The 70,177-nt window shown below is 47.1% G+C and overlaps 4 protein-coding genes across 7 annotated transcripts in view; 2 read left to right on the forward strand and 2 right to left on the reverse strand.

Moving 5' to 3' along the window:
* The first annotated feature begins 234 nt into the window (after positions 1 to 234).
* Positions 235 to 19,558, forward strand: PRPH (peripherin). The gene is made up of 9 exons (XM_083598832.1): positions 235 to 1,542; positions 5,872 to 5,932; positions 6,313 to 6,408; positions 9,262 to 9,426; positions 12,366 to 12,491; positions 13,527 to 13,747; positions 15,894 to 15,943; positions 16,825 to 16,904; positions 18,175 to 19,558. Exons 1-9 carry the CDS (start codon positions 974 to 976, stop codon positions 18,220 to 18,222), a joined length of 1,416 nt encoding a protein of 471 aa, XP_083454958.1. The 5' UTR covers positions 235 to 973; the 3' UTR covers positions 18,223 to 19,558.
* A 2,995-nt stretch (positions 19,559 to 22,553) lies between these two features.
* Positions 22,554 to 24,461, reverse strand: LOC310755711 (large ribosomal subunit protein uL29-like). The gene is made up of 2 exons (XM_083599055.1): positions 24,371 to 24,461; positions 22,554 to 23,039 (listed from the first exon to the last, which is right to left on the reverse strand). Exon 2 carries the CDS (start codon positions 23,016 to 23,018, stop codon positions 22,647 to 22,649), a length of 372 nt encoding a protein of 123 aa, XP_083455181.1. The 5' UTR covers positions 23,019 to 23,039; positions 24,371 to 24,461; the 3' UTR covers positions 22,554 to 22,646.
* A 25-nt stretch (positions 24,462 to 24,486) lies between these two features.
* Positions 24,487 to 49,659, forward strand: TROAP (trophinin associated protein). 4 transcript variants are annotated; one of them, XM_083598721.1, is made up of 17 exons: positions 24,487 to 24,661; positions 27,480 to 27,727; positions 28,927 to 29,119; positions 30,566 to 30,723; positions 32,189 to 32,270; positions 32,487 to 32,563; positions 33,888 to 34,012; positions 34,533 to 34,576; positions 36,121 to 36,221; positions 37,782 to 37,875; positions 38,633 to 38,757; positions 40,370 to 40,429; positions 41,880 to 41,954; positions 43,839 to 43,937; positions 44,942 to 45,302; positions 46,017 to 46,189; positions 48,709 to 49,659. In XM_083598721.1, the coding sequence occupies exons 2-17, from the start codon at positions 27,533 to 27,535 to the stop codon at positions 48,772 to 48,774; spliced, it is 2,028 nt and encodes a 675-aa protein (XP_083454847.1). In that variant the 5' UTR covers positions 24,487 to 24,661; positions 27,480 to 27,532; the 3' UTR covers positions 48,775 to 49,659. The 4 variants fall into 4 exon arrangements, with proteins under 4 accessions (XP_083454847.1, XP_083454846.1, XP_083454845.1 ...); XM_083598720.1 differs by having other exon boundaries at positions 24,488 to 24,800; positions 46,014 to 46,189; XM_083598719.1 differs by having other exon boundaries at positions 24,489 to 24,661; positions 46,014 to 46,189.
* A 15,593-nt stretch (positions 49,660 to 65,252) lies between these two features.
* Positions 65,253 to 70,177, reverse strand: part of C1QL4 (complement C1q like 4) — a 44,128-nt gene continuing 39,203 nt past the window's right edge. The window contains exon 2 of the mRNA XM_083598998.1: positions 65,253 to 69,456. Coding sequence (XP_083455124.1) covers positions 69,277 to 69,456 — 180 coding nt within the window. The 3' untranslated portion in view covers positions 65,253 to 69,276. The remainder of the gene's footprint in view (positions 69,457 to 70,177) is intronic.

A 70,177-nucleotide genomic window follows, 5' to 3' on the forward strand; every position in this document is an offset into this window, starting at 1 on the left:
TTACATACGCTTCAGGTTACATACTCTGCTAACCCAGAAATAGTGCTTCAGGTTAAGAACTTTGCTTCAGGATGAGAACAGAAATCGTGCTCCAGCAGCATGTCAGCAGCAGGAGGCCCCATTAGCTAAAGTGGTGCTTCAGGTTAAGAACAGTTTCAGGTTAAGAACGGACCTCCGGAACGAATTAAGTACTTAATCCCAGGTACCACTGTATTTTCCATTTTATCTTTGTATGCAGATACGGTTCAAGCCTTGAAATAAAATTATTTGTCAGCATAACTTTTGTGAATATTATTTATATACTTACTTATTTATAAAAAGGGGGGCACATTATCTACCTGGCCTGGGCCTCTGCCTGGCTCTGCAAGGCCCTGGGTGTCAGGTCCACCACGGATAATCGAAGGGATTCACTTCTACAGAAACGTGCATAGGAGGGAGGAGGTGGGGGGGGCGGCTGCAGTGCGATGCTCTGTCTCTCCAACAACCTGGAGCAGGCGTGCCAGCTTGGCACCACGACCGTGGGTGCCATGCAGCATGCATGGGCCTGGCACCGAAATTGGTGGGTGCTCCGGCCCATTCACGGGGAATTTTGTGGGTGCTCGTGCACCCAGGGAGTTGGCACGTATGACACGGAGGGCGGTGGACCGGACAGGACCGAGCAGGGCGCCTGGGATCCCACCCACCCTCCCCTCCTGCCCGCCAGAGCATCTTTGCAGAGCAGCCTGGGCGGGGTGGTTCCCTTTCCCAGACGACGGGGCTGCAATGCGGGGCTCTGGGCCGCATCCAAGAGAGGAGGAGCCTCCTGCTGCTGCTGCCCTCCTCCCCCCTCCAGTTCGCGACTTGGGGGCCTATAAAGCTGCATCTCCGAAGGCGGCGCCTTCTTCCCCCGTCGAGAACTTCGCGGCTCCGTCCCAGCCTCGACGCCGCCTCTTCTCCTTCTCCTCCATCTCTCTCCAGGCCCAGCCGCTGCGCCATGAGCCACCATCACCACTCCGGCGCCATCCGCGCCACCTCGTACCGCCGCACTTTCGGGCCGCCGCCCATGCTGTCCCCGCTGTCGTACTCCTCGTCCCGCCTGGCCTCGTCCTCTTCGGCCACGCGGCTGCTGAGCACGCCCTCGACGGCGGCATCCATGCGCTCCTACCGGGCCAGTGGCGGCGGTGGCGCGGTTACCTTCCGCTCCTCCAGCGCGCCGGCTCCGCGCTACTCCTACGGGGCGGCCGAGAAGCTGGACTTCTCGGTAGCCGAGGCGCTGAACCAGGAGTTCCTGGCCACGCGGAGCAACGAGAAGCAGGAGCTGCAGGAGCTCAACGACCGCTTCGCCAGCTTCATCGAGAAAGTGCGCTACCTGGAGACGCAGAACGCGGCGCTGCTGGCCGAGCTGGGCCACGCGCGCTCCAAGGAGCCCACGCGCGCCGCCGACCTCTTCCAAGACGAGCTCCGCGAGCTGCGCAGGCAGGTGGACGCGCTGGGCAAGGATCGCGACCGCCTGCAGGTCGAGAGGGACAACATGGCCGAGGATCTGGCCGCCCTCAAGCAGAGGTGAGGCGCCGGGGTGGGGGCGGGGGCGTGCCAGGACGCCTGGGTCCTCCTCGGAAGATGGAGGGGGCAAGCCGGGCCACATCCTGTGCGGAAAACGGAACTTCAGCCTTGTGCGCTGTTTTAAGTGGCTGGACCGGGGCGGGAGGGGTTAATCGCGGCAGGCGCCCCCCGGATTCCTGGGTTCTCCTTGGGTGGTGGGAGGGTCCTGAGAAAGATGAAGCAAAAGACAAGCCGGAGCTCAGTTGGAGTCAGCCCCACCCCAAGGGATCCTTCTGCATAGATGAAGATGAAGTCAGCCCGGCCCCCAAACGCATCATTTGGAGTAGATGAAGATGGTTGCCTCTGATCTCGTGCAGAGTCCCATTTCCCACTCCCTCAATATTCAGAAATCTTTGCTAACTCTCTCTGCTTGGAAATAGGGAAGAGGTAGCGTCGCACTCTGATGGCACTTCTCCCTCCGAAGATAGCAAGACTTTTAATTGGTGGCAGCGCCAGAGAGGCACAATTCCAGGTCCTCTTGCAAAAGGGCAGGGTTAGGGACTCGGCCTGAAATAATAGTCACCCCTGTCCTGTCTCCAAGTCAGCAGAGTCCATCGATGCAGCCTAGCGATATGTGGGTTAAGTAAGGAAGGTTCAGAACGTGATTGTTTTAGACTGTGCACTTAACTGCCCAGGCTCTTTGGGTGGGAATACGTATTATACTTAATTTGCTTCAAAATGCGGCATGCCAGCTCTGTTGCATTTGGGGGACTTGCTCATTCTGTAAGTGTCCTTCTACACCCCAAAGTCCTGAGGGGTGGCATGACTGTGTAGCAGTGGGCCTTTCTGGGATCCAGACATTTCTTCCTTAGTTTCCAGCTCAAAAGCAAAGCAGCAAAAATGGGAAACGGCATTATATAACACCTTGTGGGGAAGGTCTGTGCATCAGCTGTAGAGCAGTTGCTTTGAATGTAGAAGGTCCCAGGTTCATTCTCCTGCATCTCCTGGTAGGACCAAGGGAGACCCTGGTCTGAGACCCTGTAGCGTCTCTTCTTGTTGGTGCAGGCAATACTGCACTAGATGGACCAATGGCCAGCTTCCTAGGTTCCTGATATGATTGATAAACAAATGGGAACCAACTAAATCTATACAATTCTTTCTCTAATCCACTAATTATATTCCAACTGCATGCATTACAAATGATGAATCACTGCCCTGCAATCAGAGCACCTTTTCTTATTGTATTTTATTAGCCTTAGGCAGTGATGGGGGAATGTGCTGGATTGTGCTGGGAGCTTATTCTCAATCCTAAAAGAGGGATTAAAGTTGCACCCTGGTAAACCTGGGATCCAGTGTTCCTGGGCTGTATACCCACTGCTGCATAAGTGTCTGGGACAAGACAACAATTAAGGCCGCAATCATAACCTGGAAGTAAGCCCTGATGAATTCAATAGGACTTCCTTCTGAAAATACATGGTTAGGCTTGTGCATGGAATCCTATGCACACTGAGAACCAGACATCCTGGGACTTGCTTTTGAGTAAGTGTGTAAGGATTTTTCTGCACTGACGGTGTAGGCCTGGGAGACTCGGAGGCATTGAATTTGAACTTTGATGACTTGCAGAAGGAAGAGTTGCAAGCCAGGAATTCTGCACTTTGGAAAGGTTTGCTAGAATCTTTTCGTTTTGGTTCCGCCTCCCGACGGAGATTGTGGAAAGATGGTTGATTGAAAACTGTTCCATCCAGAACTGTGTGGAGGGATAAATTAAAAAAACAAACAAACAGCCACAATAAAAAGATGTCTTGGGAGATATAGGGATTCTAGGAAGGTTGATACACACAGCAAATAAGTAAGACTGGTCCTTGAGATGTGTCAGCGGGGTGGGAAGGGTGTGGTGGGGAATAATTCTCCACTAATGGGATGAGTCCAACGTGGCAGGAGGATGCAGCAGCTAGACTGGTGACTGGGAGTGGCCGTTGAGACCATATAATACCAGTCCTGAAAGACCTAAATTGGCTCCCAGTACGTTTCAGAGCACAATTGGTGCTGATCTCGTCCCAGTATACCTGAAGGAGTGTCTCCACCCCCATCGTTCAGCCCGGACACCGAGGTCCAGCTCCAAGGGTTTTCTGGCGGTTCCCTCACTGCGAGAATCAAGGTGACAGGGAACCAGACAGAGGGCCTTCTCGGTAGTGGCACCCGCCCTGTAGAATGCCCTCCCATCAGATGTTAAGGAAATAAATAACTACCTGACTTTTAGAAGACATCTGAAGGCAACCCTGTTCAGGGAAGTTTTTAAAGTTTGATGTTTTAGCGTGTTTTTAATATTCTGTTGGGAGCTGCCCAGAGTGGCTGGAGAAACCCAGCCAGATGGGCGGGGTATAACTAAATTATTATTATTATTATTATTATTATTATTATTATTATTATTATTATTAGTGACAAAGGGCAATAAAGCAAGGGATTCAGGAGAGAAGAAGAGCTACATGCATTGTGGGACCGTGGGTCCTGGAAACAGGAAGGCGATGGTGGAGAGTGGCAGGGAAGAGATGAACTTCTGCCGCTTTGTGTCATCCATGAGATGTCTGGATGGGGGCAGGGTGCAAGAAGATGGCTATTTCTGGAACTTGGTAGAGCAGTGGGGTGTGGCGAGAGAGCTTCCGCCAGAGCAATAACGCCCTTAGCCAGAGAGCTCTCTATTCCAGGGGCAGTATGATGAGGACAGCGGGAATCCCTGTGAGCTGGCAAGGAATTGCGTGAGGTGGGTAGCCAGTGTGGGTGGGGTAGCAGCAGCCTCCTTAAAAGGGGCATGTGGCATGCGTGGGGTCCCACGCTGCACACGCGAGAGGGGTTCCTTGCAGGGCATTGCAGCTTCCATGTGCACATCGCTGTGCTGGAAAGCAAAAGCAAGCAAAGCCACAGCCTCGAGACTGCATTCCCCATGGCGCCGTGGGGTGGGGTTTGAATTTCTGCATCCTGGCATCGCTCACGCTGTGGCAGATGGGGCAGGGTGGGGGTGGGCTATTTGGGAAGAAGAGAAGGGGGTGGATAAGGCGTGCGCAAGGAGCTGAAGCCTGGGGGAGAGGTGGGGCGTGGTCCCCTTCAGCCATGCAGAGTGACGTGGGACTTGCCATGTTCTCCAGTCTCCCTGCCCTAATAGTGCCATCTGTCTTCTGCGTCAGCTCAGGGACTATGGGAGATGGTGGCGTTGGTGTTGCGGGGTGGAGTGGAGAATACATCACTGGGGAAGGGTGTGGCCAAATGACAGCATCCGTCTGTGTCTTGAAAAACCATCCCTTCCCAAGGAGGAGAATGGAGAATGCAACTTGAATAAACATGGAATGGCCAAAAGATTCTGATGCCAATGCAAAGCATTTCTGGAACGGTCTCAATTTCACTTGAGCTCCATCTCCACCTCAAACCAAATGTTCCCTATTCCTGATACAGTGGTACCTCGGATGAAGTACCGTATTTTTTGCTCTATAAGACTCACTTTTTCCCTCCTAAAAAGTAAGGGGAAATGTGTGTGCGTCTTATGGAGCGAATGCAGGCTGCGCAGCTGTCCCAGAAGCCAGAACAGCAAGAGGGATCGCTGCTTTCACTGCGCAGCGATCCCTCTTGCTGTTCTGGCTTCTGAGATTCTGAATATTTTTTTTCTTGTTTTCCTCCTCCAAAAACTAGGTGCGTCTTGTGGTCTGGTGCGTCTTATAGAGCGAAAAATACGGTACTTAATTCGTTCCAGAGGTCCGTTCTTAACCTAAAACTGTTCTTAACCTGAAGCACCACTTTAGCTAATGGGGCCTCCCGCTGCCACCGCGAATTTCTGTTCTCATCCTGAAGCAAAGTACTTAACCTGAAGCACTATTTCTGGGTTAGCGGAGTCTGTAACCTGAAGCGTATGTAACCTGAAGCGTATGTAACCCGAGGTACCACTGTACTTCTCAGTGACTTTTCCCTCCTTCCCCTGCACTGGCTATCTGCTTTAGGTAAGCCCTGTGGATATTACCAGCACAGAGTCGACCAATGTCAGGGGGCTGGAGAAGTCTGTTTGGCATTGCGTTCTTGCGGTGTAGGGGTGTGGCAGATGGCAGCAAGGGAGGGTAGAGGCAAGGACTCCTGGGTGCAGCTCATTTGACTGGTTCTTGCATCCTGCTTGGCCCATAAAAGCAGAGTCCAGAGCATAGGGAGGAATAAAAAACAGACTGCTTCTGGTGCAAGGGAAAAAATGCCAGGAGTTTATGCAGCAGAGCAGAAGTGTGACCAAAGTGGGAAGTGTGTCGCCTGGGGGAAGATGACAAACTATGGAGTTAGCCCTCTTTCTAGCTCTTGGCTGTTCTTTGTCCTCTACAGGCTGGATGAGGAGATGCACAAGCGTGAAGATGCTGAAGGGAACCTGGTTTTGTTCCGCAAGGTAAGCGGGGCTCTAGGCGGGGCAGGCTGGCCCACTTACCCTTGAGTAACTGCAGGGTCCCAGCACACTCTGCTGTTGGCAAACTGCTGCACGTATTCGCTCCTGCACTCGTACATGGGTGGAGGCTCCTACTGAACAGTAAAGGCTCAAGCCAAGTTCTTGAAAGTAGCTTTGGGCAGCTGTGGCTGCTGTCCGTGGTGCTGAATTGAGGCATCCTGTTCTATCCCCCTCAGCCCACCATCGCAGCCTGGCAGATGAGGCTGGGATTACCTTGTTTGCTTTCCCTGATCCTTCTCTGACCCATATGTATTTCACGTTAAAATGGAAAGGGGCTTGCTGCGGTTCTGATCATGGCTCGTTTCTCCTCCCTGGTTTGGTAGGATGTGGATGATGCCACCCTCTCGCGCCTGGAGCTGGAACGCAAGATTGAATCCCTCATGGATGAAATTGAATTCCTCAAGAAACTACATGAAGAGGTATGGGAAATAACAGGGGTGGCCTTTGAGTGGAGGGCAGATTTGAAACTTCCCTTTCTCTCTCTCTCTTTTAGTTTTTTATTTTTATTTTCAAATTTATACATTTCAACAGTTTTCCAATCAATTTGACATTTCAAAATTTGACTTCCCCTCTTTCTGTGATTCCTTGAATTCATTTTTTTCTATCTTCTGCACCTCCAGATTCATTTAACTTACTCATTTCTTTATCTACTATAGATACTCTTATAAAACTGCAGATTATGACATTAATCCTGCTAATATTTTTATCTGTTTACAATTTATCTGTAAATATTCAATAAACCATTTACATTCTTTTATGATAAGTTTGTTATCTTGATTTCTTATTCTTCCGGTGAGTTCTGCCATTTCTGCATATTCCCTAAGTTTTTGCATCCATTCTTCCTTTGCTGCGACTTCTGCTTCTTTCCATTTTTGGGCAAGTAACATTCTTGCCTCTGTAGTCGCATACATAAATAAATTTCTATACAATTTAGGTAGTTCTGTCCCTATAATTCCCAAGAGAAAAGCTTCTGGTGTTGTTGTTTTTTTACAAATGTTAATTTAAACATCCTTTTCGATTCATTATATATCATTTCCCAGTAAGCTTCAACCTTACTACAACTAGTTCTGTGACTGGCTTACATAGAGGCTTTTGTGAGTTCAGCTGAACCCTATACAACTGGACAGGTGTGCCATTTGTACTGACGGCAGCAGCTGCTGCTTCCCCTGAGGGCAGAAGACTGGGCTCAAACCTTATCTGTACATGCCTCGCAGCATGGCTTGCTCCTGAGGATGGTGGCAGCCTTGGGAGACAGGTAAGGGGCTGCAGGAGAAGCAGCAGAAGTGGGCATGGGGTAGGGGAAGATTTTGTGCACGAGCTTCATGGGGATCCCATTTAGAGTCCTTTAACATTTCTGATGTCCTGAGGTTCTTGCAGAAGCCATTTTGCTTGTGCTCCATCTGGTGGTAAACAGCAGAAGTGCAGTTGCATCCCCAGCCCCACCCTTGGGTGCATGAGCAGGATAGCTTGTATCCAGGGTTATGAATAATAATAATAATAATAATAATAATAATAATTTATTACTTATACCCCGCCCATCTGGCAGGGTTTCCCCAGCCACTCTGGGCCGCTCCCAACAGAATATGAAAAACACGATAAAACATCAAACATTAAACGCTTCCCTAAACAGGGCTGCCTTCAGATGTCTTCTAAAAGTCTGATAGTTGTTTATTTCCTTGACATCTGATGGGAGGGCGTTCCACAGGGTGAGCGCCACTACCAAGAAGGCCCTCTGCCTGGTTCCCTGTCACCTCACTTCTTGCAGTGAGGGAACCGCCAGAAGGCCCTCAGAGCTGGACCTCAGCATCCAGGCTGAACGATGGGGGTGGAGACGCTCCTTCAGGTATGTAGATTTGCAGGACTGATGCAGCTGAGAAACCCTTGCATGCAGCAGATAGTCACTTGCTGCTGCTTCTTTTTTGTCTACTAGTGAATAACAAAGATATAGTTGCACCCACAGCCCCACTCTTGAATGTGTAACTGTGCTGTATATGGGAATTTTGTACTAATGTGTCCATCTGTCATTCAAGGCTGTGATACTTTATGCTTTAAATTTTGGATTCTTTTGTTTTCTTTCTTTTTGTTATGTTTTCACTTTTTTTTGTTAACAAGCCAATAAAATAAAAAGTGGAAGAAAAACAAAGACAAGACTGATGCCCCACCCCCTGGAAATGCTGTGGGGCATGGTATAGGGTACGCACATAGCGTATTCACCAATCTCATAGTATTTTATTCCACGCACAGATTTTGTGCCACCTAAGAATACCATAACATAAGAATACCATAACATTTATCTTATAATAGGAACATTACCCCAAATCAGTTTTCCACAAGCTCATTGCCCAAATAAATTCCTGCTTGAATCAAGTCAGTCCACGCATTTCCTCTATGCCAGTAAGTGACCTCCTCATCTGTTTTTCCCCTCCAGTATTATGCCACATACAAGCACGCCTTCTCCCCAAATCTTCATGCAAACGCACATGAAGCTATTCCAGCAGCTGGAATAAAACAGTGCCAAAGTTTGGTAACCCTCAGTGAGACAGAGAGAAAGAAAGACAGAGAGAGGGAGAGAGGGAGAGGGAGAGGGAGAGACAGACAGACAGACAGACAGACAGACACAGAGACACAGAGACACAGAGTGAATAAATTGTTGTTTTTCTCCAGCCATTCTCAGCATCACCTCTTACCCCTGAACTCCCCCAATGACTTGTGGAAGGCTTAGGACTGCCTAACATCTTACAGGCAGTGTAAGAAGAAAACAAGGTAGTTCTGATTAGTCCTTTCCTTATGCAAAAAAAAAAAAAAAAAAAGAAAAGAAAAGAAAAAAGGAAAAAAAGCAAAGTCGAATGGCAGATTTCTCCCGCCTCTGATGTGCCACACCTATAGATTAATAGCCAGATCCTGTTGCCTAACTGCTATTCTTGATCAAATTTCTGTGCTATTTTTAAAATATTGTTTTGCTCAATCTAGCGTATGTATCGCATTTTCGCTTTATCTTTCTTTCATGATATGTTTTAATGTTATTCACCACTTTGGGGGCCCAAAAGTGGTATATAAATGAGACAAAACCCGAGAAGCATACTTTCTCTGCCACGTAGTCTCACGTTAAGGAGGCTACATATAATGGGCCTGCATCTCCTTGTAGCTGTGCTCCTCTGCATTTGTGCTCTTTTTGTAGTATCTCCTCTTACAAACTCTCTGTGTGTGATTTGTCGTGTCTGTTCCTTTGCATCTTTGTATCCTTTTCCCCATTGATGTCTCTGCGCGTGCAGGAGCTGAACGACATGCAGGTGAGCATGCACAGCCAGCAGCAGGTGCAAGTGGAGGTGGAACAGGCCAAGCCGGACCTGACAGCCGCCCTGCGGGACATCCGCACCCAGTATGAGAGCATCGCGGTCAAGAACCTGCAGGAGGCCGAGGAGTGGTACAAATCCAAGGTACCTAAACTGGGTGCAGCTACAAGGGTGGTGTCAGGGGCTGGACTGGGGAGGAATGTTGGGAGCCGCCGTCCCCTCTCTTTACCTTCCCAGGAAGAGGAGGACAGTATAGATTTAGAACCGCGGTTTGCAGAAGGGCATAGTTCAGAGGCTGCAGAGGGGAGAAGCTAGGAAATATTGGGAGAGGAACAGTAGGAAGAAGCAGCTCCGGGGGCGTGACAGCTGACAGAATCAGTGTCTCTTGAAAGCATTACTGACCCCCCCTCTCCCAGGACCAGGTGTGCCACGAGAGTAGCAGAACAGAAAGCTCAGAGGCAGAAAGCACAGATCAGCCAGGGGTGACGTAGAATAGGAGGGACTGAGGGGGTGGGACTTTACTTGGAGCAACACCATTATCTTCTTTTTTTTTTAAATAATTTTTATTAACTGGCCAATCACATCAAATTAAATCACATCACATAAATTCCAAATTACAAAGCCAAATTTTTAAATTTTGTTGGGGGAACCCATACTTCAAGATCCAAAGGGGGATTCAGATCATCTTCTTATTACTGCGTTAATGTCCAAATCAGTCCCAATCAGTCCAAACAAAATTCATAATTCTATCCAGTCTTATCTTGGTGTTTCCACATCATATCTTGTTCATATAATTTCTATTTTTCCTTTACGATCTCTTCTGTTAGTCTCCTTAAGCCGATAAGCAAAATAATAATCCTGTGTGGATTTCCCGTTCCTCCACTAAGTCCAGATGGTTTCCATATATCTCCTTCGTAGATAACAACGCTCTTTCCATCATAAATTTGGCATTTGTCGCTCTTAAGTCCCACCGAGAAGTTGATCCACGATATGTAAACAACTCTATTTCTCTCTTTCTCCTCCCAGACCCAAGAGCTCCAACAATGCCTCCCAAAATGGCGACGGCATTTTTAACTGCGTCATTCCAAAACTCTTAGCTTTCCAGATTCATCTTGAAACATTGCTTTGGTTCGAAAGTTTATCTCCACACAGCCTTAAATCCACAGCTTAAGTCCTTAGTTTCTGACTCATTAGGGGAGGGGATTCTTGTTAAATCACATAAGAAAAAGGAAGGCAGGTTTTTCCCCCCCTCCCCCCTCAGTCATACCGTATCTTGACGTATCTTCTCATATTTTATTCTTGTCTTGTTACCAGAGATCTCTTCTGTCAGCAGTCTTTACTCCCCTTTTTCCTTGAAGCATGTGCAATTTATCTCGTCCAAATTGTTTCTTTTGAAGATGCTTGCAACTAGCGGCGCGAATCAGGGACGGCGTCCAGGAGTGCCGGAATCCCACAGGAGGGCTTTGTGCCTAGTGCCCCCACAAATTTGGGGGTGGTATAGGGCACAGCAGGCAAGGGCCGTCCCCCCCACAATCCTGGGGGGGTTAAGGAGGCTAATTACCCCCATCATAGCCTCCAAAGTACCTCGTGTGGGTCGGAGAGATGTTATTGCCAGCCATCTTCCGATGCGCCACCTAGTGGTCCCCCCGGAGCAACACCATTATCTAAGAGAGATTGCATTCCTTCGTTTTTCTTTGTGAATATTAAATAAAGTACTCGGTAAGAACTCATTAGGGACGCTGGTGGCGCTGTGGGTTAAACCACAGAGCCTAGGACTTGCGGATCAGAAGGTCGGCAGTTCGAATCCCCGCGACGGGATGAGCTCCCATTCTTCTGTCCCAGCTCCTGCCAACCTAGCAGTTTGAAAGCACGTCAAAATGCAAGTAGATAAATAGGTACCACTCCAGCGGGAAGGTAAATGGCATTTCCATGCGCTGCTCTGGTTCGCCAGAAGCGGCTTAGTCATGCTGGCCACATGACCCGGAAGCTGTATGCCGGTTCCCTCGGCCAATAAAGCGAGATGAGCGCCGGAATCCCAGAGTCAGTGATGACTGGACCTAATGGTCAGGGGTCCCTTTACCTTTACCAAGAACTCATTTCCCCCCCGCTTCTGGCATCCCACCGTGGGAGGGGTAGGATTCCCTGAAGCCTTGACAGGCGGGAGGGTGGGCTACATATTGATGGAGAGCCTGTCCTGGCTATGAAGGGTGGGAGCTAGAGTCCAGTGACATCTGGAGACTCCACAGGCTCCCCTTTCCTTGGAGTACAGTCTGGGCCGGCCGGCTATGACTATAATGCCATTTCAAAACCCACACATAAACAGTTCGTTATTGCTGGGAATTATAGAACCATAGAACTGGTTGGAAGGGACCCCAGAGGTCAGCATGGCCAGCCCTCTGCAATGCAGGAATCTTAGCTAAAGCATCCATAACAGATGGCCACCCAACTTCTGCTCAGAAACCTCCAAGGAAGGAGAGTCCACAACTTCCTGAGGGAGACCGTTCCTTTGTGAACTGCTCTTACTGTCAGAAAGTTTTCCGGTATGTTTAGTTGGAATCTACTTTCTTGTACAGTGGAACCTCGGTTTTCGAATGTAATCCGTTCTGGAAGTCTGTTCGACTTCTGAAACGTTCGAAAACCAAGGATCAAAGGGTTGTCAGCAAGTTCAGTGAGGAAAATTGAGAAACACGCCTCGGAAGCCGTTCAACTTCTGAGGCACGTTCGAAAATGGAAGCATTCACTTCCGGGTTTTCAGCGCTCGGCTTCTGAAATGTTTGGCAGCCGAGACATTCGAAAACCGAGGTTTGACTGTAACTTGAAGTCATTGGTTCGAATCCTGCCCTCCAGAGCAAGAGACAACAAACTTGTTTCCTTTCCCATGTGACAGCCCTTCAGATATTTGAAGATGGCTATCTTATCTCCTCTCAGTCTCCTCTTTTCCAGGCTAAAGATATCCATCTCCTTCAACCGCTCCTCCCATGGCTTGGTTTCCAGACCCCCTGATAGACTAGGAGATAGACTACGAGATGGTCTTGTGGGTGGGTCTTTCCCTTCTCTCCACTGACTCCCCCAACTGCTTGCAGTTTGCTGACCTGTCGGACGCAGCCAACCGGAACCACGAAGCGCTTCGCCAGGCCAAGCAGGAGATGAACGAATCCCGGCGCCAGATCCAGAGCCTCACCTGCGAAGTGGATGGACTCAAAGGAACGGTCAGTAGGACGCCCTTCCTGTCCTCAGCCCCCTTTTCCTGTTCCTTGGGAGGCAGCAGCTGAGCAGCCGCCCATCTTTGCGTAATGTTTTGTATTCTTGGGTGAGGATTCAAGGCTGCAACCTGAGAGAATGATGCCATTGGTGTCCTCTTCTGGCCTTTGTGAGTTCACCAGGGATTTCACTAGCTATCATTCCCATCATATATTTTCAAGTTTAGCTTCAAAACCATAAAGGCTGAAAAACAATATATGCTGTGTAATTGAGCACAGAGGTCATTGGAACTTCTGACTTCTCTCTGCCCAGTGCCACATTTTGCAGTGTGATTGTGTATGTATACATCCTATACCCTTTTAAAATGTGGCTCTTTTCTGGGGTTTGTGTGTGTGTGTGTGTTATTGGGTTTCTGTATTTATTCTGATTTTGTATGTTGTGATCTTTTCTGTGAACCACCCTGAGACCTCTGGGTATAGGGCGGTAAATAAACTCAATACAGTTGTACCTTGGTTTTCGAACAGAATGTGTTCCAGAAGTCTGTTCGACTTAAGAAACGTTCAGAAACCAAGGCGTGGCTTTCGATTGGCTGCAGGAGCGTCCTGCGGCCAATCAGAAGCTGTGGAAGCTGTTGGACGTTCGGCTTCCGAGGCAAAGTTCTCAAACCGGAACACCTACTTCCAGGTTTGTGACATTTGACTGCCGAGTTGTTTGTGTGTGAACTAAGCTGTTCGAAAACCAAGGTGCGAATGTAAATAATAATAATAATAATAATAATAATAATAATAATAATAATAATTGTGGGATGCCTATGCTCCAGATTCTGTGTCCGTTTTCGCAGCTGGGGAAAAAAGAGGACAACTATTTTCAGCCCTTGCCAGCCTTGCGCCCTGTTTCCAAGGCCTGGGAAGCTCCGAGTCCACAGCCTTGCCTGTTCTCACTGGGTTGAGATTTGGGAGTCGATGTGGCTTCTGGGTAAGGTGTCTCTGAGACCTGCTTCCCTGCATCCCCCATGTAAGCTCTGCTTCTATTTTCCTCCCCAGAACGAAGCTTTGCTGAGGCAGATGAGAGACCTGGAGGACCAATACGGGGTGGAGATGGGCTCGTACCAGGACACGGTGGCACGGCTAGAGCAGGAGATTCAGCACATGAAGGAAGAGATGGCACGACACTTGCGGGAGTATCAGGACCTCCTGAACGTCAAGATGGCCCTTGACATCGAGATTGCCACCTACCGCAAGCTGCTGGAGGGGGAGGAGAGCAGGTGAGAACTCCCCTATAGCTCTTTGGATGGTTCAGCCCATCTCACGGTGGGTCCATCTCTGCCATTGCAGGATCAGAGGAGGAGAGCGGTTTTAAAGGAGCTCATTGGTTTCTCAAGGTCTTTATATTTTATTTTTGTAAATATGACAGAAGGAAAGAGATGAGAGAGAAAACACTGCCAGCTGTCATTAACAACAGGAACATCACATGATTTCTAATTTAAATGCCAATATTTAAATAACCATACCATATGAGGGCAACTCCCCAATCATCTCACATGCTCCCTTCTGCTGAGATGCGCACCATTTTCTTTCTTCTTCTTTTAAACCATTTTTATTTGGTTTTACAAGTACAAAGTTATATGCCAAGAATAAAAAACATATCCATATGTGGAGATTCCTCTGAATCTCAGGACTCCCTCCTCCTCCATGGAGTCCCATTTTAAACATTTATTACTGCATATGTTTCCACACTCCAGCATTTTTTTTATCAAACCATATTGTCCATGGTAATCATGACACGACAAGTGCGATCAAAATCCTGCCAGTGTTTCCATCTGCTTATAGTGGTCTCTTAAATAACTTCTATGTTTTCCCCGTTCTTTTATAAAGTTATTGTCCTCTTGATTTCTGAGTTTTCCAGTCAGTTTTGCCATCTCGAGATGTGCACCATTTTCGATGCCCCAATGGGGTAGAACAAGGGCAGAATGGGGCGGGACAGAGGCGAACAGGGCACCATATTTTTCAATCCATAAGACACACCTTTTCCCTCTTAAAATCTAAGGGGAAATGTCTGTGCGTCTTACGGAGCGAATGTGTGGTTCCTGGGGCTGAGGGGGGCGGGCTACACCCGCCAGCCCTGCCAAGCTCCTGAGCAGCTCTGGGGTAGCCCTCGAAGTCTCCACAGGGCAGCAGGGAGCCTTCATCTCGCTGCCCTGGGGAGGCTTTGTGCGGCTATCCCTGGCTTTTGCGGGAGGTGGGGGAAGGGACAGAGTGAGGCTCTCTCACTTCCCCCACCTCCCGCAAAAGCCCCCAAGAGATGCATATTTTTTTTTCTTGAATTCTCCCCCCAAAAAGTAGGTGTGCCTTATGGTCAGGTGCGCCTTATGGAGCGAAAAATACGGTAATTCCCTACTAGCGCAAGTGGGGAGACGTCTGTATTTTAAGCCATGCGTTTTAAATGTAGAAAGGGCAGTGAGATTTTCAGGCCACTGAGTAGTAGTGGATTGCAGGAGTGGGTGGGTATTTGTCCTTCCAGCCTTGCAGTATAAGCCTCTCTGCCACCATAAGTGTTTGCAGAATCCCTTTTTGTTGTCCTCCCATTAGTTCCCACACCGCAGGATATCATTTAATAGTCACGAACTTCCACACATGCCAAGGATTTCTCAAAAACAAAGCTGGTAGAAACATCAATTCCTGATCGGGAAGAAGGCACCACATTATTATGCCCCAGAGAGACGTTTATTTATATATAATTTTCATTGAATTTTCTGTTTTACACTTTAGAACAGGCTTCCTCAACCTCGGCCCTCCAGATGTTTTTGGCCTACAACTCCCATGATCCCTAGCTAGCAGGACCAGTGGTCAGGGATGATGGGAATTGTAGTCTCAAAAACATCTGGAGGGCCGAGGTTGAGGAAGCCTGCATTAGAATATTCATTCAAACAACCTTAAAATGTCTGTGACTTCCCTTTTTCTCTTTCCATGGCTCATTCTGCACATCAGAAACCACTGCATATTTTATATAAACTAAGCCATTCAGTATTCCATTACAGTGGAACCTTGGTTCTCGAACGGCATAGTTGATGAAGAAATCGGCTCCCGGATGCCGAAAACCCGGAAGTTTTCTGGTTTTCGAACGTTTTTCGGAAGCCGAATGTCCGATGTGGCTGTCGGCTATTGTTTCTGGGGTGTTTGCACCAATTGGAAGCCACGCCTTTGCTTTTGAATGTTTTGGGAGTCGAACATGCTTCCGGAACAGATTATGTTCAAGAACCAAGGTACCACTGTATTACATCCAATGAGACTCGTTTACACTATTGAATTTATCTTAATGGTTCCAAGAGGTGTTTTCAGCATCTCTCTGAACCAGCCAAGTCCTTCCTGGGGGACTTCATTGTAGAGCTCACTGTGGCTTGTTTCCTGCAGAATCGCAGTGCCGGTTCAGTCCATGGCCTCCTTTGGCTTCAAAACGACAGGTAAGCTTATAGCTCCATATTTTGGATGCATAAAAAATACATCATGTGTGCTTTGTTGCACACAAACATGGACTTTTGGAAGAGACCGTGTTCATTGCTCTGACTTACACCCCTTTCCCGCTGTTGAGCTCCACCTCACCCAAAGATGGATTTATGGTTGACATTTCTGGGAGCACACCAACTGATTGCAAGAATCTACCCTGGATCTGTCAGGAGCTCTGCCTACACTCGAGTAGGACCCTGGTAGAGACACATGCCCAGCTGGCATGTTCTCTCCCTCCTGGTCAATCGTTTGGGAGCTTCAAAAGCTTTCTTCAGCCTGAACATCACAGCGACTGATCCCAACTGACATTGGCACACTTAGGGATCTGCAGAGTTTGCGCATCATTCGTAACAGACCTCAGCAACTCAGCATTTTGGCTGATCTACTTTATTTACATATAAACACACATGGAGCTTTGCAACATGGCTGTCTAGCATCAGACAGCAAAGAGGAAAAGAACAAAGGACAATAGTCCCACTTCACGGAACACAGTAACACAAACATCCTGTCTCCGTCACTTCCCACTCTGCGGAGTCAAAACACATACCGTCATGTGAAAGACAAAAATCCCATGACTGCAATCGCGGAGCAGGAATTCTAACATCATCTTCCTCACCCACCACAGACGACACCTGAGCTTAGCTTTTATTGCTGTTTTTCCTTGGGAACTGGCAGGAAGAAATCACACCTCTCTCCCCCCTCCTTCCAATCCCTTCTGATTTCACCCAGCTTGACCTGGAGTAATTTTTTTTTGGGGTGGTGGTGGTGGTGCAAGGGGAGATGCATATTGTATCGAAGCTGCCATGCCCTCTTTCCTGAATGCCCCCCTCCCTTGTAGTTTCAGAGCCAGAGCCAACGGTGGAGAGCCACTCTAGGAAGACAGTGCTGATCAAAACCATTGAGACCCGGGATGGAGAGGCGAGTTCTTTACCTTTCTTTCTCCCGAATTGAGGAGGAGGATAGAGCGCCCAGACCTCAGTGTAGCCTTATAGCACGAGAAATTCTCTATAGAGAGAACTGCATCTAGGCCTAGAGCAAAGGGGAAGCAGGTTTTCCTGATGTGAGTGTCTGGAGGCAGTTGGAGGATGGATGGCGGCTAACAGAATGATGTTCTGAAATGACTGTGGTGGGGGCACAACACGACACAAAATGACTGTGCAGGGTGCGGCACAATAGCTTCAGTGTAGGTGCAGATGAGGCAGTGCAAAAATGAACTCTGCAGGAAATGCAAACAGTTTCTCATGCATAGGAGCCAACTCCTAGGGGCCTTGACCTCCACAATAAAATATTTGAGGGGGGCAGGCCCCCACAAAGTTGATGGGCATTCTAATTCAAATGGCATGTGCATGCCGCATCATATGATTGATTGTGTGGGGCGGGGCTTACCTGGCCCCCACATAATATTTTATTCAAGTTGGCACCCCTTCTCTCGTGTGTTGTGGATTTGGGTTGGCGACACAGAAAGCATGAGCAGCCATAGTGGTACAGTGGCATGTCGACACCTCCTGCTGTATAAATCATGCAAGTAGTGCAAATTTACATATATTAGCATAACCTTTTTTCTGTTTACATCAGCCACAGGGAGAGGCAGAGCGGTATGCAAGAGACTGAAGTCTCCCCGCTAACGCCAAGAAATCCCACCCAGCCTTCTCCCTCCAGCTTTTAACTCACAACTGCTCAAACCATGGCTGACCATCTTGAGGCCTAGAAACTGTTCTTGTTGGTTTAAACAACAACAAACAAAATGAACCCTATCCCAAATGTAGCACTCAGGTGTGTTCCTTGCAAGGAACTGTGGAATGCCCTGTCTATGATCCTGTGAGCGTTGCCTATTCCACGCTCAGCAATATACCGTATTTTTTGCTCTATAAGACTCACTTTTTCCTTCCTAAAAAGTAAGGCGAAATGTGTGTGCGTCTTATGGAGAGCATGCAGGCTGCACAGCTATCCCAGAAGCCAGAACAGCAAGAGAGATCGCTGCTTTCGCTGCGCAGCGATCCCTCTTGTTGTTCTGGCTTCTGAGATTCAGAATATTTTTTTTCTTGTTTTCCGCCTCCAAAAACTAGGTGCGTCTTATGGTCTGGTGCGTCTTATAGAGCGAAAAATACGGTACCTATCAGACGGTCTTGCCTTTCCCTCTCTGCTCTGACCTGTTTTCTATCGGCTTTTTGCATTTTGTCTCCTGCAGGTGGTGACTGAATCGAGGCAAGAGCAGAGAGCTGAGATAGAGAAGTGATTTGGGGAGCCCCAGGCACCTCCTCCCTCCTTCCCCCCACCCCCAATGCCGTGGAGACGGGCACTCAGCTATCTAATGTGCAGAAGTCCCAGCAGCAGACCCCCCACAAAGCCGCACTGGCCTTATTTATGATGATGGTGAATGATACCTCTGACCTCCGACCGCCTTCCCCCACTGTACCAGGCTTCCGTAGCCAGCCCTGCTCCTTCAATGTGCACTTCTAGCCTTTCTGGGGGGCAGCCTGGTTGTGACCCCAGCAATAACCACACACGGGCTGGAGAGCGGGGAGTTTCTCCATCCCCGCTTTCCTCTTCCAGCTGCCTCCTACCTCTCTTAAGCACGCAGTCTCTCGCCTTGCCCGTTCCAGCCAGTGTTGTCGTGAAAGAAGAGGAGCGTTGCCTTTCTACAGGGTGTCGGGCGATAATCCATGAAAGCCCAGGCTAGGCTGGCACAATCTGCCAGTTATGTGTAGAGCGTAACCCTGGTGGCGATTGCGAGGTCAAGTCCGTAGAGCAGGCATCCCCAAACTCTGCCCTCCAGATGTTTTGGGACTACAATTCCCATCATCCCTGACCACTGGTCCTGTTAGCTAGGGATGATGGGAGTTGTAGTCCAAAAACAGCTGGAGGGCCGAGTTTGAGGGTGCCTGCCATAAAGGATTCATGGCTTTGCAGCTGGTAAGCTTTTCACATCTGGCAAGTCGAGTCAGCCTAGAAACACCAAAGAGGACCAAAAGTTTGGTCGCAGTCTGTTGTTTACTGCCCACCCCTGTTGGCCTTGATTCTGCATACCGGCCTCTGAGACCAAAACCGCCGCTTTCAGTGATTCTCACGAATGAGAATCTCCTTAATCAAGAATGTAAGTGTGAGCTGGTGTAGCATATTGGCTAAGAAAGTGAGCTATGTTAATGGAGCAGTCCCCGGTTCAAACCCCACCTCTGCCATGAACTCGCTAGGTAGCCTTAGGCAAAGTTGTTCTCTCTAAGCCTCAGTGTTTTCCCTCCCCATTTGCAGTATGGGCAGATAATGCTACTGACTAAGCACATCACGTGAATTATCTCATTGCAATTCTTACAGCAGCCCTCCTAAGTCAAGAATTACAATGAGATAATTCACGGGATATGCTTAGAGCATCTGAAAGCACCATACAAATTCTATTTCTCATTATTTTGTCCCCCAAATCTTCAGAAGTGTACCCAAGCTAGAAAACAGAATTACATTTTTTTAAAAGAAATCAGATTTTGCAGGAGGCTCTTTAAAAAAGCTTTTCCCCCACCCTGGCTTTTATGGGGTTTCCTTTATCATTAACACTTAAGGGTCCTAGTGACAATCTTAACATGCAACAGACAGACTCAACCACTAAGGCAGTATAATGCGAGGCCACAGCAGCTTTTTGGGTTGCATCCTGTCAATTGTATCTGTCCATCCTGCTACAGGGGTCCTAGCACTTGAATCTATTTGTTGCCTTTCAGTACAAATAATTATGGCAGAGGCATTTAGTGTTTTGTAAGCATCTAGCTGACAAAAAGTGTTTCATTATTTACTCTGGATTGCAAGAAATCTGACATTTCAGGACTGAAGTTGTCACTGAAGGTTCAAAATAAAGAAGAGTACTCATTTATAGTAGCTGCGACACCCATTTTCTCCCTACAACCCCTCCTTTGGGACACCAATCAGGGATTTTTTTCTTTTGTTTTAGATCCAATCTTATAATAGTCATGACGATCAAGGAACATTTGCAGATATGCTCTGATTGTAAAATTCTGTTGAGGAAAACAGCAAAAGTACTTTCAGACCTAAAAGCCTGCAACCCCATGCAGAGTCTGCCATGTATCCTATTTGGTATAGGACTGGGCTGTATTATAAGAATTTCTTTGGGATTATTCGCTTATATGCTGCTGCTGTCACGTTACGGAGTTCTGCAGCTTGATAACCATTTCAGCCTTGCTTGCATCTCTTCCTTATCATCCCTTTTTGATAATAGGCTTTAAAAACAGGGATCCCTTTTGGGTTTTGGTGCTGATTTCCCCCTCTTTTTGATAGCCATGTTGCCAGTTTCCCATATTCCTACTCAGACCTGATAAGAATTCATGGTGCTAATTCCACCATGCTAATGGCACTCTTCATGAACAACCCAAACTAGCTCCTCTCGGCCTCTCTTTCCCCCCCACTATTTTACGCCAGTTCTCCAGCAACCCCACTATTTTGTGCTCTTTCCCAGCATGTGCACATACAACAGGCTTTCCAGAACATCCTTCCCTTACAACTTGGCTTGCCTCACTGATGTCTAGCTTGAGGAATAATGATGTAGTATCAACCCCACGGGACAATTCCTTCTCTCCCACACTCCTACGAAGAAACAGGGTACATGGAGACTCTATGAATGGTTGCAGTAGACCTCTGTTTCTGGTGCTTCTTGATCTCCCCTGACTTGTGACAGTTATCTGATGACAAGTGGCCATTGTGTGAAATGGGCCATGTACTGCTTCCAACCAGCCAATAAACACATACTGAGAAGTCCTCTGTGTTCTGTGCTTTCTCTCTCTCTCTCTCTCATGCTTGGTGGTCTTCCTGCGACTCCTGCTGAACTCAAATGTATTCGTTTGCTCTTCCCCACCATTTGCCCATTTGCATGTTGGAAAAAGTTTCACCTGCCTAATTTTTGTGCTGCTGTAAAAGGCATAAGAGGGACACAGGTGGTGCTGTGGGTTAAACCACAGAGCCTAGGACTTGCCAATCAGAAGGTCGGTGGTTCGAATCCCCGCGACGGGGTGAGCTCCCATTGCTCGGTCCCTGCTCCTGCCAGCCTAGCAGTTAGAAAGTACATCAAAGTGCAAGTAGATAAATAGTTACCGCTCCGGCGGGAAGGTAAACGCCGTTTTTGTGCGCTGCTCTGGTTCGCCAGAAGCAGTTTAGTCATGCTGGCTACATGACCCGGAAGCTGTATGCCGGTTCCCTTGGCCAATAAAGCGAGATGAGCGCCGCAACCCCAGAGTTGGCCACGACTGGACCTAATGGTCAGGGGTCCCTTTAACTTTTAAAAAGCCATAAGGGAAAGGGGCATAATAAAAAAAAGGTGGCACACAGTTCATGCATCACATCAAAACAAACTATGGTTCAGTGTGGATGCACAGCATACTAGTAAACACTACTGAAAAGTGACCACTTATTTTTCCATCTATAAGACGCCCCCATGTATAAGACGACCCCAATTTTTTAAGCCCAAAATTAAGAAATAAATATTTTAAACATCAAACAGTGAGGCAAGCTGTGTAATGGCGACTGTTCCTCTAAGCTTGCCCTGGATGCCATCACTGAGCTCCTTGCAGGGGAGGGGCGGGCACACCGCGGGGCCTCGAGAGTCTGCCTACCCCCTCCTACTCAGCCGCCCTACAGTTGGGGGGGAGGCAGCGCAGAGCCTGCATTCGCCCAAGGGGCAGAGTGCAGTTCGCTCCCCTGGATGCTTGAGAGCGGAGCAGAAAAAATCAATTTGACTTCTGCAGTTCCCGACCGCCGGGGACACGCCCTCGTTCACGCTCAGCTGCCCGGCTCCGCGCTGGCTCCGTGAACCACTCCAGTTGGCCGAGGGGATCAAAGTCATCTCACCCATGCGCTGCCTCCCCTCCAGCTGTAGGGTGCCTGAGTGGGAGGGGGGAGGCAGACTCCGGAGGCCCCACAGTGCGCTCTGCCCCTCCCCTGCAAGGAGCTGCAACTGCCAGACAATGTATGGCGGCATGTACGGCACATACCTGAGTGTTTCCACCTCCATCGTTCTGCCTGGACACTGAGGTCCAGCGCCGAGGGCCTTCTGGCGGTTCCCTCCCTGCGAGAAGCTAAGTTACAGGGAACCAGGCGGAGGGCCTTCTCGGTAGTGGCGCCCGCCCTGTGGAACGCCCTCCCACCAGATGTCAAAGAGAAAAATAACTATCAAACTTTTAGAAGACATCTGAAGGCAGCTCTGTTTAGGGAAGCTTTTAATGTTTAATAGGTTATTGTATTTCAGTGTCCTGTTGGAAGCTGCCCAGGGTGGCTGGGGAAACCCAGCCAGATGGGCGGGGTATAAATAAATAAATGAAAATTAATTATAATTTATTTATATATTTAATTGCAACATTCAGAGTATAAGACTACCCCCAATTCTAAACTTTAAGAATTTGGGGGGAAACCTCATCTCATACACGGAAAAAATATGGTAACCCTCCATTCCCTGTCGTTGCCACGCTACCTGGAAAGTTAAAGCAGTTTTCAAAAAAGGGAGAACAAAGTTATCACTATGATATCTGCAACCACGATTCAAAACATAACATAGGTGGAATCAACACACATATAAAAAACGCTGTGAAAATGCTTTTTTTTTTTTTAAACAGCCAAAACACCTTTAATAGGAAAATGCTGGTCAGAGGATCAGAATGCTGCAGTTTGGGCTCATGCCTTCACAGCGTATTTCCGAGGCGGGTACAGACGTTCTTTTCGCTGCTGCTTTTTGGTCTTCATACCCTCTTCATGCTTGTTTAGCCTGCGCCGCATGGCACGTGTCTTCTTAGGCCGCAAGTCGAGAGGCTTGTATTTCTTGCCTTTGTAGAACTTCCTGAGGTTTTCCTTCTGGGTCTGGTTAATGACGGTCAGCACTCTGGCAATGGATTTGCGAACCACCCAGATCTTTGAGAGTTTGGAGGCTGCTCCACCGGTCACCTTGGCCACCCGCAGCTGAGAGAGTTCCACCTTGAGGTCATCCAGCTGCTTCAACAGCTCTTCCTTCTTCTTCCCTCGCAAATCACGGGCTTTGATTTTGGCCATGGCGTCCACAACGGTCTCAGGCTACCAATGTGAAAAGAAAAAAAGGACAAAATGCTTTTTAAACAAAAGTTTTGAAAAAGACATTGAATTTGGCATGGCTCACTTTCGCCATCTAGTGTCTCATTTGCATATTTCACTTTACAACACGTTTAAAATGTTTTATTTGCAGCTGTGTAGCTGAGTCTTCTAGAATGTTGTCATGTTTTTTCAAACTAGGAACTGTACAGTGCAATGTCCCGCTTTTCCTGAGGATTTCCCAACTTTCATCTGAGAAATACTGGAGAGTAATGTAGGACATCCCTGTTGGATAAATGTTGGGAGGGTATGGAATCATGGACGTAGCTGCCCTCTGCCCCCCAACAGCAAAAATCAATACAAATCACTGTAATACAAATCTGATGTTCTGCCCCCCCCCCAAATCCTGGTTACACCCATGTATGGAGTTATGCAACCCCCAAGCCAAGGAGATAAGTAACTATACAATTATATGACCGAAGGCAACCCTGTAAAGGGAATTTTTAAAATGATTAATGTTTTATTATGTTTTTATGTATTTTGGAAGGCAGACACACCTGTCAGAAATAGGGTGTGAAAAGCTGGCAATTCTGTCCAACCCGCCCCTCTCTTTCACTAGTAAGCTCAGGATGGCATTCAGATGGGATTGCCCACCCACCCACCACATGTTATCCTCACCTGCGCCACATGAGAGACAGGACATGACCAAGGTCACCCAGGGAGTATCATAATGTAATAACAATAATAATTTATTATTTGTACCCCGCCCATCTGGCTGGGTTTCCCCAGTCACTCTGGGCGGCTCTGAACAGAATATTAAAAACACGATAAAACATCAAACATTAAAAACTTCCCTGAACAGGGCTGCCTTCAGATGTCTTCTAAACGTCAGATAGTTGTTTATTTCCTTGACATCTGGTGGGAGGGCGTTCCACAGGGTGGGCGCCACCACCAAGAAGGCCCTCTGCCTGGTTCCCTGTAACCTCACTTCTTGCAGCGAGGGAACCGCCAGAAGGCCCTTGGCGCTGGACCTCAGTGTCCGGGCTGAACGATGGGGGTGGAGACCTTCAGATATACAGGACTGAGGCCATTTAGGGCTTGAAAGGTCAGCAACAACACTTTGAATTGTGCTCGGAAACGTACTGGGAGCCAGTGTAGGCCTTTCAAGACCGGTGTTATGTGGTCTCGGCGGCCGCTCCCATCCGGCACTCTTCATTAACAACCCAAACTAGCTCCTCCCTCCCTCTCTTTCTCCTGCCACTACAGTACTTGGGTAGCGAAGGGGAAACGAACTCATACACGCTCAGAAACACTCCCGCCCGTGAAAACCGCAGTACCTGACTCGAGAATTGAGGCGCGCGTGGTGCACGAGTCTGAAAGGAGAGGCCCTCCGGAACTCGGTCCTGACGCAACTTCCGTTTCCTCCTTCTCCGGCCCCCCCCGCGGCTCTTTCCCTGCGGCCCCGCCCCTTCCGCCGGGCCACGTGAGGGAGCGGAGAGGCCAATCAGCTCGTCCCGCTGCTTTATGAACTTGATTCGGGAGAGGCGGATGGCTGCGCGTCAACGGCCTCGCCTGAGGAGAAGGAGGCGGCGGCGGCGGAGGAAAGGAAAGGAGTTGTGTGGAGACAGGTGGGCGGCGGGGGGGGGGGAGAGGAAGAAGGGCTGCGCGAGAGAAGGGGGTCCGGGGTTCAAGGGAAGGGGACTGAAGGAATGGTAGCCTTTACTGAGCTCCGGAGCGTCTTGCGAAACGTTTGGCCTCCGGGATTCGGCAGGCGGCCAGCGAGTCGAGCTTTGGTTCTTCGGTATCGTAGGGAGATCGAAGAGTTTGAAGGGGCCAGCGGGGGGGGCTGCCACGCGCCCGGATTTTCCCGGACGCCCGCCGTCACGCCAAAGGCAGAATTATTACAGAATAATAGCCGCACGCCTGAAGAAGGAAAGAGAGAGTCTGACTTTCTCCATCACTTGTTGTAGGACCGTAAATTATTCGATGCGTCAAACGCCAATGGAAGTCGTTAAAAAAAAAATTGCAGCTGCGGTATTAAGGGTTCGTTATTCTGACTGGTGTGTCGTTGGAATTGATCAGTTTTTGGAAGGCAGAGTTAAAGTAAATGATCAAACCGTCAATTCTAGCATGCCGGGGGCGGAACAAAATAACACAATTTGGCATCTGAACAATTGGCATCATTGATGGTATTGTAATTTGGTATTGTGACGATCAGGCTTTTATTGGGTTATTGCAATTGGAAACTAATAATAAATTATTATACAAAAGATGCCATGGCCCTGAACAAGACCAGCTCTTGCCTTGCCTCCCATTCCTCTTCTTGGATGGCCTTCTGAAAATGGCCTGTAGTGTTGGTTTGGGGTCTCTTTGTTGTTGTTTAGTCGTTTAGTCGTGTCCGACTCTTCGTGACCCCATGGACCAGAGCACGCCAGGCACTTCTGTCTTCCACTGCCTCCCGCAGTTTAGTCAGACTCATGTTTGTAGCTTCGAAGACACTATCCAACCATCTCGTCCTCTGTCGTCCCCTCCTCCTTGTGCCCTCCATCTTTCCCAACATCAGGGTCTTTTCCAGGGAGTCTTCTCTTCTCATGAGGTGGCCAAAGTATTGGAGCCTCAGCTTCACGATCTGTCCTTCCAGTGAGCACTCAGGGCTGATTTCCTTAAGAATGGATAGGTTTGATCTTCTTGCAGTCCAAGGGACTCTCAAGAGTCTCCTCCAGCACCATAATTCAAAAGCATCAATTCTTCGACGATCAGCCTTCTTTATGGTCCAGCTCTCACTTCCATACATCACTACTGGGAACATTAATGTGCTAAAGGATATTAGTTTGCTAGCTGTGAAGCTTCCTGGACCTTACCAGCTGTTATAGAATATTCACAAACAAGAGGGAATTTGCCAGCAGTTTATTTAAATTATTCATTTAAAGAAGGAATTTGTCTTCCGTGCTTCAGCCAACAAAGGTTCCCAGAGTAGCTTGCAAATCACTAAAAAAAGAGAAGAAGAAAAATGGCAGTACCTACCCTTGGGCTTGCAATCTAAAAAAGTCATAGCACGGAAGTAAAATGGGTCATGAGGGAGGAGGAAATAAGCAAGCTCGGATACAAAGTTGCCCGTCTCTTAGCTGTTCTAATGAAGTGTTCCAACAAACCTTTTCTTCCCTCCTCTGTTGCAACCTGATGGAATGACTGCTGACTGGTGATAGCTGATTGAGCGGAGAGCCTGGCTGCTTAACAGAGCCGACAATTAGTGACCCTGCACCGTTTCCCTTCCCTTTTCTACAAGGTGAGCGGAAAGTTCAGTGAATAGTCACAGAAATCGGACAGCAAGAAATATTTGAACATATATACCTTATAGGCCTTCAAAGTAGGCTTCCTATGATACAATGCACCATTGACAACATCGGTAGAACCGTTGGAAACTTTTGGAGAAGTCCTCTTTTCATACTTCTTTCTGTTTCCTTGTTAAAGCAGCTTGGACGTGTGAAATGTTGGAAAATCTGTGCCCTTTCAGTGCAGATTTCAGTTTTGGAAAAAGAAAGAAATCCAGTGAGGCCAGATCGGGAGAATATGGAGGGTGGGACAACTCAGTGAGCTCAGTAACAATTTTCTGTGGAATGTGCAATTCTTCTGCCATCATTTGGATGGACAAAGACCAATCCCACATCAATAACTCACAAACTCTGTCGGCATTAGCCACAGTTCTGCTCGTTGACAGTCTGCCAGAAGGAGGGTCATCTTCAGTGGTTTACCGCCCTTCATGGAAATGCTTAAACCACTCATACGCTGTCTTTTGAGTTACAGCTTCATCTCCGTACACAACTGTGAGCATTTTGTGGGTTTCTGATGCTGATTGTATGTTTGAATATTTCTCACTGTCTGATTTCTGTGACCATTCACCAAAGTTCCCGGTCACATCTTGTATTAACAGCCTGCTGAAAAGAATTTTGCCAGGTGACAGCTGGCAAAGGAAGGAACGGTTTGCTATTTAGTCCAGTTTGGGTACCTGGTTGTGTTAAAGCTTTTGAAGGCACACAGTTAGCCTGCTGTGCTCTCCAGCTAAAAAACAGCAAACCAAGCACTTGTTGTGGGGAACAAATAGTATTACAGTGGTACCTTGGGTTACATACACTTCAGGTTACATACACTTCAGGTTACAGACTCCACTAACCTAGAAATAGTACCTCGGGTTAAGAACTTTGCTTCAGGATGAGAACAGAAATCATGCTCCGGCGGCGTGGCGGCAGCAGGAGGTCCCATTAGCTAAAGTGGTGCTTCAGGTTAAGAACAGTTTCAGGTTAAGAACGGACCAGCGGAACGAATTAAGTACTTAACCTGAGGTACCACTGTATTTGCATTAGTCTTGCCCCATGGGTGGCTTCCTTGTGCCTCCCACTCTCTCTCTCTTTCCTTGCTTCAAAAGCTTTTTCTCTCCCCTACCCATAGGTGCAAATACTGCCACAAAGGATTCGACCGTAGGATCAGCACAGGAATTCTAAATGGCTCGAGTTGGGAAGGAAAACTTGCAAGAAGTCTTGCCCATTCCTGTGACCTCTGCAGGAGAAGGACGGGAGAAAAGTGCATCGCTTGTTGCGGGTGCCCTGAGCAGCAGCAAGATCCCAGTGCTGCGCAAAAACAGAATCCCACGAGAGGTGAAGGAGTCTTGGCAGCAGCCACAGAATAACCTTCAGCAGGTGAGTGTGGTGGAGCTGCTTTTGGCTTAGGCTAGGTATTCCCTCTCCGATTTGAGAAAATTACCTGTGTTGCATCCCGCTTGTTGCAGCCTCTCACTCTTTCAGTGCTGGTATTCACTTTTTAATGAAATGGTTTCTAGCCCTCAAGGTTTTCAGAACAAGCTTGAAATCTGCTTGGGTGGTAGCTGCTGAAGGCTGCAAATAGCAACCTGGGTAGAATTTTCAGCAGTCGGAAATGCCCTGTGCTGATCTCCCATTTCTAGAGCCTATCCCCGCTTAGTCTGTCAAATCAGTCCTTGCATCCTCATTTGCTGTTTTAGAGCACTTTCCTTGCCAAACACTTTTGATGTACAGCCTTAGTGCAGAGGGCTGTCAGCATTTCCCATAAGAATGGCCCTGCAGGATCAGGCCCAATGGCCCATCTGGTCTGATTTGTTCTCAAAGCAACAAACCAGATGCCTATGGGAAGTCTGAAAGTAGGACATGAGCACAATAGTGCTCTCTCCACCTGCGATTCCCAGCCACTAGTATTCAGAGATGTACTGCCTTTGATATTGGAGGTAGCCGTTGATAGCTTTGTCCTCCTTGACTTTGCCTGATGCTCTTTTAAAACCCTCCAAGTTGGGGGCCATCGTTGCTTCTTGTGGAAGTGAAGAAGTACCTCCTTCTGTCTGTCCTGACTCTTCCATTGTTCATTTCCATCAGATGCCTCCGAATTCTAGTATTATGAGGGAGGGAGGAAAACTTTTATCCACCCACTTTTTCAATGCGTGCATAAACATACCCTATCTATCTATCTATCACATCTCCCCTTCCTTGCCTTTTATCTAAATCAGTGTTCCCCAAACTTGGGTCTCCAGCTGTTTTTGGACTACAACTCCCATCATCCCTAGCTAGTGGCACCAGTTGTCGGGGATGATGGGAACTGTAATCCAAAAACAGCTGGAGACCCAAGTTTGGGAAACACTGTATACCTTAGGGGTCTGGTTGTCCAGCAAAGGTAGTGCTGAGCACCGGGACTCAGGAGTTATTGTTCTGACAGTAGAATGGCCTCACTCGCAGGGAGCCTGTCTTCTTCCCACTTGCAGGCTTGCCCTCTTCCAGAATTCGGTTGCCCTTTCCTGAATGGCGACAAGCCTTTTGATTGGAACATAGCACTGGAACGAGTAGAATCCTTGTCTCTCTCCTTTTCTCTCTAGGCATGTCCGTCCAACGCGAGGAGGAAAGGGATCGAGATGAGCAAGGTTCCTCACTCTGGTTTAGTACCTGATGCTGCTGCAGTGGAATCTGCATCTGGGTTAATGCCCAAGATCCTTTCTAGAGAACCCCTGGGAGAGATGCATCTGAGCACATCGGGTCACAGGAATGAAGGTCGCGTGCCCAATGGCAAAGGTATTGATCACGATAGCAAAGGATCTTCCTAATGTGCTGCTGCTGCTGTTTCGTTTTTGTTTTTGGCAGAGATGAATGATTGTGAACAATGTTTTGCGATTGGTGATGGGTTCTTGGCTGAGCTCTGATTGTTTGGGCTCTGCTGCTTGCTAAATCATAAAATGTAAGTGAGGCGAATTGACCTCCGCCTGGGGACAATGGCTAGCTGGAATACAGCACTCGATGCAGAAAACTTGTTTTATATCCTTGTTAGGTGGTCTTGGCCTAACCTGCCTCTGATGACTGTTGGTAAAGATAAGCTGCTTTAGAGTCATTGTGAAAAGCCTTTGATTCTAATGTAGCCCAAATAAATATCTCGAGGTAGAAAGGGTGGTTGTGTGGCTATCAGCCTTTTCTGCATATTCACTGTTTTACTGCAAAAAGCATATGCCACCTTGCTCAGTTCCTTACAAGGATAACCTGGAAACACACACACAAGTAAAGGTGCAACAGGGTGCTTAAACTGCGGCTGATCACAGCTGAGAAGACTCATTGGTTTTGAAAGACCCGATGTCTTTGAAGGGAAAACAAAATTGCATGTTTGGGTTTTAACTAGTGGATTAATGCAACTTCCCTGCGACGGAGTGGGCTCCTGTTGCTCTGTTCCAGCTCCTGCCAACCTAGCAGTTCGAAAGCACACCAGTACAAGTAGATAAATAGGTACCACTGTGGCGGGAAGGTAAACAGCGTTTCCGTTTGCTCTGGTTTCTGTCACAGTGTTCCGTTGCGCCAAAAGCGGTTTAGTCATGCTGGCCACATGACCCGGAAAACCTGTCTGTGGACAAACACCGGCTTCCTTGGCCTTAAAAGTGCGACGAGCGCTGCAACTCCATAGTCACCTTTAACTGGACTTAACCATCCGGGGTCCTTTACCTTTTTTTTAATTAAACTACTCAAGTGGAAAAAGGGTTTGTTTCTTAAGTTGGGATATCTGATGGAGGAATCAAACAGGGCCGTTTACCAGGCGACCTATGAATGGGGATAAACAGCGAGGTGGTTCTAATAGCTCCCTGTGTTCATTTGCTTCAGCTATTTAGATTTAAACCAGTTTCTCAACCTGCAATGATCTCTATCCTATTTTAACCCATTTTTTAGTCTGTAAAAAAGAAGCAAAGACACCTAGTTTCTCCTGCACTGTACCATGCTGTTTGCTTGTGACAGACTATACTCTGGATGATCTTAAACTTAAATCCCCTATTGGGGATCCTGGTATCATTCTTGGAGTTGGCTCTTGCCATTTTGAGGACACGTCCCATGCAGAGCTAGGAGAATATTTCAGAGCTTTGGAGACCAGCTTTGAGGTATGTGGGTTGACCAACCGCAATTGGATTACCCATCACCACCGACTACACTTACCTACTTCTCTGTGCTGCTGATATGATCCCCAAACATTATTTTTTCTTGCAGAAGTGAGCACAGTTGAGTTTGTGCCAGATGTAGCAGCTCTTGCTAGCATCCTGTCCAACACAGGGCTGACTAACCACATGGTAAGTGCAGCCCACAAGCCCAGCCTGGCCGGACGAGTCCCTTTAAGAGGGAATAGAGCATGCTCAACCATCGTTGGGGTAAGTCTCTACCGTATACATCAGCGCTGTTGTGCATTTGTGTGGCGTGTGCTTGTCTGCTGTGTTGAAATGGAATAGATCAGGGTTTCCCAAACTTGGGTCTCCAGCTGTTTTTGGACTACAAGTCCCATCATCCCTGACCACGGGTCCTGCTAGCTAGAGATGATGGAATTTGTAGTCCAAAAACAGCTGGAGACCCAAGTTTGGGGAGCACTGGAATAGAGCATGTATTCAGCATGTATGTACGTAGTTTATACCTCTAGGCCTGGGGTGGAGAAACTGTGGCCTTCCAAATACCGCTGGGCTCCCCTCAACTTCATTCTTGTCCAGTGGGCAGGTTGCCAGGAGCTGGTGGAAGTTGAGAGTTCAACAATATCTTGAGTTGGGCCACAGGGTCTCTCCCCTGCTCTGGGCAAGAGCTCTGAGCTTAGGGAGGTCTTTAGTTTATCTTCCACAGGGCCGGCCCACTCATAAGGCAAGGCGAGGCAACTGCTTCAGGCGGCAGGATCCACAAGGGCAAAGGCAGATTTAGAAGAGCACGACCAGTTTGGTCACATTGGGTGTGGAGCCTCAAGGGTGCTGCAGAGGGCGCCACAACTATGATTTAGAACGATGGAGCATGCTATGTTGAACTATGGAGGGTAAGAGGTGGGAGCACCAAATTTTGGCGTCTCACAGGGCTGAAATTTCATCACACAGCTGAAATTTGAGACTTGCCCGGTCTGCCACTGACAGGGGCAACGGATGCCAGTGCAGGTCGATATTCCCTCTTGTTCCTGATGTAGACGTTCTCCCATCACTTCTTTCCTGGCATGGAGCGGGGCACCATTTCATGGCTTGCCTCAGGTGCTAAAAAGTCTTGGGCTGACCCTGCCCTTATAGCTCACGAGATGGAGCTTTCAATGAAGGAAATTCTGCTTGACCATCTGCTTCTGTCTCTCTGTGTCTGTGTATGGATTCAATTCTGACTTACGTTTTGTGATTTTGGCTTTAGTCCTGTGCTGTGCCGTTGTGCAGTTGTGTTTAATTTTTGTGTGCTGGCATTTAGGCTTGCTGAAATGTTTGTCGAAACCTGTTCTTAAGGCGTCTTTAACAACTTTCTGTCAGAAGCGTTATATAAATAGCGAGAACTGAAAGGCTGGCCCATAGGGATGCGAACAAAATAGTCTGTCTTCATATTGGGGAAGGTGTTCCATGATGGTGCTAAATTAATGGTCACACAACCATTAAGCATAACTCTGTCCTGATTTTACTCTGTCTTGGGTCTGAGCCTGCCCATCCAGCCTAGATGCATGCCTTGCTTTTGATGTGTGCTCTAGTTAGCCATTTTCTCAAAGCTATGGAAGCTATTGTATGGGGTCCTGGTGACTGTAATGTGGGGAAACAGGCCTAGCATTGCAGTAACTTGGAAGTGCTGGACTTCATTTTCTTGGGAATGCTGGACTTCCATTTCTCTCTCTTGTAGACTGGTCGAGGATCGTTATACACAGGGGCTCCTGCCGCGAATCTTCCTCGCATGTCGTACATCTCCAGATCAACTTCAAAAGGTACGACTGAAGTTGGGTTTCTTTCTTGGCACCTGGGAGAACAGGGTCCGGTCAGGCAGAGTCTTCATGCAGCTCCTTGTGTTTGCAATCTGGTGGGACTTTGAAATATTCAAAACAAACACTTATGGGTGTAGAGAAATTGCTCTCAAATGACAAATGAAACTTTCCCCCCCTGGTTTCCTTAAAAAAAACCCCAACTCTCTTGTCCCGCAACAGATGTGAATCAGCCACAGTCCTTGAACACTCAGCAGCTTAAGATGCGGTCGGCTACATTTGAGAACCTTGGGCCTCGGGTAGGTAACTGATGCTTTTCTTCATTTTCTCTGACAATCTGGTGGCAACCCTGGCAAGGAATGCTGGGATTTGGGAAGGTGTGAAAAGGTTGAACTTGCCTCTGAAGATGTTTGCTTTGGAGCTGCTGTGCTAGCTAATAAGTGCATACAGCCGCACCTTAGTTAACGAACACCTTGCGACGCTTCCAATTGGCTGCAGGAGCTTCCTGCAGCCAATTGGAAGCCTCACCTTGGTTTCTGAATGTTTTGGAAGTCGTATGGACTTCCGGGATGGATTCCGTTCGACTTCCGAGGTGCCACTGTGTAGGCTTGTGGTTGGAAGAGCCCCTGGCAAGCAAGAATTGGGATTGTGTCCTCTAAGCGTGAGGTAGGGTGGGAGATCAGGGTGTAATACAATGGATGCAAACTTGACCAGCCATCCAGACTTTTTTTTTAACCTCTAAATCCTCCTCGCTGGAAGTCCTGCCCAAAGTGGGTACTGAGCAGTTCCACAAAAATTATTGTTCCAAAGTGGCACCAGATGCAGCAGCATTTTGAAGGAATCATTGCACTTTCTCAGTGGATATTGCTGGGAGGGCCTCTCTCTCTCTCTCTCTCTCTCTCTCTCTCTCTCTCTCTCTCTCTCTCTGTGTGTGTGCGCGCGTTGCACACAAACGGCTTAGAATACTTAACTCCTTCTCTAGGGTATTAAGGGGAAGAAAACTTCAGCATGTTTTGAAAGGTGGTAGTTCTAGTTGTTTCTGCATCCAGTCCCGGTTGCTAGCACACCTAAGAACACACATTACCCCTGGTGCTGTTTGTGCTTCTTACACTTTTAAATAATTGTTCAGCCTTTCATACAGACTTTATTAGAGGACTGTCCTCAACTCCACCTTTTAGTGTGCATTGATGGCGAGGTCTATGGACAGCTGTATCTATACCTATGACCCCCTGTCCAAAGTTGATAGGCTTCCCTTTTAACCTGGCAATGTGTTTCTGTATGCAGAGGTGTAGCTCGGGGGGGGGGGAGGTGAACTGGACTCCATACTGTCGGGGGTGCCACTTACCATGCCTGAACCACGCCACGCGTCTTTCCTGGGTGTGACGTGGGCTCTGCGCTGCCCGAAATGGCAGTGGGGGGCTTGGGTCCACCTGCCGCCTCCCCATCAGCTGCACTACAGTGCCCACCCCGGTCCATGGTGCCCCCGTCACCCTGGGCACCCAAATGACTAGCTAGTCCCGTTGCGTGATTGCTGTCTCGCCTGCCTTTGTGCCTCTTTCCTCCGGAATAGTGCCTGGGGGCTGCTTGCCTTGCATCTCTGACTCTATTTGACGTCTGCTTCAGGTGGAGGTGGCGAAGCCAAGCCGACCCACGGAGAACCCGGGAATGGGCAAGTGCCAAGATTCTGCCCCCAGGCCCGAGGCAGAAGGTCTGAAAGGCACGGTGGAGGGGGACATTGCAACGCAAAGGTGAGGAAAGAACTGGCTACTCAGTTGGGGCGGCAGCTTGCATCATTTGTGAAACGCAAGGGTATTGTGAAGCCACAAGGCATGGCGAATAAAAAATTCCGTTGTTCTGCTTGCCTTGGTTTCCCAATATTTCTTGGGGTGGTGGTGGTAGGTAGGGTCTCCATCTCCCTTCTCGCTTCCACAGCAAAGTCCTACATTCCAACTCTCCTGTACTCCACCTTCTTTTGGGAAGATGCTCACCTTGCCTGCACATTTCAGATTGATGTCTACAGCCAAGGTTACAGAGTGTCTCTTGTTCTTGATCAGTAGGTATGGGAAGAATGCAAAAGTTTGCAACTTGTTCCTCTCTGAATCGTGCCTTTACCCTCTGCCACTAATACATCCCAGCATAAATCCACGGTGTGTGTGTGTGATAGTTGTTGTGTCCTTGTAAAGGGGGGTGCCAGCAGACAGGTGTTCCACATATGTCGGCTGTTTTGAGGCTTGTGTAACCTTTCATTCCTGTCTGCTCTTAAAACAGCGACTCAGCTGGGAGGAAGGAAATCACAGGGACACCATGGAAAGGTGAGTGACCACACTCATTCTTTTCTATCCAGACACATGGACAGGGGTGTTTGCATACATTACGCAAAGCTTTGTTAGACAGCTTTCACACATGCCTCAGACCCATTCTCACAGCTTGGTTGGTCTTGTAACACAAGTCGGCCATTTTTCAGTGAAGCTGTAGCAACTTTTCCTGCCTTCTCCTATTGTATGACCTGAATTGGAAAAAGATACTTTGAACCCTTGCTTCACAAGACATGATATGGGTAATAGATTATTTTCCAAACTTGGCACACATCATGCATTTGACAGTTTAGTGTTTAAACTGTTAACATACACCCCCAGCCTCTCTCACCACCAAAGAAATACAACAAGAGAACCCACACAAGTGATACTGACACACAACCCCACATGTACACTAAGTAGAAGAATAGAAGCATTGCCACCTGACCCCACCCTGGTCACCATTCCCCCCTCCCCCTCTTTCTTTCTTCCTAACTTAACATTGTATGTAAAAAACGTAAAAAAAACATACATGCTGCCATTCCCAGCTGATTCATGCACTGTGCCATCAGCCAGAACCACTTCTCCTCAAGTGCCTATGCCGTGCATAAGAATTTGTTTGTCACAGCACTGTCCAAAATCCAGCATTCTCTCCCCTTTTAGCACACCAACAGGCTTGCATTCTTGCCCGCTATGGGTGTAGATAAAAATGTGATTGCAAGCGTTTGCAGTAGGGCTGGGAGATATTCTGGTTTCCAACATTGCGAAATATCTCCAGTTAAACATTGTGATATACCGATACATCACGACGTATGAAATAAGAATGGAACTATGTGGAGGCAAACGGTAGGGCTGGGTGATACCTGGTTTTCAACTTCATATTATATCACCAGCAAGATATACTGATATATTACAATGTCTGAAATAAGGATGGAGCTATGTAGAGGCATTGGCTGGCTTCACGGTTTTTCCTGCATTGTGATTTTTCCCATTCTTGTGATTTGCTGCCCCCCGCATGAGAAAGGGGACTGCTGAGCCGTCAGAATTAACAGAGGCTGCAGGAATCGATAGAAGCATCATCTGGCTTCAGTTTTTCCCATATTGTGCTTTTTCATGGTGTGTGTGCGCACACACACACACACACAGCGCTATTCGTGTTGTATTGTAAGATTAAAGACGATGAGATGGATATCACAATATAGACTCCAAACTGCTTTTTGATGATATATCGATATATCACCCAGCCCTAATTAGCATAAAAGTCAAAAACTGGAAGATAGAGCTTGCGTGTGCATTTTGATAATAATGGTCTCAGCCGTATTCCTTGCCTTCAATTGGCATTCCATATGCTGTGCCTGAATTGCCGCTTCATGAAATTCTCGTGTCTTGCTGAGAACAAAGCATGCAAGTGGGGAATAACACAGAGCAAAGCCAAACTGGTTATAAAGGCTGTGCAACCTGCTTCACGGAGAGCTGTTCTTGGTTTCCTTTGGAATGTGAACAGCAGGAGCTAATGGTGAGGCCGCTTGCCTGCTTGCCAACTTTGTCCCTTGTATTTGCAGATGACGGGTTCGTGCCCGACCCCGCTGCCAAAGCTAGCATCCTGCTGAACATCGGCGTGAGCCATTCGGCCCTAAGGGCGACTGCCGATCGGAGCACTAGGGTGAGCAGAGTACAGTATTGGAGGTCTTGATTTCTGTAGTGCCCTCCCTGTCACCAGGTGTCTGTCCCAGTTACCACCCCTGGGTTCAACGCTCTCACGCTGCTCTACTTCCTGGGGTGCTGATTTGCTCCTAGGTGGGCATTCAGGTGGCAAGAGGGTTGGTGGAACAATCCCAAGGAAGGTGTCTGGTGTAAAACAGCTGAGGATGCCCATGGGCGTTCTGGAATGCAACAAGTGGGACCTTGCTCTTCTCCTTGCTGCTGTTGTTGGCATCCGTCTTTCTCAAGAGTTCATAGAGTGAGCCTCTGGGGGTGAAGTCAAGCCACTGTGTTTGCAGAACCGAAGCGACCTCCCTGGGGCACAAGCCTGGGCAGTGTTCAGGGAGGTCCTGGGCTGCCCAGACGGCAAGACCTCCAAAGGAAAGCAGAGCAATACATCGGGCACCAGCTGGGCTGCAGGAGTTGCCAGAAGGAGGCGTACAAGGCGCCATCCAACCGTCTTAGGGACTCCACTCTGGATTTGTGTGTAGGGTTTACTCCTTAGCCTTCTCCACAGGAAATCCCACAAGGCAGTAGAGCTTTAGGATCAGAGTTTTCCTTCTCCTAGATGGGCTACCTTCCCAGGCTAATGAGTTCCATCTACCCCTCACTTCTCTCTGTAGCCCATGCAGAAACTGCCTTCTTGTCTGTTGGGCCCGTTATTGGTCTCATCTGCTCAATCCACCAGAGCCTGTCTTTGCATGCAGGGAAAGTCCCTAACTCACTGGGGATTTGAGACCCATCGGCTACCCCATGGGTAGGCAAACTAAGGCCCGGGGCCCGATCCGGCCTAATCGTCTTCTAAATCCGGCCCATGGACGGTCTGGGAATCGGTGTGTTTTTTTACATGAGTCTACTTATTTAAAATGCATCTCTGGGTTATTTGTGGGGTTTGCCTGATGTTTTTACACGTGTAGAATGTGTGCTTTTATTTAAAATGCATCTCTGGGTTATTTTAGGGGCATAGGAATTCGTTCATATATTTTTTCTTCAAAATATAGTCCGGCCCCCCACTAGGTCTGAGGGACAGTGGACTGGCCCCCTGCTGAAAATGTTTGCTGACCCCTGGGCTGCTACCCTCACCTGGTTTAGCTGGCGAGTTGAATCCATATGTCTGGATTTCCCAGGACATTACCGGGATTTCAAAGGCGAAATTCACGTCGGGGGTGGGGTGGGGATTTCTGAAACGTGGCGCTTTGTCCTGAATCTTAGGCAAGTTAATTGCAAAGGTAATAATAATAATAATAATAATAATAATTAATAAATAAAGTGACCCTTAGGCTGAAAAAGGATCCCTCCCCAGTCTAAATGGATATGAAAACAGTTGGGCACACTGGTCCACCACCGGCTGGCTACTGGATTCTTTGTCTGCTCAACGCAGTTTCCCCACAGTCTTCCTGCAAAAGTACTTTCTTAGTTGTGTACAGAGTGACCCTGGGAAGATAGCTGGGTAGGGGGAGACCTTCTGGGAGCAAGGCTTGCACTGTTGAGAGTTGCAAACTGATTGTTTCTTTTCCTCTAGGGGGAAAGTGTCTGTTTGCCATTGCCCTGCACGAGTGTGCGCTCAACGGAAAAGTTTGGGCGTGTGTCCTGCCGCTCCACACAGCGTCTTAAAGGTATACTTTAACAGAGGAGTTGCTTGGGTGTTTGTCCTCCTCGTGGCTGCTTGGAGTTGCAAGTTCCTGGTATCAAAGCACATGGCTTATCATTGATTTTTCCTAAATCAAAATCAAATAAGTGTTGGAAATGTAAAGAGAAAGAAGTTTCTTTTTATCATATGTTGTGGTCTTGTAGTAAGGCTAAAGCTTACTGGGAAATGATATATAATGAATCGAAAAAGATGTTTAAAATAAGGTTTGTAAAAACCCCCAGAAGCCTTCCTTTTGGGAATTATCGGGATAGAACTACCCAAACTATATAGAAATTTATTGATGTATGCAACTACAGCGGCAAGAGTGTTACTTGCCCCAAAATGGAAAGAAGTCCCAGCGAAAGAAGAATGGATACAAAAACTTATGGAATATGCAGAAATGGCGAAACTTACTGGAAGAATAAGAAATCAAGACGACAAACTTTTTATGAAAGAATGGAAATGGCTTATTGAATATTTACAAATAAACTGTAAACATTGACAGGATTATTGTGATAGCCTACAGTTTTATAAGAGCATACGTTTAAAGTAGATGAATAATGAGTAAATTAAGTTAATTTGGAATATGCAGAAAATAGAAAAAACAAATTTAAGGAAGCACAGAAAGAGGGGGAAGGAAGTTGAGTTTTGAAATGTTAAAATGATTGTAAAATTATTGAAATGTATTAAACTGAAAATCATAAAATAATATAACTGCCCCCCCTTTTTGTCCCACTTTGCAGGTCAGCAAAAATTGGAAGCTTCTGGAGCCCAGCTAGCCAACACACCAGGCGGAAGATGTTCAGCTGCTGACCATACCCCCTATGGATTAGCTCGGAGGGTTCCCATTGCTTCCCCGCAATCCTCGGTTTGTGCTTCAGGGTTGGCGAGGTTGCCTGCCGCTAAAAGTCTCCCCCAGAAGTGTGCATCCACTTCCTAGCTAGCTATGGGCATGTCCTGGAAAACTACCGTTTGTGTTGACGCTGCTGGGGTGAAACAGGAGAGAAATGTAGCTCTGGTGGGCTGGGACCAGAGATTAGTTACCAGCTTTATTGTCTTGGGCTTAATAGTCTGAAACCAGCAGACTGCGTCATCCCTGCTGCTGGCAACATATATTACCCATGCCAAAAAAACATCTGTGCTGGCTTCCTGTGTGATTTCAGGCACAACTTGCAATTTGGGTTAAAAAAACACAGAAAACATAAAGCCCTACAGTGGTGCCTCGGGTTACATACGCTTCAGGTTACAGACTCCGCTAACCCAGAAATAGTGCTTTAGGTTAAGAACTTTGCTTCAGGATGAGAACAGAAATCGTGCAGTGGCGGTGTGGCGGCAGCGGGAGGCCCCAATAGCTTAAGTGGTGCTTCAGGTTAAGAACAGTTTCAGGTTAAGAACGGACCTCCGGAACGAATTAAGTACTTAACCCGAGGTACCACTGTATATGCCTTGTACCCAGGGTGCCCTACCTGTGCCCTTTTGAACCTCTCTGGCCAGTAACATCATTTTGCGAAGCCCTTTTCCAGGCGCCTCCCATTTTCAGATGTTAAGCAGGTGGCAACTGGGGAAATAGGGCCTTTTCTGTGGTAGCCCACTAGCTATGGTGCAAGCTCCCCAGAAATGCTTGACTCTCAACCCACTCTCATGTGTTTTGACCGCCTGGCCCCTTTCGCAGAGGCTCATAGTGAATAATAATAGTTGTCATGTTTCTCTGTTTTTCTCTTAATCAGCTGAACTTCATTTCTCACTTTTCTTTTTTAACTGATGTGATTATCTTATTGTTGGAAATGAATGGAAAGGCAGAGTGGGAAAGAAATGTTTTAAAGTGGTGCAAGAACGTGGGAGCTGCCTTATCCTGGGTCAGCCCACTGAGCCACCTAGCCCCATGTTATCTACTGTGACTGGCAGGGGCTGTCTGGGGTCTGGGGCATTGCCGCTTGGGATCCTCTTAACTAGAGATGGCAGGTATTGACTTTCTGCATGTAGAATGTATGCTTGACAGTTGAGCATCTTTCATAATAATAATAGTAATAGTAATAATAATAATAATAATAATAATAATAATAATAATAATAATAAATTTATTATTTATACCCCGCCCATCTGACTAGGTTTCCCCAGCCACTCTGGGCGGCTTCCAACAAAACACTTAAATACAATAACCTATTAAGCATTAAAAGCTTCCCTAAACAGGGCTGCCTTCAGATGTCTTCTAAAGGTTTGGTAGTTATTTTTCTCTTTGACATCTGGTGGGAGGGCGTTCCACAGGGTGGGTGCCACTACCAAGAAGGCCCTCTGCCTCGTTCCCTGTAACCTGGCTTCTTGCAGTGAGGGAACCACCAGAAGGCCCTCGGTGCTGGATCTCAGTGTCCGGGCAGAACGATGCAGTTGTTAGTTTCATCCTTTTTCAAGTTATGTGCCTTGCTGTTCACTGTGACTCCCATTGCTCCATCTTCTGAATACTTTCTCTTATGTTGGACCAGCATCGCAGTCCCTGGATACGGAACCGGGCGCCTGTTTCTTCCTGCATTAAAGCTAAGAAGGTGGGTGCCCAATGCTTAATCTAAACCAAGTAGGAGAGCAGGAACTGATACTCTAAAAATGCTCAGATAATGAACTATCTGAGAGTCCTTTACCAAAAACCCTCTGAAATGTCCCATTCCTACTGCTGTGAGCAGGTATTGGAATCCTTAGTAAGTAGGATGCTCTTAAAGATAGGCGCGGGCAACACTGTGGTCTAAACCACTGAGCCTCTTGGGCTTGCCTATCAGAAGGTCGGCAGTTCGAATCTGTGTAACAGGGTGAGCTCCCGTTGCTCTTTCCCAGCTCCTGCCAACTTAGCAGTTTGAAAGCACACCGGTGCAAGTAGATAAATAGGTACCACTGCGGTGGGAAGGTAAACAGTGTTTCCGTGCACTCTGGCACTTGTCACGGTCCTCCTTGTGCCAGAAGCGGTTTAGTCATGCTGGCCATATGACTCAGAAAGATGTCTGTGGACAAACGCCGGCTCCCTCGACCTGAAAGCGAGATGAGCGCTGCAACCCCATAGTCACCTTTGACTGGACTTAACCGTCTAGAGGTCCTTTGATTTTTTTACTTCTTAAAGATCCCTGATTACCACTGACCATACCAATTCCTGGGTAAGTCAGAAGACTTGCCGTTGTGGAATAGGCATTGTATATACTTGAGACAATTTGTTTTCTGGGGGCCAGTCGTTACATGGCCGAAACAGCAGCATAGGTGCCCAAGAAAGACGTGTTAGCAGGTTTAAAGGAGCGTTGGCAGAAATACAAAAAGGAAAAACAAACCTAAAGAGTTGGTGGAACAGCCCCACGAAGACTGAACATGCTTGGTGGCTGTGGAATGATGAGTGATTGACCGGGGATTGAAGCGGAAGACCAGGTGGGGAATGGGAAAATCAAATGCAGCATCCTGAATAGGGTCACTCAACACTGCAAAGTGTTGTTGGAAGTCCTTATCCATTCTTACGCATTCAGCATCTTGCTATGGCGGTCAGATTCCTCAATGGGCTCCCAAGCACAGCAGCATGTGATACATGATGGTGCATAGCCTTTATTCTATATTTTCTGGAGGGTGGGGATCCTAGAGGGAGGCTGTATTTTTGCCTTTGTTTTTACCCACCAGCAAACTCATCTGGCACGTACTTGAATCTTTGCTTCTTTCTTTAAATGCAAAAGTGTGTGCACATGTGTTTTAGCGTTAGTCGCGGCAATGAGCTGCCGCCGAAGGTATGCTATACTGTGTAAAAAAATTTCCCTCTTTGAGCCTCAGCTGGGATTGTGGCAACTTGGTGTGCGTTACTTACAAAAATGCTCCCGGGATTTTGATTTCTCTTACTTTCCCCTAAAGGTTCCTTGGTCGTAGAACTAGAAAGAAATTCCTGGCTGTGTGACTAGGCTGGCTGTAAAAACGTAGCAGGGTTTGAAATCCGTTGGTGCCCAAAAAAACCCCTGTCCATTTTGCTTTTTCCAGGTTAATTTGGCAAGCAAGATCACCTCATTGAAGGACCCTGTGGACTCCAAGGAGGATGACACTGCTGTGGCATGGGTAAATTCATGTGGATAAAACTCGGTGCCCTTTCCCATGGGAGCAGCTGTTTGTATTCATGTTGCTCCGATGCATTCCGGTCACTTAATATGTTATGCTCGAGCACTTGCTTAAGAGCGCCTTGTATGTGGTTTCTTAGCAATTCGTAAATCTTTATAGTCCGGCAGCTTCTGTTGTTTGAGTTCTTAGTTCTCAAATTTAATCTGTCCGTTCCAAAACCAAGGTGCACTTTCCCATAGAAAGTAATGCAAAATGGATTAATCTGTTCCAGACTTTTAAAAACAACCCCTAAAACAGCAATTTAACATGAATTTTACTATCTAATGAGACTATTGATCCATAAAATGCAAGCAATAATCAATGTAAAAGGTAAAGGGACCCCTGACCATTAGGTCCAGTCATGACCGACTCAGGGGTTGTGGCGCTCATCTCGCTTTATTGGACGAGGGAACCGGTGTATAGCTTCCGGGTCATGTGGCCAGCATGACTAAGCTGCTTCTGGTGAACCAGAGCAGCACACGGAAACACCGTTTACCTTCCTGCTGGAGCGGTACCTACTTATCTACTTGCACTTTGACGTGCTTTCGAACTGCTAGGTTGGCAGCTCACCCCGTCGCGGGGATTCGAACCACCGACCTTCTGATTGGCAAGTCCTAGGCTCTGTGGTTTAACCCGCAGCGCCACCCGTGTCCCTAATAATCAATGTACTGTACTATAAAATAAATAAGCCAGTACTGTAGATGATAAAAAATAAAATTATTTTTTTTCCTTACCTGCACTGATGATAGTCATTGTTTGGAGGGGGGCGGCTTTTATCCATTTCCACAGTCACACAATCAGTCAGTAGCTGAACTGGGTTCCACACAATCATAAAAAAAAAACTGAAAAAGCCTCAAAAACAAAAACACAAAAAATAGCAAAAACAAAAGCGCCAGACTTAATCTCTTCCGGGAGTCCGTTCGACTTCCGAAACGTTAAAAAAAAAAAGACGCAGCTTCAGATTGGCTGCAGGAGCTTCCTGCACTTAAACGAAAGCTGCACTGGACGTTCAGCTTCTGAAAAACATTTGAAAACTGGAACACTTCCGGGTTTTCAGTGTTTGAGAACCAAGATGTTTGAGAACCAAGGTACCACTGTACTCTACAACAGAAAGTGTTCAATTGGAGCAATGTTTCCCAAACCTGGGCCTCCAGCTGTTGCCTGGACTACAACTCCCATCATCCATATGTAGCTGGATCAATGGTCAGGGATGATGGGAAATGTAGCCCAAAAGCAGCAGGAGACCAAGTTTGGGAAACCCTGAATCAGCTACATGCATTCTGCGCCCTTCCCCATGTAAGATAGGTTGTGAGGATTATTTGTCAGATCTAATTTTGTGTAAGTTTTTTTAAAAAAAGGTGTTCGCTGCACTACATCTCTAGACTGCAAGCAGCGGTTCTAGGAGGGCACCATAGTAAAGATAAGGAGGACGTGTTATGGGGAAGGTCTTCTATTTCCTCTTCCCATTTTTATGAGGTGCTCAAAGGCATATCTCCTGGCTACGGCTTTGAATGTTTGTAAAATGGGGTATATTTTTATATGCATGCTGCCTAATTTGCCAGTAGCAGCAGACTTGCTAAACCCAAGTACGCAATGGTCATTTTTCCGGCTTGATATCTTTTTGTAGGTTTTTTTCCTCCCTAAACTTTAGCCTACTCCTGAATTGGTTCCTAGAATATAGCCAGACTGCCTGTTGGTACTGGCATGCAGGGAGCGGTGGGTTTGGGATCCTGCCATCTTTCCCACTTTTTCCTTGTCCTTACCTGCCCTCTCGATGGTTGGTAGCTTTTGGTGGGGTGGAAGTGGAACCCAGGGAGGTGAGATGACTTTTTCCTTCTCTCGCAGGAAAGCATTGCTGTGCGGCTCTTTAAGGATGAGATAGCAGCATCGGCAAAGAAGGTGGCAGCTGTTCCTGTGATCACCCCAGAAATGGGAAAACTCCAGGTAAGCATCTTTGTTAATTTTTCTCCCAGGTAGAAACTGGCTCCTAGCGCATAACTCGGCTATTCCTTTAAACAGGCCCTGCTTGCAAATTCTGATAACGAAAAGGATGGGGTGGTTACTTTTAACACCATTCTCTTTTGTGTTTTTCTGAAACATTGCAAACTTCTGAATTTTCTTTGATTGTGAGGTTGAGTTTACTGCAGAGAGGCAGTTGGAGAAAGATGGAAAATAAACTTTTTTTCAAAGAAATCAAAGGATGAAGTTCTAATTCTGCCTTTACCTGTAGTACTGGCAAGGTTGGTGTAGGTGGTGAAGCTGAGAGCATTGCAGAGGGAAAAGCAGGCAGCTGTTGGAACAGAATAGTCTGCTGTAATGGAAGTACTGTGTTCTACAAGGGCCTTTTGGCGGTTTCCTCCCTGCGAGAAGTGAGGTTACAGGGGATGAGGCAGAGGGCCTTCTCAGTAGTGGCGCCCGCCCTGTGGAATACCCTCCCATCAGGTGTCAAAGAAATGAACAACTGTCGATGACTTTTAGAAGACATCTGATGTCAAGGAAATAAACAACTATCTGACTTTTAGAAGACATCTGAAGGCATCCCTGTTTTGGGAAGTTTTTTATGTTTGATGTTTTATCATGTTTTTAATATTCGGTTGGGGGCTGCTCAGAGTATCTGGGGAAATCCAGCCAGATGGGTGGGGTATAAATAATAAATAATAATTATTATTACTGCAAGAGCTTGGAATCATTGGAAACAGCATCCAGTTCTGCGCAAATTGTGCTTTCATACATTTTTTTTGGGGGGGGGATTATTTAGCTTTCATGGTTGCTGGGGAACATCTCAGTCCCTGGCGACCCTCGGGTAGCTTTTGGCATTCTGGGAGGTCTGGTTTACTTTCAGCCTGGGACTCGGGTACGGTGTCCCACCATTGACAAGATGTAGCCTATCGGGCGGCTGAGCTAGAGTTACCTGCCCCATTTCAGCCCTTGTCCTCCTCTTCCCCCAGCGCATCAAGCTCCTTGCTCAGCTCTTGCAACAGGAGGTGAATGACGGCATCAATCACGACATTGCCCCCGCGCTGGGGGAACTGCACAAACTGTTGTCGGATCACTGCTCGCCTGGCCAGGAGGCTCCCAAGCCTGGTCTCCTCACTACCCCTGTGCCGTCTCCCGGACCACACCTCTGCAAGCTGGCGCCAGGGTCTGTTGCTATGGCACCTCAACCTGGCACAACACATGCCACCACCTCCAGCCAGCAACCTGTTTGCCCCACCCCTCGGATGCCTTCGGTCCAGCTCCCGGCATCTAGCGGCAGTGGTACCTCCATGCCTTTGCTCGGGCTCATGTCGTCCTGTGGAAATAGTGCAGGTAAGACCTGATAGATTAACTTGATTCTCATGTTAATTTTTTTTTTAAGGCAAGTGATAATATTAATATCCTTTTACAGTGGAACCTCAGTTCCCGAACGCCTCCATTGTTGTACGTTTCGGCTCCCGAATGCTGAAAACCCGGAAGTAACTGTTCCGGTTTTTGAACGATTTCCAGAAGAATGCTACACAGCTTCTGTTTTGAGTTTCTCTATTGTATTGAGGCTTCCGCTTTCAGTTTTTGGTTTTCGAACGTTTTGGAAGTTGAACAGTCTTCCGGAACGGATTACTTTCGAAAACCGAGGTTCCCCTGTATGACAAACTGGTGTGGTAGGGATCCTATCTGAAATAATATTAATTTAAATGTCCTGCTTTTCCACTTGGCTCTCATTATGTGTCTTCCCTGTCCCTCAGGTGTTAAGAACTATTTGGCCATAGTCCATAAATATTTGCCGCTAGGACACTTTTAACAGTGTTATAGTAATAATTGCAATTAATCATTGATTACAAAATAGTCCATATATTAATGTTTGACGTTTTCGTGTGTTTTTAATATTCTCTTGGGAGCTGCCCAGAGTGGCTGGGGAAACCCAGCCAGATGGGCAGGGTATGTATGTATGTATGTATGTATGTATGTATGCATGCATGCATGTATGAATATATATGTATATTATCATTTATTATATCTTTGCCATTGCTGTCTTTTCCCCAGTAGACCAAGTCAAGCAGCGCTTGGATGACCTCCTTAGTGCACCTATGCGCTTCCACGAGGCACGCCTAAATGATGAATGTGCCTTCTACACCGCCCGCCTCGCCTCTGTCACGCAGCCCTCGGCGCAGCGATGCAAAGAGCCTGTGGCCAAAATGCTGGAGGTCCAGGATGCCATGGTAAGCATCTCAGTGTGCTTCAGCTTGATGAAGCAAAGAGCTGTGTGCTGTCTTCCAGTCCCCTTCAGCAAGGGGTGAACGAGGTTGCTTTTGAACCAAGCGGTTTGCCCAACCTTCTGCTGCACATAGGCACGAAACCTTGGCTGTTCCTCGGTTTCCGAATGGTGCCACCGCACGATGGAAGCACTGCTTCTCACTAGACAGAATTGTTTGGAAGACTGCGGCTTGCCAATGGGCTGCACACCGTGCCATAGCAAGCTGCCCCGTGCAAAACAGTCCTTTGCCTTTAGCCGGAGCAATTGGTAGCATTCCCAGGACTCGGAATATGTTCCGTGAAGAGCTTAAGTGTCCTATAGCTCCGTGAACAGACTGGAGGTCTCCAGAGCCCGGCTGGGAAACCTAGCCAGATGGGTGGGGTATAAATAAAAGTAAAAAAATAAAGGACCCCTGACAGTTAAGTCCAGTCGCAAATGACTCTGGAGTTGCAGCGCTCATCTTGCTTTACTGGCCGAGGGAGCCAATGTTTGTCCGCAGACAGTTTTTCCGGGTCATGTGACCAGCATGACCCAGCTGCTTCTGGCGAAACCAGAGCAGCGCATGGAAACATCGTTTACCTTCCCGCCGGACTTGCACTTTGACATGCTTTCGAACTTCTAGGTTGGAAGGAGCTGGGACCGAGCAACAGGAGCTCACCCCATTACAGGGATTCGAACCGCCAACCTTCCGATCTGCAAGCCCAAGGCTCAGTGGTTTACACCACAGCGCCACCCGTGTCCCAGCATAAATAGTAAAAAATTATAAATTATTATTATTATTTATTATGAATGGTGACTACTCCCCTCCTTTTTTTTTCACACTTAAGAGGCTGTAGGCGGGACACGGGTGGCGCTGTGGGTTAAACCACAGAGCCTAGGGCTTGCTGATCAGAAGGTCGGCAGTTCGAATCCCCGTGACGGGGTGAGCTCCCGTTGCTCGGTCCCTGTTCCTGCCCACCTAGCAGTTCGAAAGCACGTCAAAGTGCAAGTAGATAAATAGGTACCACTCTGGCAGGAAGGTAAACGGCGTTTCCGTGCGCTGCTCTGGTTTGCCAGAAGCAGCTTAGTCATGCTGGCCACATGACCCGGAAGCTGTACACCGGCTCCCTTGGCCAATAAAGCGAGATGAGCGCTGCAACCCCAGAGTCGGCCATGACTGGACCTAATGGTCAGGGGTCCCTTTACCTTTTAAGAGGCTGTATTTCCAGCTGCGACAGCACAAGAAGGCGAACTTCACCTGATGTCTTTTGCAGGGAATTGGTGGTGCAGAGATGTTTGCACCTGTCTTTTCACCCTTGAGGTTGGGAAGAGGACAGCATTTAACAAGTCTCTGTGATGTGGAGTCTTCCGCTCTGTGAACCCATGCCCATTAATTGAGTGGTGGGTTGTGATCGACTGTTTTGCATTTCTTTTCCAAAGGAGCAGCAGCCTTTGAGTAGCTTTTCAATATATTCCCCCTTGGTGCTCACGTAGTCCATTCCTTGGGTGCGAATTTACTGTTGGGTGTGTGTATGTGTTGCATGCCACATATACAGTTGCGCAATTTGAAGAACCTGTTTCTGGTCAGATGTAGACACCTACCAATAGCTTCCCTTTGACAGAAACATGTTCTCTTCAAAGCACTTTTGTATGCATAGCACATTTAATTCCAAACCACCTCTTGGCATGGGAAAGGCATGGCCAAAGCTGCTCTTTGGCAACGCAAAATCAATGCACTGATGCATATATTTTTTAGAGGAGCTCATGGCATGAACTCAGAATTAGCCCCATCATGCCAGTAATCCACTAGAACTTCCAAGTGCTGGTTTTGACCTATAAAGCCTTAAATGACTCAGGGCCGCAATACCTCAAGGACTGCCTCTTTCCGTAAGAACCTACCCGGATCCTGAGATCATATTCTGAGGCCCTCCTTCGTGTGCCGCCTCCTTGAGAGATCCGGAGGGTGACAACATGAGAACGGGGCCTTCTCTGCAGTGGCTCCCCGTCTATGGAATGCTCTCCCCAGGGAAGTTCGCCTGGCGCCTTCATTACACACCTTTAGTCGTCAGGCAACATTGTTTCTTTTTAACCAGGCCTTTGGTTGATCATATTGACATCCAACACCCTTTAAGAATGTGGCTTTTTTGGGGGGGGGTGTTATTGAGTTACTGCTTATGGTTTGATTTTATATGTTGTAGTCTTGTTGTTAACCATCCTGGGACCTCTGGGTTTAGTTGTATAAGTTGAATTAATAATAATAATAAATTTAAATGCTGGAGCTGGCATTGTGGGTCAGAGCTCTGTGACTTTTCATTCTCCTTTGGGTCCTGAGCTCAGGTTGAGAGCCTAAACCCTTAAGTTTTACTTGAGATGTAGCGTTTAAAAGTTGGCCACCCTCCTCCAGTCTGTTCTGGGTCAAATGTGCAGAGAAACATATATTTTTTCCTGGTTAGCCCATGCGTGTCTCATTGCATAACACTTCTTGCTCTTGTTTGTATCCACCAGCACTTTATACCTATCTCTGCAACCCCATCCCGACCCATGGAAGGAGAAAGGGTTTTGCCCTCGTGAAGGTCTGGGCTATGCTGCCTGCTTGCCAGATCCACGGATACAGAGACAGCGTGGTGAAGTTCCTTAGAACCAGCGCACGGTGTTCTGTTGTCTTCTGAACTTTAGAAGATCCACCTCCAGCTGCTACCTTTCAAGCTCACTCCCTGACCACCGACGAATCTTGTTGGGACTCTGAATCTCAGTGGGGTTGCCTGGGAGGACCAGGAGCCGAAATCTCCCCTCCTTTTCCGAGAGCGTCTAGTGCATGGCAGAAAAGAAGGGGCTGGTGGCGCTGTGAAAGGGGAAAGCTGACCTGCAGTCCAGCTTTCACTGAACTGCAAAGCATTGGCGCAAAAGGCAATATGCTAATATGGTATGCAAGAAACATACCTTTTGTGGGAAGAAAGGAGAAAAATTAGAAACGTTTCCTAATTGCTTTAAATTGCTATTTTTGCAAGCAAGAGCACAACTCTCTCCCCCAAGGGTGAGAAGGATTATTCCAGTGAGCAAGACTTTGTCATGAGCTGCCTCGATTTGTCAATTTTTGTGAGTGGGTGTTTTACGTTCTTTGTATGTAAACGCCTGTAACAGTTTTGAGAAATAGTTGGCAGAGAGGGGCTTTATATAATTTCTGACCACAGATGGTGGGTTAGGGTGCGGTTCGAAAGATGGGTTTGGTGTCAAGCTCTGACTGTGATTGGGTTAGTAACATCTTCCAGTGTCCTTGGGTTTAGAAGACTTAATGGACTGAATTTCTTTTTCTTTTTTTAAAAGCAGCGGTGCTTCTAAGTTAAAAGTTCTTAAACTGTAAGTTCCTTGGGATGTCCTTTTTGGACAAAAAGGTGACTCATAAACCACGATGTAAATAAACGATGATGTCAATAAAAGACTTTTTAAAAAGGGAAACCTTTTCAGCTTGTTTGATTTCTAGGCTCCTTGCAGGTTCTTTACTTCAAGCACTGATGTCTGGGGCAAACTCTGCTAAACACTACCAGGCAACAGAATGGTGGCTGGTTTCACTTCCATTGCTAGAGCCCCAGACCAGCTTGGAGTGTGGGGTCTCTTATTTGCTGGGATCAGCAAACTTCAGGGGCTAATAATAATAGTAGTAGTAGTATTAATAATAATAATAATAATAATTTATTACTTATACCCCGCCCATCTGGCAGGGTTTCCCCAGCCACTCTGGGCCGCTCCCAACAGAATATTAAAAGCACGATAAAACATCAAACATTAAAAACTTCCCTAAACAGGGCTGCTTTCAGATGTCTTCTAAAAGTCTGATAGCTGTTTATTTCCTTGACATCTGGTGGGAGGGCATTCCACAGGGCGGGTGCCACTAGTGAGATGGCCCTCTGACCGTGGAGGCCAGTTCTGGATCCACACGTCCTTCCACAGTGGGGATATAGGTTTCCGGACAGGAGTTGATCATGGTAAGGGTTTGCCAAGCGTGCCTTCCTCTTAGCATGTTTCTCCCTTTCGTCCTGAGTTTGAGCGTCTTCAAAGCCCATGACACCTTTGGTCAAGGCTGTTCTCCAATTGGAGCGCTCGCAGGCCAGTGTTTCCCAGTTCTCAGTGTTTATACTACTATTTTTTTTTTAAAGATTTCCCTTGAGAGAGTCTTTGAACCTCTTTTGTCGGCCACCAGCATTACGCTTTCCATTTTAAAGTTTGGAATAGAGTAGTTGTTTTGGAAGACGATAATCAGGCATCCGCACAACATGGCCAGTTCGTGAGAAGCTAAACACGCTTGGCTCCGTGGGTTTGACCATTTTAGGTCTCAGATGTCTGGCGTTACCCTGGCAACCTAGCCTTCAGCAAGGGAAGAGCATCATAAAATCCTTTTCCTGGGTCTCCGCTTTAAGGGTAGCCAATTTGCACTCTGGTGCTAAAACATCCTGCCATTTGGACCACTTTCAGGGGTAGATAAGGAGTGAGGAAATGCAGTGTGGGAGAGGCAGACTCTCAAATGCAGAACACACAACAATCAAGCCTAATCCATTCTAAAAAGTTAAATAAAGTAAAGTGAAACATTTAAACATTATACACCTGGGGTCTCTAATTCTTATATCGAGCTCAACAACTTTGTCCAGATTTTCAGTTTTGGGAATACAGTGGTACCTCGGGTTACATACGCTTCAGGTTACATACGCTTCAGGTTACACACTCCGCTAACCCAGAAATAGTGCTTCAGGTTAAGAACTTTGCTTCAGGATAAGAACAGAAATCGGGCTCCGGCGGCATGGCAGCAGTGGGAGGCCCCATTAGCTAAAGTGGTGCTTCAGGTTAAGAACAGTTTCAGGTTAAGAACGGACCTCCGGAATGAATTAAGTACTTAACCTGAGGTACCACTGTATGGATTTGCCAGTGTGGTGATCTTTCATGCATCTGCCTGAGAGCAAGTTTCCAAGTAGCCATGTTCCTGCCTCGGATTGCAGCGTGAGTGGGTTTTCCTTCTGCCTTTTGTGGGGAGAACACAGGACAAGACGCTAAACAGCAGCTATAGCGAGGCTCCCTAAAAATGCTCAGACTCAGTGGCGTAGCGTGGGGGGTGCAGGGGGGGCCAGCCGCACCGGGCGCAACATCTGGGGTTAGGGCAAATCCAGGGGTTAGGGGGCGCAAATCCAGGGGTTAGGGGGCGCAAATCCATGGGTTAGGGGGCGCAAATTACTTGCCTTGCCCCGGGTGCTGACAACCCACGCTACGCCACTGCTCAGACTTCATGCCGGCCAACATATAGAGAGCTGTTTACCGAAGTAGAACACCAGGTGAAACCCAAAGATTATGAGGCGATAAGGCATTTATTAATAGATTAGTTACAGTTTCACCAACTACTTTTAAGACAGATAAAAAGAAAGGTTTTAGTTGTGAGATATCAAGATTTCAAAAAGACCTCTTAGAAAATAATATTAAATTATTGTTGAAAATGTACAGTTTGCTCTTGGAATGGCATACAAAAGATGAGCAGGTTAAATCTGTAACATTACACTGGGCAAAGGACTTGGGACATCATATTCAGAGGGCGGATTATGGAAAACAGACCTGAAATTCGCGACATGTTGTACACTGAAATAAAATTATATGAAAATGATGTACCGGTGGTACTTGACTCCTAGTAAGTTAGCAAAAATGTATAGAACAAGTACAAATACCTGCTGGAAATGTAAAAAAGAAAGAAGCTTCCTTTTATCATATGTGGTGGTCGTGTAATAAAAGATTTATGGGAGATGATATACAATGAACTGAAAAAAATATGTTTAACATGACTTTTGTTAAAAAGCCAGAAGCTTTTCTATTAGGAATCATAGGTACAGACATTCCAAAGGAGCAGAAAATACTTTTTATGTATGCAACAACAGCAGCACAGATGCTACTACTCCAGAGATGGAAAGAAGAAAGAGTCCCTACCAGAGAGGAAAGGCAAACTAAGCTTGTTGGACTATGCCAAAATGGCAAAACTGACCGGAAAGCTCAGAAACCAAGAAGACAAAAACTTTTAAAAATAATGGGGAAAATTTATGATTTATTTAAGAGACCACTGCAAGCAGATGAAAACATTAGCAGGATTTTAATCTCACTTTTAATGTAAAAAATAGTATGGAAAATATAGTTGGATACAAAATATAGATTCTGAAATAATATGCAGTTATAAATGTTGAGAATAGGACCCCATGGAGGGATGGGGGGGAAGCCTTGAGATTCAGAGAAATCTCTATATATGGATAAACATTTGGATTATTATAAATTTGTATTTGTAAAGTCAAATAAAAATGATTCCAAAAAAATAATACTGCTCAGAATTCATAATATGGCTCCAGCTCAGTGTCATTCTACTTGAACCGCAGTAGAGCATATTCAAGCCAAAGGCCAAAAGAGGCCAGCAGAGTTCCACGTCGAAAAGTGCTGGCAAACATTCTCACAAAATGGGACTGAAGATTTTCAACTAGCCTTTGGCGAGACGGCACTGGTAAAAGCCAACAGATGGTGCGCAGTGATTTCAAGCGGTGCTTTTGGCCTGTACCTTGACGTAGAATTGCTTTGGAAGCATTTGCTGCTTTCGAAAGGCCTCCATCCCTCGAAGAGTTTTATGCATGTGAGATTCTTGCTTCCTATACATAAACGAGGAAGACCAAACAGACCACATCGTGCAGCCTGAAAAGCCATGTGTATACAGTCATACCTCGGGTTGAAGTTGCTTTAGGTTGAACGTTTTTGGGTTGCGCTCCGAGGCGATCTGGAAGTAATGGAATGCGTTACTTCCCGGGTTTCGCAGATGCTCAAAATGATGTCACGCGCATGCGCAGAAGCGGTGAATCATGACCCACACATGTGCAGACGCGGGTTGCGTTCTGCTCTGGATGCGAACAGGGCTCTGGAACGGATCCCGTTTGCATCCAGATGTACCACTGTACAGTGGTACCTCAGGTTAAGTACTTAATTCGTTCTGGAGGTCCATTCTTAACATGAAACTGTTCTTAACCTGAAGCACCACTTTAGCTAATGGGGCCTTCTGCTGCTGCTGCGCTGCAGGCGTGCGATTTCTGTTCTCATCCTGAAGCAAAGTTCTTAACCCAAGGTACTATTTCTGGGTTAGCGGAGTCTGTAACCTGAAGCGTATGCAACCTGAAGCGTATGTACCTCGGGTTACATACGCTTCAGTTCATGGGTTTCCCCCCCATTTTTCCCCTCTCCAAGTGGTTCTTTATAGTAAGCTGGAACTGAACTGAACAGCAAACAGCTCTGCCGGCCTACTTTTATAGGCAGCCGGCTGTCAACATTGTAACAACAACAACCCAGGGTTTCCCGCCTAAATTAACTGAAGTGGACCTGAGTGAAAACTATACAGTATACACGATACTCCTGGTGGCCAGGGTGAGTACTTCAATGCATAACAACCCCTAAACATTTTTTAAAGAAAAAAGCACTGTATAGAACTATGTGAAAATATCTGAGCAAATGGTAGGGTTGCCATATTTCAAAGAGTGAAAACCAGGACACCCTGAAAGTTGTTGAGCTTTTTTAAAGACAAACCCCTAAGTTGTTGAGCTGTTTTTTTGGTTTTTTTTTTTTTTTTACAGAAAATGCACCAAAGATTTTGCGATTGACTTGCCTAAGATCCAGAACAAAGCACCGCCTTTTGGAAATTAACCCCTGGAGGTCGATTCCGCCTTTTAATTCCCGGTAATGTCCAGGAAAATCCGGACATATGGCAGCCCTGCTTTAGGATTTTGTTCGTACAGCAGCCTAAACTGTAGTTAACTGTCTTCTGGGTTTACGAAGGTCCCCACCTCCACAGGGGCAAGGGCGTAGCCTCCTACCCCATAAGGCTACGTTCTGGGACAGAGGGGATGCTGCATTTAAAAAATGATGTCTGGCTCCCTTCTATTGCAGCTGTCATGCCCAATGGGTAGTGATGAATGAGGCAGCAGCCTCTGTTCCATTCAGCTACACCCACCTTGCTTCATCTAAGCTAAATGAGAATTAATGACTCTCTTTCTCCTCCCTGTAACCGTTGCAAAGAGATCGAGCTTTTTAACCACCACCTTCCCACATAGGACTCCAGCTCTAAGTCAGAATCCTGCCTTAACTTTCTTCAGCAGAGTGAAGCATCTCTCTTTTGAGGTTCTTCCAAGGTCACTGCTTGTTAAAATGTTGTTAAAATGGAAAACTGTGTGTGTGTGTCTGTCTGTGTGTGTGTGTGTGTGTGTGTGTGTGTGTGTGTGTAAAGGTAAAGGGACCCCTGACCATTAGGTCCAGTCGTGACCGACTCTGGGGTTGCGGCGCTCATCTCGCTTTATTAGCCGAGGGAGCCGGCTTACCTCTTCCGGGTCATGTGGCCAGCATGACTAAGTCGCTTCTGGCGAACCAGTGCAGCACACAGAAACGCCGTTTGCCTTCCCGCCGAAGCGGTACCTATTTATCTACTTGCACTTCATGCTTTTGAACTGCTAGGTTGGCAGGAGCAGGGACCGAGCAATGGGAGCTCACCCCGTTGCGGGGATTCGAACCGCTTACCTTCTGATCAGCAAGCCCTAGGCTCAGTGGTTTAACCCACAGTGCCATCCGCGTCCATACATACATACAATTTTGGGGTCTTCCTAAAACAACATTTGGGGTGTCCTGGTTTTTACTTTTTGAAATATGGCAACCCTGGCCCAAGTGGCAAGACTGCAAATCAGGGGTGGGGGTGGAGAACCCGTATCTTCCTCATGTTGCTGCACTACAACTCCCCTCACCCCTGACCCCTCGACCATGATCACAGGGGCTGATGGGAGTTGGAGTCCAGCACCTGACAATAGCAGGCATAGGCAAACTCGGCCCTCCAGATGTTTTGCAACTACAACTCCCATCATCCCTGACCACTGGTCCTGTTAGCTAGGGATGATGGGAGTTGTAGTTCCAAAACATCTGGAGGGCCGAGTTTGCCTATGCCTGGACTATAGGGTAGGGCTAGCCCAAGACAATTCGGCAGTGGAGGCAAACCACAAAATAGTGCCCCTTGCTCCGCCAGGGAAGAAGGGGTGAATAAAGATCTACTGTCAGGAGACCGGCACTGACTAGGAATGGTGGGAGCCTCCCCCTGCTCCTGCTCCTAATCCTGAATCTTCCCAGGAGCAGGAGGACAGTATAGATTTGGAACAGTGGTTTGTAGAGGGACATAGTTCAGAAGGCGGAAGCTGGGAAATACTGGATGGGGAACAGCTAGGAGAAGAAACACTGGAAGAGAGAGGGTTAACAGATTCACAGTCTCTGGAAAGTATTCACCACACCCCCTTCCCCAAGTCACGGAGAGCTCAGAAAGTGTTAGAAGCGAAAGTGCAGAGGCTACAGGATCAGATGTAGGAGTGAGGTAGTTTAATGGGGACAGAGGGGCAGAGTAAACCTTAGCTTGGAGCACCGCCATTCTTGGAGACGTGTTCTTTTGTCACTCACTGTAATTATTACAGAATCTAACTGGTAAGACGTTCCTTTCATTTGATCTTTTTAATTACTGCCATGGAGGAGGAAGCTGATTCCCCGAAGCTTGACAACTTGGAGCCCTAACCCACGGGGTCACCGTTTTTGCCAAAAGCCCAACGCCGTCCAATTCACTCGAAAATGCTGCCAAACACCCCCTGCAAAGTTTGGTGGTGCAAACCACATGTTTCACGTTACCTGAAAAACTGTGGCGAAACTGAGTGCTCATTTTCCCACCTGCCATGAAATGTGAGGTTTGCACTGCCAAACGTTCCAGGGGGCGTTTTGCAGGCATGGCACAGTTTTCGAGTGAATCAGCCGACGTCGGGTTTTCGGCAAACACCGTGACCCTGCGAGTTAGGGCACTGAGGGCTAATTTTTTTTCACATTCTGTGAAACAAGCTGTTGGTACTGCCAAATGTTGCAGAGGGTGTTTCGCAGTTGTTTGGCTCTGTTTTTCAGTGAATCGGGAGATGTCTGATTTTTGGCGAGGGTTCATTTTTTGACCCACCATGAAAAGTAGCGCTTGTGCCGCCAAACGTTGCAGAGAGCCATTTGCAAGTATTTGGTGCCATTTCTGAGTGAACCAGGCAACGGTATATTGCTGAAAACTGTGACCTGTGGCTCAGGGCGCCAAGGGCTCATTTTTTTGGCCTACCTGGAAATGTGGCATTTGCACCGCCAAACACTTCAGGGGGCAATATTCAGGTGTTTGGTGCTGTTTTTGAGTGAATCGGACACAAAGCTGTCAACGTTTCCCTTTTTTAAAGGGAAATTCCCTTATTCCGAATAGGATTCCTCGCAAGAAAAGGGAAAAGTTGACAGCTATGATCGGATGATGTTGGAATTTTGGCGAAATCCGCGACCCATGGCTGAGGGCTTATTTTTTGGCCTACCTGGAAACATGGCGTTTGCACTGCCAAACGCTTCAGGAGCAATTTGCAGGTGTTTGGTGCCATTTAAGAGTGCATCAGATGACACATACGGTCACAAGCCCCCCCAGATGACTTTATTGGTATATCAGCAGAATATTTTTACTGCAGACTTTATTGACATATCAGCAGGACATTATTATTGCAGACCACAAGCTGTCCTGATTTCTATGCTCCTAATCACTGTATGTTAAATTCAAGCCACTTCCTTATCTGATGAAGACAATTGTCTAACCAACAGACATAGCACTGTATGTTTGTTTAACCAACAGGCATAGATGTGTCCATAGATACGTTTTCATGTTCCAACTGCATAGCTACATCCTGTGCACTTTTGCAAGGTTCTCGTATAGTTCACCTTGTGGTTAGGCATCTCTTCTAATATTTGAAGCAACTAAAGCATTAATAATTGCTAATGCTTAAGGTAAAGAATGGCCAAGCTATAGATCTGAAATGAGTACACTCAAATAAATGTTTGAATACGTTAAACAAAACATCTTATTTTATAAGCAATGAAGAGGCAACAGTATATTATTTCTGACATGCTATAATCCTGATTCCGGAGTAAAGCGAACAAGCCCCCCCAACAGATCCATTATTTTCAAAATCTTCTGCATGCAAAACACCATCTTTGGCAAGTGCAGATTTGTTGTGATTCAAATCTACATTAAAACCATGCTTGGTCAGGGTTGGTGCACTCATCAAACTGCCTGTTAATTCGGGCAAGTAAACTACACCTCTCATTTCATTACAAACAGTTTTTCAGCTTGCAACACGCTTGAGCGAACCTGCTCCTTTCCCTTGCACAGATATTTTATTGTCATTTGCAACTGTAACTGTCTCTGATGAGTTTTCACTTAACTCTGACGTCATCTGATTCACTCCAAAGCGCCTGCAAATGTCGGCACGAGTCCCACTGCAATGTTTGGCGGTTAAAACAACACGTTTCACAGCGCCCCACAAAATGACCCCCTCAGTGTCAAGATTTAACCAAAAACAACATCGTCCGATTCACACAAAAGCGGATCCAAACACCGGCACAAACCCCCTCAAAGGTTTCTTGGTCAAAACTCCACATTTCACAGCGCCCCACAAAATGTCCCCTCGGTGCTCTAACCCACGGGGTCAAGATTTCGCCGTAAATCTGACGTCGTCCGATTCACTCCAAAGTGGCGCAAAACGCCAGGACATGGCCTTCTACAAGGTTTAGCACTCAGATCTCCATGTTTCACAGCGTCCCACAAAATGAGCCCACAAGATTTTGCCAATAACCCAACGTTGTCTGATTCCCTAGAAAGTGGCACCAAACAAGTCCTACAGTTTGGCACCATTTCCGAGTGAATCGGACGATGTTGGTTTTTTGGCGAAAAGTGTGACCCACGGGTCAGGGTTCTGAGGGCTCGTTTTTTGGCCTACCTGGAAACACGGAGTTTGGTAGGGTGTTGTGGTATTTTTAGGGATGTGGGGGAGGGATTATGCCTGCAGTTTTCCTTTCCTTTCTTTCTTTCTTTTTGTATTTACCAATTGTGTGTTTTCACCTTCACTTCCCAGGCTGAGCAAGCACTGGATTCTGGGTTTGGCATCACGTACGGTAAGTACAGAAATGTTCTGCCCAGGAAATTGCACCGCCTTTGCTAAGTTTTCACATTTTAAGAGGATGATAGTGAATTAATGTCTGCTCGCCCTAATGACACACTGCTTTTTGAAAGTACTTTGTGCCTCGAAGTCACTTCCCTCTCTGTTTCCTTTTCATTGCTGTAGCTTTGAATTTTTTTTAAAAAAAACCACTTAAGACAAAAATGAAAGCCATTGACTTGCCTGATCCTCGCTCGAGGTTCTAATGACTGTGGAAGCGGCAATATCTGCAAATGTTCCTTTCAAAAAAAATTGCTTTAAATATCGAAATGTAAAATGGCCATTGAGTGTACGATGGCAGATGAAATTTGGAGTCTGGGCACAAATATCCATGTCGTAGGGGCATGTAATCTTCAGACGCTCTTTGAAGATGAGGTTAGAGACAGGATGCTTGAAATAAACGTTGGCTACAGACAGGGAACTTAGCAACATAATGACTTTATATCTCAGTGAATAGAAGCCACAGCAGGGTTGGTTAACCTAACAATCTGCGTTCCAACAGAGGTAGCACCTATTGCAGGGGCGAGGAACCTCCAGGTGTTGCTTAGTCATGTTTGCTGCAACTACTGGTCTGCAACTACTGGTCCAACTGGTCACGTTGTTCAGATGCCTGGTTATTGTCTTCCAAAGCAAGTACTCTATTCAGAACTTAAAAATGGAAAGCGTAGTGTGGGTGGTCAACAAAAGAGGTTTAAGGCAAATCTTAAAAAAATGTAGTCTAAACACCGACAACTGGGAAACACTGGCCTGCGACAGCTCTAATTGGGGAATAGCCTTTACCAAAGGTGTCATGGACGTTGAAGACGCTCGAACTCAGGATGAAAGGGAGAAATGTGATAAGAGGAAGGCACGTTTGGCAAACCCTCACCATGATCAACTCCCACACGGAAACCTATGTCTCCACTGTGGAAGGATGTGTGGATCCAGAATTGGCCTCCACAGTCACTTACAGAGAGCCAATGTGGTGTAGTGGTTAAGAGCGATAGACTCGTAATCTGGGGAACTGGGTTTGCGTCTCTGCTCCTCCACATGCAGCTGCTGGGTGACCTTGGGCCAGTCACACTTCTCTGAAGTCTCTCAGCCCCACTCACTTCACAGAGTCTTTGTTGTGGGGGAGGAAGGGAAAGGAGAATCTTAGCCGCTTTGAGACTCCTTCAGGTAGTGATAAAGTAGGATATCAAATCCAAACTCTTCTTCTTCTTCTACGGACTCACTGTTAAGAACGTTAAGAATGGAAGACAATCTTGATCTGCTACAAGTGATCGCCAAAGAAGAAGAATGTGGTTCAGCAACATCTTTGGGACCAAAAGTTCCCCACATCACATGTGACCTATGGAAATTCTGTTTTCTTCCTAAGTGTATAGAATTTATGGGGAAATCTGGTACTCTCTAGATGTTGCTGGACTCCAACTTCCATCAACCCAGGCGGCATGGTGAGCAATGATGGGAGTCGTAGTCTGATAGGGCTGCCAAAAGTCCCAATTTTCCTGGATGTTACTGGGATATCAAAGGCAGAAAGGAATTTCCAAAAGGTGGCGCTCTGTCCTGGATCTTGAACAAGTCAATTGAAAAATTGCGGTGTTTCAGCTCAGCAACTTAGAAAAGCTCAGCAACTGGTTTTTACTTTTTGAAAAATGGAACATCTGTCTGACAACATCTGGTGGCATCCCAGCTTCCCCATCCTTGGCATATGAAAATTTATAGCTATAGCTTATGCATGTGTCCCCCCCCACGCCTGAAACAAACTGAGATCGTTGGGACTTATTCCCAGGTAAAGCCTTAAAATACCACCGAGTTGCTTCATGGCCTGTTCTAAACTTTTATTCAGAATTGAAGTGGATTTTGTATGTGTCCCCCTCTAAGGTGTCCATTTAATAGTCTCCTTTTTGTAGGCGCAGGAAGATTAACTTGGGAAAGAGAGACAGCGAGAGTGCTGTATTCTATCCTTTTATTGCTAATGTACTCCTAAGACACCAGACATGTTGGAGTTAAGGCATCTTATCCCGTTACTGCTGTATATTCCTTGACCTTGGCAACTGCCATTAAAAAGGGGGGGGGGACACCATTTTTATGAGACTGGTCTGTGGTAAGCATGCATGGTGTACAGCGCTTGTTAATATGTTGTAAAACCCCTACAAGCTATTATCTGTGGGTTATTAGGCTGAAGACAGGCGATTGGAAGGGCATCAGCGATGAACCTGAGACCTTCTGAATTTCCAGTAAAACAAAACTCAGAAAGGCCCAGAAAACCGTTTGCTATGGAAGGACGGATGCTCTGATAGCATATACAGCAGTTTCATATGATCGATATTGCCACCCCCAGATAGCTGAAAGTGGTATGAATTAGATATTGCTGATCGTGGCATAAATGTGTGTATTTATGTGTCCACTCTTGTCACTGCTTGTAAACTCATGTCACTGCCAGTGTGATAAGAAAAAAACAAACGGCTCCTTTTCCCTTATGGGGTATCCAAGAGTCCGTATAGAGTATTTAAGTGGGTTCCCTATCGGTAGGAGAAAATAACAGAGGCCAACCAGAGAATATTGGGAAGCAAAGTGACTAGTAAGCCTGATCTTTATTAAACTGTTGCAACAGGGTCCCCACTCACCACACACAGGAGGAAGGATGAACCCACAACAATGGTGTGCAAGCCCTTATATAGACTTCTGAAACTGCCCACCCTGTAGCCCAAGACCACCCCCCTGAAACATCATACATATATCACAGAAGGAGGCGGTGTACAGCAGAAATCCTGCCTGATAACGGTCACTGATTGCATTAGCTGGACAGCCTGGCCATTCTTTTGTGATGGTTAATACTTTAGTTCCTGAGTCCAGGTCACAGGCTCACTCTATACAAACACATACATAAGTATATAAATCACGTGTCTGAAATAGTACAGGAGAGCAATCCTGAAGCCATTTTGACTCTCCCAAATTGACCTCAAATATTCATCTGCAGTAAGGGAGGAAATGGGGAAAATCTTACCACTGCCTTTTTACTTACAAATCTTGTCTTAAGGGCGTATTTGTGTATGAATAGGGTAAGCCTGTGACCTGGACTCAGGAACTAAAGTATTAACCATCGCAAAAGAATGGCCAGGCTGCCCAGCTAATGCAATTGGTGACCATTATCAGGTATCCTGGCAGGCAGGATTTCTGCTGTGGACCACCTCCTTCTGTGATGTATGTATGATGTTTCACGGGGGTGGTCTTGGGCTACAGGGCGGGCAGTTTCAGAAGTCTATATAAGGGCTTGTGCACCATTGTGTGGGTTCCTCCTCCCTCCTGCGTGTGGTGAGTGGGGACCCTGTTGCAACAGTTGAATAAGGATCCGGCTTACTAGTCACTTTGCTTCTCGATATACTCTGGTTGGCCTCTGTTATTTTCTCCAACCAATAGGGAACCCACTTAGGGACTCTATAAGGGAAAAGGGGCAGTCCCTCCCACTTACAACACCTTTTTCGGTCCTCCATATGACCTGTCCCTATAACCTGGAAGGACAGCTTCTGCATGCCCAAATGCTCCTGAAAGTCCATCTTTCACTTCTGCAGCCTCTTGTCATTGCAGCGCTCCCTCTTTCTCGGCGGGTGGTTTGCCTATTGCAAATTCTGGCCATGAGATGAGAATCAGCTAGTAGGGGGCGGAGGCAAGATGATGTGATGAGTGGGGAGGGGGGGTATAGGTCAGGACCGGAGGGAATTCTCTCTCCTACTCCTCCCCCCCTTCCCCCCATATTGATGAGTTCTGCTGAATTATTCGTCCCAGAAGGCACCACATGATTCCCTGGCCCTTGGCTTCTTCTCATCGCTGCCGTTTCACCAATCTGATCCGTCAGGAAGTTTTAAATCCCCAGTTTCCCACCTCAGCAGGGCTGGGGAGCTCATTACGGCAAAAGCGCCTCTCATCAGCTGTCAGCGTGGTGACAGGGGCCAGCGTGGAGCAGCGCCAAAGAGCCATTGGTTGCAACAGATATGGAGCATGGGGGGTGGGTGGGATGCGGGGAGGGGGAGAACGGACTTCACACAGATGGGTCCAGGGAAGAGCCACATCCGCTGGGCGCAGATGCCTTCCCGCACATGGCTCCAGCCACACGTAGGAAACAGCGCAGCAGTGAGAGCGGAAGGCGTCTCAGCACCGTCGCTGCAACATGCGTGCGCAAGTGCCGGCATGCCGCACACAACTGCATGCACCAAAAAAAAAAAAAAGTTCCATCGCCAGGTGTGCAAATAACGCCATGTGCATTTGCAGTGCTCTGATGCCAGAAATGTGGGAGCAGATGTTGCTTGGAGCATGCACCATAGACGCGTTGAAATACACATGGTCCAGTGCATGCGATCCATGCAGAATAATAATAATAATAATAATAATAATAATAATAATAATAATAATTTATTATTTATACCCCGCCCATCTGGCTGAGTTTCCCCAGCCACTCTGGGCGGCTCCCATTCAAGTCTTAAAAACAATACAGCATTAAATATTAAAAACTTCCCTAAACAGGGCTGCCTTCAGATATCTTTTAAAGATAGGATAGCTGCTTATTTCCTTCACATCTGAAGGGAGGGCGCCACTACCGAGAACGCCCTCTGTCTGTTTCCCTGTAACCTCGCTTCTTGCAATGAGGGAGCCGCCAGAAGGCCCTCAGCGCTGGATCTCAGTGTCTGGGCTGAACGATGGGGGTGGAGAGGCTCCTTCAGGAATCAAATGTGTGAGCTCCAACCCCACTCAGGGCAGGTCTTGCGCGTTGCATGTTCAGTCGTCCAGTCGCCTCGGGCGATGGGTGGGAAGATATGCGCATTTGTATCGGCCCTCCGCACAAAGTCACTAGCATGAATTCCTTTTAGCAATATTGATAGCTCCTAGGTGAGGTGAATGGAGGGGTTTTTTTGGGGGGGGGAAGCGAAGGGAGAGAGGAGAGCAACTGTGGATGAAATTCAGGGGAAAGCTCAGGGGATGCACTCTCTGTCACGAGAAGTTGTCAGCCAGGGATGCTAAACATCCCCAGGGGCATTTGTTAATATAGGGTAGGGTGATGTAATGATATGAGCCAGGAAGGAACTGAGAGAAAGCCGGGGGGGGGGGTGCTGTTCCAGGGATCGACTGCAACCTACATGCTTTATGCTATTGATTCATACCTTCTCAGTGAACACATTCACCTCCGTGCACAGGGGACCACTTTATGCATCTGACAAAATGGGCACTGGCCCATTCAAATCCAGGCCACAATATGTTTTCTTTAGTAAACTGGGGTTGCCATATTTCAAAAAGCAACAACCGAAAGTGGTTGAGCTTTTTGAAGACAAACCCCAGAGTTGTTGAGCATTTTTTTCTTTTCTTTTTTACAAAAATGAACCGTGATTTTTGGTTGACTTGCCTAAGATCCAGGACAATGCGGTGCCTTTTAGAAATTCCCCCAGACGTCAATTCCGTCTTTGAAATCCCAGTAACGTCCAGGAAAATCCGGACTTTTGGCAGCCTTATCAGACTACAACTCACATCATTGCTCACCATGCTGCCTAGGGCTGATGGAAGTTGGAGTCCAGCAACATCTAGAGAGTACCAGATTTCCCCGTAAGTGCCATATGCTTAGGGAGAAAACAGAATTTCCAATTCCGCCTTTGAAGTCCTGAACATATGGCAGTGACCAAAATGTTCTCCTCCAGATTTTGCTGAACTACAGCTTCCATCAGCCCCAGCCGGCATGGTCAATGGTCAGGGATGATGGAAGTTGTAGTTCAGCAAGATTTGGAAGGCCATAGGTTAGCCACCCCTGCTTCAACACAGCTGCCCTGCTGGAATCTGAGACTGAATTTTGTCTTTCCCTTCTTCTTGGTGCCCCAAACACTTGAGGCCCCATGTAAAAAGGTAAAGGTAAACCCTGGACGGTTAAGTCCAGTCAAAGGCGACTATGGGGTTGTGGTGCTCATCTCACTTTCAGGAGCCGGCGCTTGTCCGCAGACAGCTTTCTGAGTCATGTGGCCAGCATGACTAAACCACTTCTGGCTCAAAGGGACACCAGAGCGCACAGAAACGGCGTTTACCTTCCCGCCACAGTGGTACCTATTTATCTACTTGCACTGGTGTGCTTTCAAACTGCTAAGTTGGCAGGAGTTGGGACAGAGCAACGGGAGCACACTCTGTCACGGGGATTTGAACCGTCGACCTTCTGATCTGCAAGCCCAAGAGGCTCAATGGTTTAGACCACAGCGCCACCCGCATCCCTAGGCCCCATGTAACTGGAATAACAAGCAGAAGGAAACAAGAGTGCAGGTGGGAGAAAACAGTTTTAAGTGCACCTCTCCATCACACACAAACACAAACCTCTCGGTGGAGAGGGCTAGGGTAGAGCTCGCCTCCCTGCTGTGCCGGGTCCCTTTCCCTGACCCAGGTTTTGTTTAAACACGAGGAAGCATTAAAAGCTACAGTTTGAAGCGGTACAGTCCTCTTCGCCACTTCGTTCTGCTTCTTTAGATCATACATGAGAGAGGAAGTCCTGGTGTGTGTGCATTGTTGAGGCAGGTAATAAGAAATATGTGTACTTGTACACATCTGATTTGAAGAGGGAGAGACTCAAAGGCATTTATTTTATGTTGATATCACTCTTTAAATGCATTGCAGCAAACTTGCGTGTGTGGTTTTTGTGTGTGAAAGATATCAAGGAACTGAATTCCAAACCCAGTAATAAAATCTTGTATTTGAGAGTTCTGTGGTGGTGTAAATAGGCTGAAGAAAGAGGTTTGTTAAAAAAAGAGCATTCTGTAGCCTGGAGGGGAAAAAAACACAAGTGTGCGCAGATGTGTGTGTGTGTTCTACATAGGGTTTTGCTCATGTAGATATACATCTGTATGCATGCAAATGCTTCTGGGACTGTGTATGTGCATGTAAATGAACACTTTAGCACTTGGTAAATGTAAATATTTGCATGCAGCTAATGCGATTGTTTCCTGAACGGACACCAGCAAAGGCAAGATGTGCGTCAAAAACCAGAGTATCTTTATTAACAGATAAAACACAGATTCTGATCATTTAAAGACACAGAGTTGAGTGGTCCCAGAGGCATTCACGTTCCTGGCAGCAAAACCATCCCGATTGCTGAGTTCACAGCCATGCCCTGGGGCCTCTCTGGCAGGTTTCTGTCTATAGTATGTACGAGGCACTGTCCAGATCCCTCCTCCACGGATTTGAAAAATTGCTAATGAAAGGGCACACATGCAGTGGGGGGACTGTGCAAAATAGCAAGGCTGCAGACCAGGGGTCCGGCCTGCAGCCACCAGCAACAGAAGCTGAGGATTTCTTTTTCTGTCCCTGGAAGGACAAGGAATGAAAGAGGCAGCGGCGGCGGGGGCGGGGGGGGGGAGAGATAGAAGCAGGATGGGGTATAATAGCTGAGGAGGGGATATGAATTTCGGTAATATAAATGTACAGATAAATCATGCACGGCATGTTTGCGCATTAATACATGCGCACTCACATGTTTGTGTGTGTGTATATATATATATTTGTAAGTTATAATTTTATATACATTTTAAGTGCTATAAATAATAATGTACACAGTTGTGCACAAGTAAATTTGCGCACATGGTTGTTGCTTTCTTTTACCACATGTATGTTTTGTTGTGCAATTTGTGGAGGTTCACACACGGTCTTGGTTTCACAGATTCTCTTCTGTTTCACTCCAAGCTTTCAACCGAGAGCTGTGCACCCTCAAATTCAAATGTGCACACACACAAATGCAGACAATGGAGTGCAGAGATGGCAGGCATTTGTGAGCACCAATACATGCAGGCACACCTCTGCGTATTTAATAGGGCTGGAAAAATATCGGAGAAGCCACTGGTTATTTATTTCAGGAATACGAAATTTGAATGATAAATACAAGATTCTGGCCTGACCTGATGTTGGCTCTGAGAATTCTTCTCTCTTTCTGTCTCCTGGCTGCAAACCTTGCACATGTAAACTTACATCCATTCTGGCATTCACGTGGATGTTAATGGTAGGGCTGGGGATGCCAGACACTAGAGCTTAATTTGGCAATCCCAATAGATGTACAGGCCAGCAAATGCATGTACACATAAGAGGTCAAAAGGCATTGGTGCACCTCTCAATGCCCGAGCACAATTACATGTGCAAATGTTCACATACACGGAAAAGAAGTTTGCAGAGCTACATAAGGTGGGCAGAATGAAAAGGTCCTTCTTTTGTCTTTAGGAGATGGGACCTGTTGCTAAGCAAACCTACAGAGGGAGCTCGTGCCATCTGTCTGCCTGTCTTCCTTCCTTATCTGAACCTGGATGCATGAGAAAGGCAAGACCTTTAAGTCTGATTTGGATGCATATATTTTTATGCAATGATTTTTGTTTTAATCTTCTATCTCCTTTTGTTATATATATATTTTGTTTGTGTGTGTTTTGAAAATGTTATTTTATGGTTAATTTGAATTGCCACCCTGAGTGATGTGTAGGCACCAGAAGTTCAGGAAGTAAATTTATATTTTTAAAAAATATTTAAAAGTGTGTGTCTAAGTTGAGGGATTAGGCATGCACAAGTGGGCATGTGTTGGAGAAAAGATGTGGGGTGTGTGTGTGTGTTTTAAACATAATTTTATGGTTGATTTGAATTGCTACCCTGAGTGGTGTGTAGGCACCAGAAGGGCAGGAAGTAAATTTACACAGTGGTACCTCAGTTTTCGAGCATCTCGGAAGTCGAACGTTTCGGCTTTCGAACGCCGAAAACTCGGAAGTAAATGCTTCCGTTTTCAAATGCTTTTTGGAAGCCGAACGTGCCACGTGGTTTCTGTATTGAGTTTTCTGGATGCTTCAGTTTTTGAACGTTTTGGAAGTTGAACGGTCTTCCGGAACAGATTACATTTGAAAACCGAAGTTCCACTGTATTAAAAAAAATTATTTAAAATCATGTGTGCAAGCTGAGGGATTAGGCATGCGCAAATGGGCATGTTTTGGAGAAAAGATGTGGTTGCTTTCATTTTGGGTTGGTGGCGATGTTTATTTTTTAATAGATTAAGCTCTGCGGAAGTTAGGTTGCAGAGCTCTCTGAAGGAGAGTCAAAACAGTGGTGTTCTCCCACAAACAATTTGGACGCCCGTTCTTGCATCCATCTCCCTGCACCCCTGACCTTCATGGTGCCAAATGAATCAGGTCACTTCACTCTGCTTATGTGTGGCGGAGCTGGCCCTGTCAAGTCGCATGGCTATTTAATACGGTACCTGTTGTGTTCACACCGATGCACTTGGAGAGAGTTTTGAAAGCAGGGCGAAGTCAGGCACTGCAATTTGCTCGCAGCGCTGCTGCACTATTGGGAGAGTGGGTGAATTTTGTGGGTGAATAGCACACACTCAAAATCTGATTACGACAATGCATGTTTTAGCGGTGTACAATCTTGCGGGGAGGTGTGGTTTTACGTGGCAGGTATTGCAACGGCAGGTCATGAATGGGAAAATGCAATATATTCTGGTCACCTATCTTGCAGTGGTTTGTGCATCTGGGGGTGTCTGCGGTGGTCTTTTGGCACACAACACACCCTGCCACCCATCAAACCCCTTAATAGCCTCTGGTAGCAATGTTGAGCCAGGAACTGTCTCTGGGACTGTCTCCCAATCATTTCAGCATGTCCCTGCACTGTTGCGGTGTGCATGTGGGAATCATCATTTGCAGCACAAAGTTTTATGATGACACAGACTGTTGCAGTTGCCGTCAGTTCAGGGTGGCTGCGGTGAGATATTTACACACAAAGGTGCAGAGACCCCCATTTGTCCCAGCTTGAGGTCTGAAACATGGATAATGCCTATATATCTTCATGCAGGTCAACACAAGATCGCCCTATTGGCAGCTGTTCAGACAGACCTGTGGGTTAATGTACAAAGGTAGGAGGAATCGGGGCCTGACCGCCTTCCCCATTCGTACAAGAGTCTTCAGGGCACCTGTCTGATTTAGAAGGGGACTGGAGATTTTATTTGGATGGTTTTGTCTCCCATTTCTTAAACGGAGCAGGCTTGAAACAGTGAACCTTGCACAACACACACTTAAAAAAAAAGCAGAGCAAAAGATGTATCCCCCTCTGTATATGTTCATAGTCTTGCTGGCATGTTGGCGGAACACTGCTATGGAGAACGGGGAAATTAAATTCAACTGTACTGCCCCCTGTTCCCGCAGAAGACCTCCCCATTCTCTCCCGCCCTCCGTTGGATACCTTATGATTTATACAGATAATGAATCCCACCTCCATAATTGACCAATTAATATATATTTATATATATATGAGGCATCTTGAGTCAGCAGCGGATGTAATAGAGTGTTTGGACCAAGATAGGAGAAACCCAAGTTCAAATTCCCGCTTGACCACGGAGCTCGCTGGGTGGACTGTGGGACTGTCTCTGGGCCTAGTCCCTCGCAAGGTTGTTGTGAGGGCAAAATGAGGGACGGGAGAATCATATAAGCCTGTCCTGAGCTCATTGGAAGAAGGGCGAGATATAAACGCAATCAATAAAACATTTCCTGTGAAAAGTTGATGAAGGGGCTGGACTGCACTAATGAAACCACCCCTCTTCGAATATTTGTACCTTACATCTAAAGGGATGCTAAGGAAATGGACTTACAGAGCCAATATGCAGCAAGTCTGGGCCTTGTTCCCCATCCGTCGCCCTTCCCTTCATCCTCCGATCCTGGACATGGCCTTGCTTCCACTGACCAGGGCCCCCCCACCATGACATTATGTTCCCCTGTATCCACCCCCTCCCGGATTTCCCCATGCACCAAAAATCCCTTAATCCTCCCACCCCTTTTCACAGTCTATGAACCCAAGGGGGAGGACCTCCTCCCCCAAAGTTTCCGTTTCAGTCCTTATTGGCCGGACCTTGCTGGAAGGACCTTCTGGGTCCAGGGAGTTGGTAAAGCCAAGGGGGGATAAAAGCTGACCCAGAGCAGGGAAAGGGTTTGGGTAGGCAAAAAAAAGGAGGAGGGGAAACAGGAGCCGGCGGGGCTCAGTCTGGGTAGATGATGAAGCCAGAGAAGGTGCTGTACTTGTTGGTGTTGCCTCCATGCACCTTCCCTCCGTCCAGCTTGATGAAAACTTCGTCGCCCACGTCCAGGTGTAGAATCACGCTGTTGCTGGCGTAATCATAATTCTGGTCAGCATCCTGAGCTATGGCACTGGCCCGGACCTGGGAGAGAGAAGAGAGAGGTTAGCAAGGGGCTGGCAATGTTATGGCACTCTGCCACAAAGGTTCATCGCGCAGCCAAAACCATGGGTAGCAAAGTGTTATGTACTGAGTTGAATAAGATCCAAAATGCAGCAGTCTGATTGGTCCTAGAACAATAGGATCCAAAATGCAGCAGTCTGATTGGTCCTAGAACAATAGGATTCAGAATGCAGCAGTCTGATTGGTCCTAGAACAAAGAAGCAGTATGATTGGCCCGCAGAAGCCACCCAATCCAGCTCCAGGTGGAAGTGAATCCACAACCTGATTGGCCAACAGGAGAATCCTGGAATTAGCCAATCATGTGCAGCCCATTGTGTAAATAATGTATATAAAGCAGATATTTTGGGGGAATTTTCATTCCTCCTCACCACTATGAGCTGAATAAAGAGCATGAAATCCACTCTTGACTCCGAGTATATTTCACAAAGGAAAACAGAATTTATTCATGCACAAGAATGGTGCATCATCCACCTCACGGTGTGGTCAAGAGACCCCAATTACAGGTTACACATATGCTTTCACAAACCCTAGGGACGCGGGTGGCACTGTGGTCTAAACCGCTGAGCCTCTTGGGCTTGCCATTCAGAAGGTTGGTAATTCGAACCGCGACAGGCTCAGCTCCCGTTGCTCTGTCCCAGCTCCTGCCAACCTAGCAGTTCAAAAAAGCAGATAAATAGGTACC

This window comes from Podarcis filfolensis (genome assembly GCF_964270895.1).
Source record: "Podarcis filfolensis genome assembly, chromosome: 2".
In the NCBI taxonomy this organism is placed as follows: Eukaryota; Metazoa; Chordata; class Lepidosauria; order Squamata; family Lacertidae; genus Podarcis; species Podarcis filfolensis.

Coding starts and splice junctions, on each gene's coding strand:
- PRPH (XM_083598832.1), top strand. CDS start 974: ATGAGCCACCATCACCACTCCGGCGCCATCCGCGCCACCTCGTACCGC. Junction 12,492..13,526: donor TGGATGGACTCAAAGGAACG/GTCAGTAGGACG, acceptor TTTCCTCCCCAG/AACGAAGCTTTGCTGAGGCA. Junction 15,944..16,824: donor CTTTGGCTTCAAAACGACAG/GTAAGCTTATAG, acceptor CCTCCCTTGTAG/TTTCAGAGCCAGAGCCAACG.
- LOC310755711 (XM_083599055.1), bottom strand. CDS start 23,018: ATGGCCAAAATCAAAGCCCGTGATTTGCGAGGGAAGAAGAAGGAAGAG.
- TROAP (XM_083598720.1), top strand. CDS start 27,533: ATGGCTCGAGTTGGGAAGGAAAACTTGCAAGAAGTCTTGCCCATTCCT. Junction 32,564..33,887: donor TTGAGAACCTTGGGCCTCGG/GTAGGTAACTGA, acceptor CGTCTGCTTCAG/GTGGAGGTGGCGAAGCCAAG. Junction 45,303..46,013: donor GTCCTGTGGAAATAGTGCAG/GTAAGACCTGAT, acceptor TCTTTTCCCCAG/TAGACCAAGTCAAGCAGCGC.